Genomic DNA, 70920 nt, shown 5'->3' with positions numbered 1-70920 from the left:
TGAGAGAGAGAGAGCGAGATGAGCGGGAGAGATGTGAGAGAGAGAGCGAAACAGTGGAGAGAGAGATGAGAGAGTGCTGAGAGAGAGTGATGAGAGAAAGATGAGAGAGATGAGAGAGAGAGTGAGATGAGAGAGATAGGAGAGAGACAGAGATGATAGAGAGGGAGATGAAAGAGATGCGTGAGAGAGATGAGAGAGCTGAGAGAGAGATGAAGGAGACAGATGAGAGAGAGAGGAGAAATGAGAGAGAGAGATGAGAGACAAAGATGAAGGAGATGAAAGAGAGGGGAGAGAGAGTAGAGAGAGGACAGAGAGAGTTGAGTGAGAGAAATGAGAGATAGAGATGAGAGAGAGAGGAGAGAGAGTGAGACTGATGAGAGTGAGAGATGAGAGAGAGAGAGAGAGAGAGAGCGAGATGAGCGGGAGAGATGTGAGAGAGAGAGAGATGAGAGAGAGATGAGAGAGTGCTGAGAGAGAGAGTGATGAGAGATGAGGGGGAGAGATGAGTGAGAGATGAGCGAGAGACAGAGATGAGAGTAGAGAGAGAGATCAGATAGAGATGAGAGCGATGAGAGAGAGATGAGGGAGAGAGGGAGATGAGAGAGAGAGATGAGAGAAAGTTGAGAGAGAGTGATCAGTGAGATGAGAGAGAGATGAGAGAGATGACAGAGGGAGAGAGATGAGAGAGGGAGGAGAGAGATGAGAGAGAGACAGATGAGAGTGAGAGATGAGAGCGAGAGAGAGATGAATGAGATGAGAGAGAGATGAGAGAGAGGGTGATGAGAGAGAGAGAGATGAGAGAGATGAGAGATGAGAGAGAGAGAGATGAGAGAGAGATGAGAGAGAGATGAGAGACAGAGATGAGAGAGAGGAGAGAGAGATGAAAGAAATGTGAAGGAGAGATGAGAGATGGATGAGAGAGAGATGAGAGAGTGAGATGAGAGAGGGATGAGAGAGATGAGAGTGAGATGAGAGTGAGATGAGAGAGAGATGAGAGAGAGATGAGAGTGAGATGAGAGAGAGATGAGGGAGAGATGAGAGAGAGATGGGAGAGAGATGAGAGAGAGATGAGAGATGAGGGAGAGATGAGAGAGAGATGGGAGAGAGATGAGAGAGATGAGAGAGAGATGAGAGAGAGATGAGAGAGAGATGGGAGAGAGATGGGAGAGAGAATCTTTACTTTTTTTGGAAGCTAAAGTGATTCAACATGTCCCCAGAGACCCTCAGCAATTTTTGACAGGTGTACCACAGAAAGTATCCAGATGTGTCATGTCTTGGTAAGCCAACAGCTGTTCACATGACTGCAAGAAATTGGAGAGAATGGTGGGCACAGCCCGGTCCATCATACTTACTGGCTTGCCTTCCATAGACTCTGAGGAAAGCAACCAACTTACTTATGGACCCTTTCTTCCCTAGACTGTCTTCCTTCTCCCTCCTCCCATTGAGCAGTGGATTCAAAAGCTGAAAAGGCAGCTTCTTTCATCTTACTCTCAGACTCTCACAGTAAATATTGAACTCCTGATCTTCTTTGTAGCCATTGCATTTTGGTTCTCTACCTGTACTGCACTTTCTCTGTAGCCGTAACACGTTTGCTGCAAAATGTTGGAGGAACTCAGCAGGTCAGGAAGCCCAAAACATTGACTTATTGTTCTGCACTATATCCCACACTCCGCTGTATCTTCATTCCTGATGTATGAAATGTTAGCATTCATTCAAGAGATTAGAATGTAAAAGCAAAGATATAATGCTAAGGTTTTCTAAGGCACTGGTGAGGCCTCACTTGGAGTATTGTGAGCAGTTTTGGGCCCCTTATCTAAGAAAGGATGTGGTGACGTTGGAGAGAGTTCAAAGGACATTCACAAAAAGGATTCTGGGATTGAATGGCTCATCATATCAGGAGCATTTGAAGACTCTGGGCCTGTACTCACTGGAATCCAGAAGAAATAGAGGGATCTCATTGAAACTTATCAAATGTTGAAAGGCCTCGAAAGAGTGAATGTGGAGAGGATGTTTCTTATAGTGGGGGGGGGGGGTCTAAGACCAGAATAGAGGGACGTCCATTTAGAATGGAGATGAGGAGGAATTTCATTTGCCAGAGGGTGCTTGCTCTGTGGAATTCATTGCCACAGGAATCAGTGAAGGCCAAGACATTGGTTATATTTAAGGCAGAGGTTGATAAATTCTTGATTGGTCAGGGCATGAAAGGATATAAGGGGAAAGCAGGAGATTGGGACCAAGAGGGAAATGCATCAGTCATGATGAACTGGCAGAGCAGACTCGATGGGCCAAATGGTCTAATTCTACTCCATATCCTATGGTTTTATAGTCTAGCAAGGGTTAACATAATATCCAGTCAAGGATAGATTACAAAGTACAGGCTGCCTAGGCAGGAAAAGTTTTCAAGGAGCATAGCTTTCCTTTGGGGCCAGAACCACTCTGTTTAGAGACAGGATAAGGGATTCAAGGTACGTGGAAAGTACTTTACTAATTTTGTCTTCCCCCTTCCTTGTCAGTCCTGAAGAAGGGTTTTGGCCCTAAATCAACTGTGTATTCATTTCCATAGATACCTCCTGACCAGCTGAATTCCTCCAGCATTTTGTGCTCATTGCTCCAGATTTCCAGCATCTGCAGACGTCCTTGTGTTTATGATTTGCAGTTCCACTGTGAAGTCTCTTCAAGGGAGTTTAAATCTCCATTTCCACAGGTGTTCAGCGAGACCTTCTCTCACTGTTCCTCCTCTGTGAGCTCTGCCGCCCTCCAACTCTTCGACCGTGTACTCACTTCACCTACCAGCTTCCAGCAATCCTCCTTCCCCTCCTCCCTCCTTAGTATTTTGGCATTTCCCACCTTCCTTTCCAGTCCTGAAGGAGAGTCTCAGCCCCAAACATCGACTGTTTATTTATTTCCGTTGACGTTACCCGACCTACAGATTTACCCCAGCATTTTGTGTGTTGCTTTGGATTTCCAGTATCTGCAGACTTTCTCATGTTTATCATCAATTGATAGCTTGTAGTTTCTACTGACAATCAGCAACTGTATTGGAAATAGTGACTGATGATGCAAGTAAAGAATTCAAACATACACAGTTAACCTAATGGTCAATACCCACAATTCCATATAAAATTGGCATTGCCCTGTTCAGTTTTCAGAATAGTACAGTGACAGGGGCCATGCTGTCCTCCTTGTGCACAAATAAAATAAAGTGTGGTTGAGGAATAAGTGTGTGTTTTCAGAGTCCAGTTAATTGGTGTGTGACGTATGAAATAATAGAGCTTAGAACATAGAGGAGTACAACACAGGAACAGGCCCCCAGCAGAAAAGTAAATCAAACACTAACCCCCTCAATTTACACAATGTCCATATCCTCCCATCTTCCTCACATCCATGTGGCTATCCAAACATCTCTTAAAAGCCCCTAATATATTTGCTGCTACCACCATACCGGGCAGCACGTTCCAAGCATCCACCACTCTCTGAGTTAAAAACTTACTCCTCACATCCGCTTTGAACCTACCCTCTTTCACCTTCAACACATGCCCTCTGGTAATAGCTATTTCAACCTCGGGAAACAGATCCTCCCTGTCTGCTCTATCTGTGCTCTATAAGATCTGTGTATCTTATAAACCTCTATCAGATCTCGCCTCAGCCTCCATCGCTGCAGAGAAAGCAACCCAAGTTTGTCCAGCCTCCCACGATAGCACATGCCCTCTGAACCAGGCAGCACCATCATGAACCTCTTCTGCACCCTCTCTAAAGCCTCAACATCCTTCCTATGGGGGGGGGGGACCAGAACTGTATACAACGCTCCAGATATGGCCTAATCAGAGTTTTATGAAGTTGCAGCATAACCGCTTGACTTTTGAACTCAATGCCTTGACTAATAAAAACAAGCATTCAATAAGCCTTCTTAACCACCTTATCAACCTGTGTAGCCACTTTCAAGGAGCTGTGAGCTCGGACCCCAAGATCCCTCTGCTCTGCAACACTGTTAAGGTCTTGTCTTAACTGTGAACTGCCTCTTTGCATTCGTGCTACTGACATGCAACACCTCACATTTATCTGGGTTAAGTGCAGTCTGCCATTTCTCAGCCCATATCTGCAGCTGATCTATATCGTGCTGTACTCTTTGCCAGTCTCCTACACTATTCACAACTCGAATGATCTTGGTACCATCTGCAAATTTACTAACCCACCCATCTACATTTTCATCTTGGTCATCTATATACATCACAAACAGCAGAGGTCCCAGCACAGATCCCTGCAGAACATCACTAATCACAGGCCTCCAGCTCAAGTGAGTCCCTTCAACCACTACCCTCTGGCTTCGATGTGCTAGCCAGCCAGAATCCAAACAGCCAATTCACTGTGGGTCTGTCTGAATGGCATGCAAATCAGAAGCTTTTCACGACCTCTTGATACATCTGACAATAATAAACTGATTACTAAGACTAATATCAAGGTAAAGAGACAGAGAGAAAATGGTTTTAGAGAGACAGAGCAATGGGGGGGGGGGTTGAGATGGGTAAAGAGGAGGAGATGAAGAGAGCATGGGAGGTGAGTTGGAAGAGGGGGAGATAATGGGAATAAAGACAGGATGAGGAAATGAGAGAGTTAAGTGGGAGAGAGAGGAGTTACCAGCACTGAAGGGGAAATAAAGAATGAATCCAGAATCACGTTTATTATCATTGACATAAATCATGAAATTTGTTGTTTCGCAGCAGAAATACAATGGAAATATAAACTCAGTGACCATTTTAAGTACATCTGTCCACCTGCTCAATAACACAAAATACCTAATCAGCCAATCATATGGCAGCAACTCAATGTGTAAAAGCACACAGACGTGGTCAAGAGGTTCAGTTGTTGTTCAGACCAAACATCACAGTGGGAAGGTATGTGATCTGTGACTCTGGCCAGGGAATAAAGGTTGGTGCCAGATGGGGTGGTTTGAGTACCTCAAAAACTGCTGAACTTGTGGGATTTTCATGCACAAGTGAGAAACAAGTTGTGCATGAAATCCATCCAGTGAACGGCAGTTTGAGAGTTGGAGGTCGAGGTACAAAGAGATGGAGGGCTGCAATGGAGATACAAAGTAAGAGGAAGAGATGGGGGATGGAGGTGGAAATACAATATTAGAGGAAGAGATGAGGGATGGTGGTGGGGATACAGAGGAAGAGATGGGGGGATGGAGGTGGAGATTTAGAGGAAGAGATGGGGGGATGGAGGTGGAGATTTAGAGGAAGAGATGAGGGATGGAGGTAGAGATTTAGAGGAAGATATGGAGGGATGGAGGTGGAGATTTACAGGAAGAGGTGGAGGTGAAGATACAAACTGGGAGATAGAGGTGGAGGAATGGGGTGGAATTACAAAGTAAGAGGAGGGGAGGGGAAGATGAAACTAACTTCTGTATATAATGCAAAGCTATTAACAAGTTAGCACCCCACCCTCCCTCGCTGACTCTGAGGCGTCTAAACCATAATCTTCACCCATGGGCAACACACAAAGAAACAGGAAGGATTGAGGCTTACCGGTGATGCCTTCAGACTCCAGATAACCACAGGCCTGAAGATAGATATCCATGTCAGAGCTGGTTCAAAGTGGATAGAGGGGAGCTGGATGAGAACTCTTGAAGCATGAAGTGAGGGAGCGAGTGGGTGTGGGAGGGAGAGAGAGATAAGGGGAGATTGTTTGGGAGAGAGGGGTAGAGAGCGGAGGAAAGAGACTGTGAATGATGCAGAACGGGAGAAGGGGGAGAGAGAGACATATAGTTAGAAAGAGAGAGAGGGATTGTATTTGAGAAAGGCACAAGAGTGAAATAGAGAGAGGAGTATGAGAGAGTGGGGAGAGGGTTAGAGAGAGAGTAAGAGACTGATGAAGAAAGTGAGAGAAGGGAGGGAGAGTGAGGTTGTTACAGGGAGAGAGTTAAAAAGTGGGGGAGAGGGATAGAGAGTGAGAGAGTGATGAAGAAAGAGAGACAAGGGGAGAAGGAGAGTGAGGTTGTTAGAAAAAGAGTGAGAGAGTGGGGGATAGTCAAAGAAAGAGTGAGACACTGAGTAAAAGAAAAGGGGAGAGGGCGTGAGGTTGTTAGAGGGAGACAGTAAGAAACAGAGAAGAGGGGTGAGAGAGAGAGAGAGAGAGAGGTTGCACTTCAACCACTCGTCTGCAGACCGTTCTTCCGAGCTGCACTAACCTCAGATGAATACAGGGCAGAGGAGAGGGATGGCGGGGTTGGGGGTGGGGAGGTGGTTGGTAAGGGAGAAGGGACACGCGACTGAGGTTAGACCTGCTGAGTAAGACGGTGCAGTCAGTAATCTCCCAGGCAACTGGCGCTCTAGAACCCAGTGACCTGACAGCAAAACGAATCAACGCAACTTCCCTACATAAACCACAAATTGCAACGACAACCCCAGTCACGTGACGCACCGACGCACGTACCTGATTGGTTGCGGCTGTCAGTTGTTTCCTCCCCAACAACCCCCACCCATCCACTTTCGCTCCCGTGAGGGTCATCCTTGTATCAAATCACTTGACGTCAAGCTAAGATGTATGGCAGAGGGATGCGTTTCCTCAAGAACCTTTAAACAATCTCCAAGAGTTCAGAGGTGTTTAAAGGCCAGTGAAATATTTCTTTGACCTGTAACTAACAGGAGCTATTTGGCCTACAAAATATTCCCACTTGAAGGAGTGTTCCAGTGACTGAATGGGTGTTTTTCTTTGAAGAGAAGAATTTCTTCTTCTTTCCAGTTTTCAATGAAGATAGTTCCTCATCATTCACCGAAGGAGATGGGATGTTTTTGAATTTTATTTTGCTACAATTAGAATGTGGAATGGGCCCTTCTGGCCCAACAAGCCACGTTGCCCAGCAACCCACCTATTTAGCAGACAATTCGACAATGACCAAGTAACCCGCTAACCGATACATCTTTGGATCGTGGGAGGAAACAGGGGCACCCTGAGGCAACCCACACGCACATGGGAGAACGTACAAACTTCTTCCAGACAGCGACGGGAACTGAACCCCAGATGCTGATGCCCCGAGCTGTAATACCTTTGCGTTAGGTGCTGTGCTATCGTGCTGCCCTTATGTCAATATGGTTGACAGAACTTACTCACAACACCGCGGCGCTCCCTCCTCGCTTCACCACCTACAATGCAGTGCTCCCTTCTCGCTGACCCTCCCAGAATGAGGTGCTCCCCCCTCACCTCTCCTCCAGCAGTGTTCCCCTCCTTCCTCAGTGCCTCCCCACACTTCACAGTTCCCTCCTCATTGTCCCTCCCTCAGTGTGAAGCTCCCTCCAATCTTCTCCCTGGAAATGGGACCATACCGGCAGCTATTGGATCCCGGTGTTCTCTTCCCTTATTGGTGGAGTTAAAATATCACATGACTAACAAAAAGTGTGAAATGGTAAAGACCATAAGACATAGGAGCAGAATTAGGCTATTCAGCCCATCGAGCCTACTCTGACATTCTATCATGGCTAATTTATTATCCCTAATCTCCTTGCTTCTCCCCATAACCTTTGTTGCCATGATTAATCAAGAGCCTATCAAACTCTGCTTCAAATATGACTTAGCTTCCACAGCTATATGTGGCAATGAATTCCGCAGATTCACCACTCTCTTGCTAAAGAAATTCCTCCTCATCTCTGTTCTAAAGGGATGTTCTTTTATTCCGAGGCTGTGCCCTCTGGTCCTAGACTCTACCACTGTAGCAAACATCCTCTCCACATCGACTCTGTCGAGGCCTTTCAATATTCAATAGGTTTCAACGAGATGGAGGTAGGCACATTTCCCAGAACCATAGCTCAGCTGCCCTGGAGAGGGGAAGCGCCCATGGCTGATTTAGCAGAATGCGAAGGTGATTCAGGCCCACCCAGCAGGCAACAGGAAAGTCACTTGTTGTTCGCAGAAACTGGTCCGCAACCCGGCAGACTGACCAACCCGAGGCAGCTGAGCAGGGAGAAGGAAATGAGTTCCCCACATACTGCAAGTTTAGTGGAAGTCCCCAGCAGAACTTATCAGAAACACACTGTGATTCTCAGTCCCGGTGCGGGGAGGGACAGTGTGTCTGACGCCCAGACCCAGAGTGGAAGATGCCTGTTTATGGGTGATATTTTAGTTTCAACCCCATTCTCTGCCTCCTCCCCATAAAACTTAACTCCCTTACTAATCCAGAATCTGCCAACCTCTGCTTTAAGTATACCCAGTGATTTGGCCTCCTCAGCTGTCTGTATCAATGAATTCCACAGATTCACCACCCTCTAGCTAAAAATTCATTGCCACAAATGGTTATGCAGGCCAAGTCAAGGGTGCATTAAAGGCAAAGACTGACAGTTTCTTGATTGACTAAGTGGGGTTTAAGGGGTACGGGAAGGAAATCACACATGACCAGATCGCAGAGCAGATTTGATGGGCCAAATGGGCTAAGTCCTCTGCCCTGACTATAAAGTTACTCAGCATTTTCCGTCTTGGTGACAGTGTGTGGTGTGCAGGGAACTCCCAATCTGGCACCGTTTAACTGAAATGTTTATTTATGTATAGAGATGCAGCATGGAATAAGCTCTTTCTTTGAGACATGCCACCCACCAATCCCCCAATTTAAACCTAGCCTAATCACAGGACAATTTACAATGACCAATTAACCTACTATCCGGTACATCTTTGGACTGTGGGAGGAAACCCACACAGTCACGGGGAGAACATACAAACTCCTTACAGGAAATGAACCCAGGGTCACCACTACTGAAAAGCATTGAGCTAACCACTATGCTACCATACCGCCCCAGTAGTATTAAAGTACTTACAGCCCCGATAGTTCATTGTCTTGCAGGCATACTCAGTAATTTCATAATAATCATAGGACAATAGAAAGAGCGCCCCCAACAGGGCAGACAAACAACCAATGTGCAAAAGACAACCCACTACTTTACTGTACACCCGAGAGACTTCAGAGCTGTAGATTAAGCCACGCTAAGTAGCAACCTGGCACTGTGCCCACTCTGCCAATATTATGGAATCTTTGTACCCTCCCCGCTCTGTACAACCTCGCTCACTTTACAGATACTCTGAACAGCCAGCACCAGGCCTCTGCAGACCATGTGCCAAAAATGATTTCAAATTCAATTAAGTTCTTTCTGCCTGCACATGATCCGCATCCCCAATTCCCTGCATGTACACACGTCTCTCTTATATACCCCTATCATATCTGCTTCCACCAAACCTCTCCCCTTTCACCTTCAAGGCATGCCCTCTAGTATTCCATATTTCTACCCTGACAAGAAGAGTATAGGCCCATATAGGAGCAGATTTAGGCCATTTGGGCCATTGAATCTGCTCTGCCATTTCATCATGGCTGATCCATTTCTCTCTTAGCCCCATTCTCCTGCCTTCTGCCTGTACCCCTTCGTGTCCTAACTAATCAAGAATCTATCAACCATTATACGCAATGACTTGGTCTCCACAGCCACCTGTAGCAACAAATTTCACACTCACCACTCTCTGGCTAAAGAAATTCCTCATCTCCATTCTAAAAGTTCGCCCCTGTATTCTGAGGCTGTGTCCTCTGGTCCTAGTCTCCCCACCATTGGAGACATCCTCTCCACATCCGTTCTATCGAGTTCCGTGTCTTCCCTACCTGTGCCTCAAATAATTTTATAAACATCTATCAGGTTCCCAGAACATCCACCGCCTGCACCCAGGGCTTCAGGTGACCCTGATACCCTGCTCACGGGAGAGGGGGGCAGGGCCAACTAGGTGCTACACCTTACACAGGGGTGACCTGCTGGCTAGCAGAGAGGGGTACCTTACACCTTATCTGGTAGGAACATAGCTCCACTCCACCACCCTATAGAGGTATGAACTACACTCTCTATCATCGCAGTGCGAGATTGAACTAGTACTGAGCGGAGCTGAACTGAATATGCCTGGAACCTTTCGATTTTGTGCTTCATTTTCTGTCTTTTTCACTCTATTTTTGGCTATTTGTGCAATTTGATTTCTTTTGTGCATGGGGGGGGGGGGCGTTGATGTACTTTCTTGAAATGAGTTCCATGCTTTTCTTTATTTCATGGATGTCTGTGGAGGGATTAATTTCCTGGTAATATAATACATTGAAACTTAGATTATAGATTTACTTTGAAACTTTGAATCTTAGAATATCCTTTACCATTCTGCCTAACTGTAGTTAGTGAGGTGTGGACCTTGATGGCAGTAAACTTCAAAATCTGTTATTTGAAATTTCTCCTGATTCAGAAAAAGGACATTTGACACATCCTCGCAGAAATCCTACCAACATCCCCATTCTCTTTCTACCATCACACTCCCCCATTCTCTCTTCCTATCATCACACGCCGCCATTCTTTACCCCTACTCCCACTACCACACTGCCCCCTAATGACTATTCACCGGTAACACTCAATGCTACAGTGATGAAATGCTTTGGGAGGTTGGTCATGACGAGACTGAACTCCTGCCTCAACAAGGACCTGGACCCATTGCAATTTGTCTATCTGCACAATAGGTCAATGACAGACAAAATCTCAATGGCTCTTCACACAGCCTTAGACTACCGGGACAACACAAACACTTACGTCAGGATGCTGTTCATCGACTATAGTTCAGCATTTAATACCATCATTCCCACAGTCCTGATTGAGAAGTTGCAGAACCTGGGCCTCTGTATCTCCCCCTGCAATTGGATCCTCGACTTCCTGACCAGAAGACCATAATCTGTGCGGATTGGTGATAATATCTCCTCCTCGCTGACGATCAACACTGGTGCACCTCAGTGGTGTGTGCTTAGCCCACTGCTCTACTCTCTCTACACCCATGACTGTGTGGCTAGGCACAGCTCAAATACCATCTATAAATTTGCTGATGGTACACCCATTGTTGGTAGAATCTCAGATGGAGATGAGAGTGCATACAGGAGCGAGATATGCCAACTAGTGGAGTGGTGTCTCAGCAACAACCTTGCACTCAACATAAGTAAGATGATAGAGCTGATTGTGGACTTGAGGAAGGGTAAGATGAAAGAAGGCACACCCATCCTCATAGAGGGATCCAAAGTGGAGAGAGTGAGCATTTCCAGGTTTCTCAGTGTCAAGATCTCTGAGGACCTAACTTGGTCCCAGCATATTGATGCAATTATAAAAAAGGCAAGATAGCTACTATACTTTACTAGGAGTTTAAAAAGATTTGGCATGTCAACAAATACACTCAAAAACTTCTACAGATGTACCGTGGAGAGCATTCTGACAGGCTGCATCACCGTCTGGTGGGGGGAGGTGGTCTACTGCACAGGACCAAAAGAAGCTGCAGTGGGTTGCAAATTTGATCAGCTTCATCTGGGTTCCAGCCGGCAAAGTACCCAGGATATCTTCGAGCAGCGGTGTCACAGAAAGGCAGCATTCAATGTTAAGGACCTCCAGCACCCAGGACGTGACCTTTTCTCACTGTTACCATCAGGTAGGAGATACAGAAGCCTGAAGGCACAACTCAGTGATTCAGGAACAACTTCTTCCCCTCTGCCATCCGATTACTGAATGGAGATTGAATCCGTGAACACCACCTCACTTTTTCAATATCTATTATTTCTGTTGTTTGCATGATTGTTAATCTATTCAATATACATATACTGTAACTGATCTCCTTACTTTATTTTGTTTCTTCGACATTATATATTCCATTGAACTGCTGCTGCTAAGTAACAAATTTCACGTCACAAGCCAGTGACAATAAACCTGAATTTAATTCTGATTTCTGATGATTCCTCACTCTCCCCATCAACACACTCCCTAATTCTCTCTCTCCATCGTCACACTCCCCCATTCTCTCTCTCTCTCTCCGTCACACTCCCCCATTCTCTCTCTCCATTACACTCCCCCATTCTCTCTCTCCATCACACTCCCCCATTCTCTCTCTCCATCACACTCCCCCATTCTCTCTCTCTCCATCGTCACACTCCCCCATTCTCTCTCTCTCTCCGTCACACTCCCCCATTCTCTCTCTCCATCACACTCCACCATTCTCTCTCTTCTCGCTCCGTCACACACCCCTATTCTCTCTCTCCGTCACACTCCCCCCATTCTCTCTCTCTGTCTCCATCACACTCCCCCATTCTCTCTCTCTCCGTCACACACCCCTATTCTCTCTCTCTCTGCCACGCTCCCCCATTCTCTCTCTCTGTCTCCATCACACTCCCCCATTCTCTCTCTCTGTCATCACACTCCCCATCATTCTCCCTCTCTCCGTCACACTCCCCCATTCTCTCTCTCTCTGCCACGCTCCCCCATTCTCTCTCTCTCCGTCACACACCCCCATTCTCTCTCTCTCCATCACACTCCCCCATTCTCTCTCTCTCTGTCATCACACTCCCCCATTCTCTCTCTCTCCGTCACACTCCCCCATTCTCTCTCTCCGTCACACTCCCCCATTCTCTCTCTCATCCATCGTCACACTCCCCCATTCTCTCTCTCTCCGTCACACTCCGCCCATTCTCTCTCTCCGTCACACTCCCCCCATTCTCTCTCTCTCTCTGCCACGCTCCCCCATTCTCTCTCTCTCTCGTCACGCACCCCCATTCTCTCTCTCTCCGTCACGCTCCCCCATTCTCTCTCTCTCTGTCATCACACTCCACCATTCTCTCTCTCTCCGTCATCACACTCCCCCATTCTCTCTCTCCGTCACACTCCCCCATTCTCCCTCTCTCCGTCACACTCCCCCATTCTCTCTCTCTCCATCGTCACACTCCCCCATTCTCTCTCTCCATCACACTCCCCCATTCTCTCTCTCTCCGTCACACTCCCCATTCTCTCTCTCCGTCACACTCCCCCCATTCTCTCTCTCTCCGTCACACTCCCCCCTTTCCCTCTCTCTCTCTCCGTCACACTCCCCCATTCTCCCTCTCTCCGTCATCACACTCCCCCATTCTCCTCTCTCCATCACACTCCCCCATTCTCTCTCTCCGTCACACTCCCCCATTCTCTCTCTCCGTCACACTCCCCCTTTCCCTCTCTCTCTCTCCGTCACACTCCCCCATTCTCCCTCTCTCCGTCACACTCCCCCATTCTCTCTCTCTCTCTGCCACGCTCCCCCATTCTCTCTCTCTCCGTCACGCACACCCCATTCTCTCTCTCTCCGTCACACCTCCCCCATTCTCTCTCTCTCTCTGTCATCACACTCCCCCATTCTCCCTCTCTCCGTCACGCTCCCCCATTCTCTCTCTCTCTGTCGTCACACTCCCCCATTCTCCCTCTCTCCGTCATGCTCCCCCATTCTCTCTCTCTCTGTCACACTCCCCCATTCTCTCTCTCTCCATCGTCACACTCCCCCATTCTCTCTCTCCATCACACTCCCCCATTCTCTCTCTCTCCGTCACACTCCCCCATTCTCTCTCTCCGTCACACTCCCCCATTCTCTCTCTCCGTCACACTCCCCCATTCTCTCTCTCCATCACAGTCCCCCTTTCCCTCTCTCTCTCCGTCACACTCCCCCCATTCTCTCTTCATCACAGTCCCCCATTCACTCCTTCTCTGTCATCACACTCCCCCATTCTCTCTCTCCATCACAGTCCCCCTTTCCCTCTCTCTCTCTCCATCACACTCCACCATTCTCTCTCTCCGTCACACTCCCCCATTCTCTCACTCTGTCACACTCCCCCATTCTCTCTCCATCACAGTCCCCCTTTCCCTCTCTCTCTCTCCGTCACACTCCCCCCATTCTCTCTCTCCGTCACACTCCCCCATTCTCTCTCTCCATCACAGTCCCCCTTTCCCTCTCTCTCTCTCCGTCACACTCCCCATTCTCTCTCTCTCCGTCACGCTCCCCCATTCTCTCTCTCTTCATCACAGTCCCCCATTCTCTCCTTCTCTGTCATCACACTCCCCCATTCTCTCTCTCCATCACAGTCCCCCTTTCCCTCTTTCTCTCTCCGTCACACTCCCCCATTCTCTCTCTCTCCGTCACACTCCCCCCCATTCTCTCTCTCCATCACAGTCCCCCTTTCCCTCTCTCTCTCTCTGTCACACTCCCCCATTCTCTCTCTCCGGTCACACTCCCCCATTCTCTCTCTCCATCACAGTCCCCCCTTTCCCTCTCTCTCTCTCTTCTCGTCACACTCCCCCATTCTCTCTTCGTCTTCACAGTCCCGCATTCTCTCTCTCTCTGTCGTCACACTGCCCGAAACGCTGACTGTTTACTCTTTTCCTTCGATGCTGCCTGGCCTTCCTGAGTTCCTCCAGCATTCTGGGCGTGTGTTTTTTGGATTTCTAGAATCTGCAGACTTTCCATTGTTTGTCAGTGATAATAACCGGATTCAGATTGTTTCATCACTTTGTGTGCTGGTTTCCGATGCCCCCCCCCCCCCCCCCCCACCTGCAGTTATGTTTGTAGATGTACCATCGAAAGGATCATATTGTGGATTGGTATGGGAACTGCCCTGCTCAAGACCACAAGGAACATCAGACCATTGTGGCCACAGCTCAGCACTTCTCAGAAACCAGCCTCCCCTGCACGGACTCTGCCCACACTTCTCACTGCCTCGGTAAAGCAGCCAGCATCCACCTCGGACATTCTCTCCTCTCCCCTCCTCCGTTGGGCAGAAGGCATAAAAGCCTCAAAGCACGTACCACCAGGCTGTGACCTGGGCAGGTGATCAAACTCGTCCACGTTACCCTAAACAGGGCAGTCTCTCTTCACTCCCCCTCCCGTCGGGGCAGAAGATGCAAAACCCTGCCAACAATCCGCAGGGCTGGGATGCAAAACAAAGCCCTACGCTGTCGCTCAGTACACGTGACAATAATCAGAATCAGGTTTAATATCAATGGCAGATGCCATTAAATTTGTTAACTCAGTAGCAGCAAGTACAATGCAATACAGAAAAATAAATAATCAATTAGAGTAAGTGTATATTAAATAGTACATTAAAAATAGTGCAAAAGCAGAAATACTAACAAAATAATGAGATTGTGTTCATGGGTTCAATGTCCATTCAAAAATCTGATGGCAGTGGGGAAGAAGCTGTTCCTGAATCACTAAGAGTGCAGCTTCAGGATTTCCTCCTCGTGCTCCGGTTTCCTTCCCACAGTCCAAAGACATTTGCCAGCTAATGCTTCACTGTAACCACTGATAGCTCAGCATCAGATTAGTAGTTTCTGCCCACTTTCTTTTTCAAATATGGTGGTTACATTAATCAATGCATCTCAGAACATAGACTCAACTAAAAAAAATACATGGCCAAAAGTCACTGCTCCGTGACAACTCAGAGAGAGGACACAGTGTGTCCAGCACCCCGGTCCCAGAGGGAGAGGACAGTGTGTCCAGCACCCGGTCCCAGAGGGGGAGAGGACAGTGTGTCCAGCACCCGGTCCCAGAGGGGGAGAGGACAGTGTGCCCAGCACCCGGTCCCAGAGGGAGAGAGGACAGTGTGTCCAGCACCCGGTCCCAGAGGGGGAGAGGACAGTGTGTCCAGCACCCGGTCCCAGAGGGGGAGAGGGCAGTGTGTCCAGCACCCGGTCCCAGAGGGGGAGAGGACAGTGTGTCCAGCACCCGGTCCCAGAGGGGGAGAGGACAGTGTGTCCAGCACCCGGTCCCAGAGGGAGGAGGACAGTGTGTCCAGCACCCGGTCCCAGAGGGGGAGAGGACAGTGTGTCCAGCACCCGGTCCCAGAGGGGGAGAGGACAGTGTGTCCAGCACCCGGTCCCAGAGGGGGAGAGGGCAGTGTGTCCAGCACCCCGGTCCCAGAGGGGGAGAGGACAGTGTGTCCAGCACCCGGTCCCAGAGGGGGAGAGGACAGTGTGTCCAGCACCCGGTCCCAGAGGGAGAGGACAGTGTGTCCAGCACCCGGTCCCAGAGGGGGAGAGGACAGTGTGTCCAGCACCCGGTCCCAGAGGGGGAGAGGGTTGTGTGTCCAGCACCCGGTCCCAGAGGGGGAGAGGACAGTGTGCCCAGCACCCGGTCCCAGAGGGGGAGAGGACAGTGTGCCCAGCACCCGGTCCCAGAGGGGGGAGAGGACAGTGTGTCCAGCACCCGGTCCCAGAGGGGGAGAGGGCAGTGTGTCCAGCACCCGGTCCCAGAGGGGGAGAGGACAGTGTGTCCAGCAACCCGGTCCCAGAGGGGGAGAGGACGGTGTGTCCAGCACCCGGTCCCAGAGGGGGGAGAGGACGGTGTGTCCAGCACCCGGTCCCAGAGGGGGAGAGGACAGTGTGTCCAGCACCCGGTCCCAGAGGGGGAGAGGACAGTGTGTCCAGCACCCGGTCCCAGTGGGGGAGAGGGCAGTGTGTCCAGCACCCGGTCCCAGAGGGGGAGAGGACAGTGTGTCCAGCACCCCGGTCCCAGAGGTGGAGAGGGCAGTGTGTCCAGCACCCGGTCCCAGAGCGGGAGAGGTCAGTGTGTCCAGCACCCGGTCCAGAGGGGGAGAGGGCAGTGTGTCCAGCACCCGGTCCCAGAGGGGGAGAGGGCAGTCGTGTCCAGCACCCGGTCCCAGAGGGGGAGAGGGCTGTCCAGCACCCGGACCCAGAGGGGGAGAGGACAGTGTGTCCAGCACCCGCCAGCACCCGGACCCAGAGGGGGAGAGGACAGTGTGTCCAGCACCCGGTCCCAGAGGGTGAGAGGACAGTGTGTCCAGCACCCGGTCCCAGAGGGGGAGAGGACAGTGTGTCCAGCACCCGGTCCCAGAGGGGGAGAGGACAGTGTGTCCAGCACCCGGTCCCAGAGGGGGAGAGGACACAGTGTTCAGCACCCGGTCCCAGAGGGGGAGAGGACAGTGTGTCCAGCACCCGGTCCCAGAGGTGGAGAGGGCAGTGTGTCCAGCACCCGGTCCCAGAGGGGGAGAGGGCAGTGTGTCCAGCACCCGGTCCCAGAGGGGGAGAGGACAGTGTGTCCAGCACCCGGTCCCAGAGGTGGAGAGGGCAGTGTGTCCAGCACCCGGTCCCAGAGGGGGAGAGGGCAGTGTGTCCAGCACCCGGTCCCAGAGGGAGAGAGGGCAGTGTGTCCAGCACCCGGTCCCAGAGGGGGAGAGGGCAGTGTGTCCAGCACCCGGTCCCAGAGGTGGAGAGGGCAGTGTGTCCAGCACCCGGTCCCAGAGGGGAGAGGGCAGTGTGTCCAGCACCCGGTCCCAGAGGGAGAGAGGGCAGTGTGTCCAGCACCCGGTCCCAGAGGGGGGGAGAGGACAGTGTGTCCAGCACCCGGTCCCAGAGGGGGAGAGGACAGTGTGTCCAGCACCCGGTCTCAGAGGGGGAGAGGACAGTGTGTCCAGCACCCGGTCCCAGAGGGAGAGAGGACAGTGTGTCCAGCACCCCATCCCAGAGGGGGAGAGGACAGTGTGTCCAGCACCCGGTCCCAGAGGGGGAGAGGACAGTGTGTCCAGCACCCGGTCCCAGAGGGAGAGAGGACAGTGTGTCCAGCACCCCATCCCAGAGGGGGAGAGGACAGTGTGTCCAGCACCCGGTCCCAGAGGGAGAGAGGGCAGTGTGTCCAGCACCCGGTCCCAGAGGGGGAGAGGACGGTGTGTCCAGCACCCGGTCCCAGAGGGGGAGAGGACAGTGTGTCCAGCACCCGGTCCCAGAGGGGGAGAGGACAGTGTGTCCAGCACCCGGTCCCAGAGGGGGGAGAGGACAGTGTGTCCAGCACCCGGTCCCAGAGGGGGGAGAGGACAGTGTGTCCAGCACCCGGTCCCAGAGGGAGAGAGGACAGTGTGTCCAGCACCCGGTCCCAGAGGGAGAGAGGACAGTGTGTCCAACACCCGGTCCCAGAGGGGGAGAGGACAGTGTGTCCAGCACCCGGTCCCAGAGGGAGAGAGGACAGTGTGTCCAGCACCCGGTCCCAGAGGGGGAGAGGACAGTGTGTCCAGCACCCGGTCCCAGAGGGGGAGAGGACAGTGTGTCCAGCACCCGGTCCCAGAGGGAGAGAGGACAGTGTGTCCAGCACCCGGTCCCAGAGGGAGAGAGGACAGTGTGTCCAGCACCCGGTCCCAGAGGGGGAGAGGACAGTGTGTCCAGCACCCGGTCCCAGAGGGGGAGAGGACAGTGTGTCCAGCACCCGGTCCCAGAGGGAGAGAGGGCAGTGTGTCCAGCACCCGGTCCCAGAGGGGGAGAGGGCACAGTGTCCAGCACCCGGTCCCAGAGGTGGAGAGGACAGTGTGTCCAGCACCCGGTCCCAGAGGGAGAGAGGACAGTGTGTCCAGCACCCGGTCCCAGAGGGAGAGAGGACAGTGTGTCCAGCACCCGGTCCCAGAGGGGGAGAGGACAGTGTGTCCAGCACCCGGTCCCAGAGGGAGAGAGGGCAGTGTGTCCAGCACCCGGTCCCAGACGGGGAGAGGACAGTGTGTCCAGCACCCGGTCCCAGAGGGGAGAGAGGGCAGTGTGTCCAGCACCCGGTCCCAGAGGGGGAGAGGACAGTGTGTCCAGCACCCGGTCCCAGAGGGAGAGAGGGCAGTGTGTCCAGCACCCGGTCCCAGAGGGGGAGAGGGCACAGTGTCCAGCACCCGGTCCCAGAGGTGGAGAGGACAGTGTGTCCAGCACCCGGTCACAGAGGGGGAGAGGACAGTGTGTCCAGCACCCGGTCCCAGAGGGGGAGAGGACAGTGTGTCCAGCACCCGGTCCCAGAGGGGGAGAGGGTTGTGTGTCCAGCACCCGGTCCCAGAGGGGGAGAGGACAGTGTGTCCAGCACCCGGTCCCAGAGGGGGAGAGGACGGTGTGTCCAACACCCGGTCCCAGAGGGGGAGAGGACAGTGTGTCCAGCACCCGGTCCCAGAGGTGGAGAGGGCAGTGTGTCCAGCACCGGTCCCAGAGGGGGAGAGGTCAGTGTGTCCAGCACCCGGTCACAGAGGGGGAGAGGGCAGAGTGTCCAGCACCCGGTCCCAGAGGTGGAGAGGGCAGTGTGTCCAGCACCCGGTCCCAGAGGGAGAGAGGACAGTGTGTCCAGCACCCGGTCCCAGAGGGGGAGAGGACGGTGTGTCCAGCACCCGGTCCCAGAGGGGGAGAGGACAGTGTGTCCAGCAACCGGTCCCAGAGGGGGAGAGGACAGTGTGTCCAGCACCCGGTCCCAGAGGGGGAGAGGACAGAGTGTCCAGCACCCGGTCCCAGAGGTGGAGAGGGCAGTGTGTCCAGCACCCGGTCCCAGAGGGAGAGAGGGCAGTGTGTCCAGCACCCGGTCCCAGAGGGGGAGAGGAGAGTGTGACCAGCACCCGGTCCCAGAGAGGGAGAGGGCAGTGTGTCCAGCACCCGGTCCCAGAGGTGGAGAGGGCAGTGTGTCCAGCACCCGGTCCCAGAGGGAGAGAGGGTTGTGTGTCCAGCACCCGGTCCCAGAGGGGGAGAGGACAGTGTGTCCAGCACCCGGTCCCAGAGGGGGAGAGGACAGTGTGTCCAGCACCTGGTCCCAGAGGGGGAGAGGACGGTGTGTCCAGCACCCAGTCCCAGAGGGGGAGAGGACAGTGTGTCCAGCACCCGGTCCCAGAGGGGGAGAGGGCAGTGTGTCCAGCACCCGGTCCCAGAGGGGGAGAGGACAGTGTGTCCAGCACCCGGTCCCAGAGGGGGAGAGGACAGTGTGTCCAGCACCCGGTCCCAGAGGGGGAGAGGACAGTGTGTCCAGCACCCGGTCCCAGAGGGGGAGAGGACAGTGTGTCCAGCACCCGGTCCCAGAGGGGGAGAGGGTTGTGTGTCCAGCACCCGGTCCCAGAGGGAGAGGGCAGTGTGTCCAGCACCCGGTCCCAGAGGGGGGAGAGGACAGTGTGTCCAGCACCCGGTCCCAGAGGGGGAGAGGACAGTGTGTCCAGCACCCGGTCCCAGAGGGGGAGAGGACAGTGTGTCCAGCACCCGGTCCCAGAGGGGGAGAGGGCAGTGTGTCCAGCACCCGGTCCCAGAGGGGGAGAGGACACAGTGTCCAGCACCCGGTCCCAGAGGGGGAGAGGACAGTGTGTCCAGCACCCGGTCCCAGAGGGGGAGAGGGCAGTGTGTCCAGCACCCGGTCCCAGAGGGGGAGAGGACAGTGTGTCCAGCACCCGGTCCCAGAGGGGGAGAGGTCAGTGTGTCCAGCACCCGGTCCCAGAGGGAGAGAGGACAGTGTGTCCAGCACCCGGTCCCAGAGGGGAGAGGACAGTGTGTCCAGCACCCGGTCCCAGAGGGGGAGAGGGCAGTGTGACCAGCACCCGGTCCCAGAGGGGGAGAGGACACAGTGTCCAGCACCCGGTCCCAGAGGGGGAGATGACAGTGTGTCCAGCACCCGGTCCCAGAGGGGGAGAGGACAGTGTGTCCAGCACCCGGTCCCAGAGGGAGAGGGCAGTGTGTCCAGCACCCGGTCCCAGAGGCGAGAGGACAGTGTGTCCAGCACCCGGTCCCAGAGGGAGAGAGGACAGTGTGTCCAGCACCCGGTCCCAGAGGGGGAGAGGGCAGTGTGTCCAGCACCCGGTCCCAGAGGGAGAGGGCAGTGTGTCCAGCACCCGGTCCAGAGGGGGAGAGGACAGTGTGTCCAGCACCCGGTCCCAGAGGGGGAGAGGGCAGTGTGTCCAGCACCCGGTCCCAGAGGGGGAGAGGACAGTGTGTCCAGCACCCGGTCCCAGAGGGGGAGAGGTCAGTGTGTCCAGCACCCGGTCCCAGAGGGAGAGAGGACAGTGTGTCCAGCACCCGGTCCCAGAGGGGGAGAGGGCAGTGTGACCAGCACCCGGTCCCAGAGGGGGAGAGGACACAGTGTCCAGCACCCGGTCCCAGAGGGGGAGAGGGCAGTGTGTCCAGCACCCGGTCCCAGAGGGGGAGAGGACAGTGTGTCCAGCACCCGGTCCCAGAGGGGGAGAGGACAGTGTGTCCAGCACCCGGTCCCAGAGGGAGAGAGGACAGTGTGTCCAGCACCCGGTCCCAGAGGGAGAGAGGACAGTGTGTCCAGCACCCGTTCCCAGAGGGGGAGAGGACAGTGTGTCCAGCACCCGGTCCCAGAGGGGGAGAGGACAGTGTGTCCAGCACCCGGTCCCAGAGGGAGAGAGGGCAGTGTGTCCAGCACCCGGTCCCAGAGGGGGAGAGGGCACAGTGTCCAGCACCCGGTCCCAGAGGTGGAGAGGACAGTGTGTCCAGCACCCGGTCCCAGAGGGAGAGAGGACAGTGTGTCCAGCACCCGGTCCCAGAGGGAGAGAGGACAGTGTGTCCAGCACCCGGTCCCAGAGGGGGAGAGGACAGTGTTCAGCACCCGGTCCCAGAGGGAGAGAGGGCAGTGTGTCCAGCACCCGGTCCCAGACGGGGAGAGGACAGTGTGTCCAGCACCCGGTCCCAGAGGGAGAGAGGGCAGTGTGTCCAGCACCCGGTCCCAGAGGGGGAGAGGACAGTGTGTCCAGCACCCGGTCCCAGAGGGAGAGAGGGCAGTGTGTCCAGCACCCGGTCCCAGAGGGGGAGAGGGCACAGTGTCCAGCACCCGGTCCCAGAGGTGGAGAGGACAGTGTGTCCAGCACCCGGTCCCAGAGGGGGAGAGGACAGTGTGTCCAGCACCCGGTCCCAGAGGGGGAGAGGACAGTGTGTCCAGCACCCGGTCCCAGAGGGGGAGAGGGTTGTGTGTCCAGCACCCGGTCCCAGAGGGGGAGAGGACAGTGTGTCCAGCACCCGGTCCCAGAGGGGGAGAGGACGGTGTGTCCAACACCCGGTCCCAGAGGGGGAGAGGACAGTGTGTCCAGCACCCGGTCCCAGAGGTGGAGAGGGCAGTGTGTCCAGCACCCGGTCCCAGAGGGGGAGAGGTCAGTGTGTCCAGCACCCGGTCACAGAGGGGGAGAGGGCAGAGTGTCCAGCACCCGGTCCCAGAGGTGGAGAGGGCAGTGTGTCCAGCACCCGGTCCCAGAGGGAGAGAGGACAGTGTGTCCAGCACCCGGTCCCAGAGGGGGAGAGGACGGTGTGTCCAGCACCCGGTCCCAGAGGGGGAGAGGACAGTGTGTCCAGCAACCGGTCCCAGAGGGGGAGAGGACAGTGTGTCCAGCACCCGGTCCCAGAGGGGGAGAGGACAGAGTGTCCAGCACCCGGTCCAGAGGTGGAGAGGGCAGTGTGTCCAGCACCCGGTCCCAGAGGGAGAGAGGGCAGTGTGTCCAGCACCCGGTCCCAGAGGGGGAGAGGAGAGTGTGACCAGCACCCGGTCCCAGAGAGGGAGAGGGCAGTGTGTCCAGCACCCGGTCCCAGAGGTGGAGAGGGCAGTGTGTCCAGCACCCGGTCCCAGAGGGAGAGAGGGTTGTGTGTCCAGCACCCGGTCCCAGAGGGGGAGAGGACAGTGTGTCCAGCACCCGGTCCCAGAGGGGGAGAGGACAGTGTGTCCAGCACCCGGTCCCAGAGGGGGAGAGGACGGTGTGTCCAGCACCCGGTCCCAGAGGGGGAGAGGACAGTGTGTCCAGCACCCGGTCCCAGAGGGGGAGAGGGCAGTGTGTCCAGCACCCGGTCCCAGAGGGGGAGAGGACAGTGTGTCCAGCACCCGGTCCCAGAGGGAGAGAGGACAGTGTGTCCAGCACCCGGTCCCAGAGGGGGAGAGGACAGTGTGTCCAGCACCCGGTCCCAGAGGGGGAGAGGACAGTGTGTCCAGCACCCGGTCCCAGAGGGGGAGAGGACAGTGTGTCCAGCACCCGGTCCCAGAGGGGGAGAGGGTTGTGTGTCCAGCACCCGGTCCCAGAGGGAGAGGGCAGTGTGTCCAGCACCCGGTCCCAGAGGGGGGAGAGGACAGTGTGTCCAGCACCCGGTCCCAGAGGGGGAGAGGACAGTGTGTCCAGCACCCGGTCCCAGAGGGGGAGAGGACAGTGTGTCCAGCACCCGGTCCCAGAGGGGGAGAGGGCAGTGTGTCCAGCACCCGGTCCCAGAGGGGGAGAGGGCAGTGTGTCCAGCACCCGGTCCCAGAGGGGGAGAGGACACAGTGTCCAGCACCCGGTCCCAGAGGGGGAGAGGACAGTGTGTCCAGCACCCGGTCCCAGAGGGGGAGAGGGCAGTGTGTCCAGCACCCGGTCCCAGAGGGAGAGGGCAGTGTGTCCAGCACCCGGTCCCAGAGGCGAGAGGACAGTGTGTCCAGCACCCGGTCCCAGAGGGAGAGAGGACAGTGTGTCCAGCACCCGGTCCCAGAGGGGGAGAGGGCAGTGTGTCCAGCACCCGGTCCCAGAGGGAGAGAGGACAGTGTGTCCAGCACCCGGTCCCAGAGGGGGAGAGGACAGTGTGTCCAGCACCCGGTCCCAGAGGGGGAGAGGACAGTGTGTCCAGCACCCGGTCCCAGAGGGGGAGAGGACAGTGTGTCCAGCACCCGGTCCCAGAGGGGGAGAGGACAGTGTGTCCAGCACCCGGTCCCAGAGGGGGAGAGGGCAGTGTGTCCAGCACCCGGTCCCAGAGGGGGAGAGGACAGTGTGTCCAGCACCCGGTCCCAGAGGGGGAGAGGGCAGTGTGTCCAGCACCCGGTCCCAGAGGGGGAGAGGACAGTGTGTCCAGCACCCGGTCCCAGAGGGGGAGAGGTCAGTGTGTCCAGCACCCGGTCCCAGAGGGAGAGAGGACAGTGTGTCCAGCACCCGGTCCCAGAGGGGGAGAGGGCAGTGTGACCAGCACCCGGTCCCAGAGGGGGAGAGGACACAGTGTCCAGCACCCGGTCACAGAGGGGGAGATGACAGTGTGTCCAGCACCCGGTCCCAGAGGGGGAGAGGGCAGTGTGTCCAGCACCCGGTCCCAGAGGGAGAGAGGGCAGTGTGTCCAGCACCCGGTCCCAGAGGGGGAGAGGACGGTGTGTCCAGCACCCGGTCCCAGAGGGGGAGAGGACGGTGTGTCCAGCACCCGGTCCCAGAGGGGGAGAGGACAGTGTGTCCAGCACCCGGTCCCAGAGGGGGAGAGGGCAGTGTGTCCAGCACCCGGTCCCAGAGGGAGAGAGGGCAGTGTGACCAGCACCCGGTCCCAGAGGGGGAGAGGGTTGTGTGTCCAGCACCCGGTCCCAGAGGGGGAGAGGACAGTGTGTCCAGCACCCGGTCCCAGAGGGGGAGAGGGTTGTGTGTCCAGCACCCGGTCCCAGAGGGGGAGAGGACAGTGTGTCCAGCACCCGGTCCCAGAGGGGGAGAGGGCAGAGTGTCCAGCACCCGGTCCCAGAGGGAGAGAGGACAGTGTGTCCAGCACCCGGTCCCAGAGGGGGAGAGGACAGTGTGTCCAGCACCCGGTCCCAGAGGGGGAGAGGACAGTGTGTCCAGCACCCGGTCCCAGAGGGAGAGAGGACAGTGTGTCCAGCACCCGGTCCCAGAGGGGGAGAGGTCAGTGTGTCCAGCACCCAGTCCCAGAGGGGGAGAGGACAGTGTGTCCAGCACCCGGTCCCAGAGGGGGAGAGGACAGTGTGTCCAGCACCCGGTCCCAGAGGGGGAGAGGACAGTGTGTCCAGCACCCGGTCCCAGAGGGGGAGAGGACAGTGTGTCCAGCACCCGGTCCCAGAGGGGGAGAGGGCAGTGTGTCCAGCACCCGGTCCCAGAGGGGGAGAGGACAGTGTGTCCAGCACCCGGTCCCAGAGGGGGAGAGGGCAGTGTGTCCAGCACCCGGTCCCAGAGGGGGAGAGGACAGTGTGTCCAGCACCCGGTCCCAGAGGGGGAGAGGTCAGTGTGTCCAGCACCCGGTCCCAGAGGGAGAGAGGACAGTGTGTCCAGCACCCGGTCCCAGAGGGGGAGAGGGCAGTGTGACCAGCACCCGGTCCCAGAGGGGGAGAGGACACAGTGTCCAGCACCCGGTCACAGAGGGGGAGATGACAGTGTGTCCAGCACCCGGTCCCAGAGGGGGAGAGGGCAGTGTGTCCAGCACCCGGTCCCAGAGGGAGAGAGGGCAGTGTGTCCAGCACCCGGTCCCAGAGGGGGAGAGGACGGTGTGTCCAGCACCCGGTCCCAGAGGGGGAGAGGACGGTGTGTCCAGCACCCGGTCCCAGAGGGGGAGAGGACAGTGTGTCCAGCACCCGGTCCCAGAGGGGGAGAGGGCAGTGTGTCCAGCACCCGGTCCCAGAGGGAGAGAGGACAGAGTGTCCAGCACCCGGTCCCAGAGGGGGAGAGGTCAGTGTGTCCAGCACCCGGTCCCAGAGGGGGAGAGGGCAGTGTGACCAGCACCCGGTCCCAGAGGGGGAGAGGACAGTGTGTCCAGCACCCGGTCCCAGAGGGGGAGAGGGTTGTGTGTCCAGCACCCGGTCCCAGAGGGGGAGAGGACAGTGTGTCCAGCACCCGGTCCCAGAGGGGGAGAGGGCAGAGTGTCCAGCACCCGGTCCCAGAGGGAGAGAGGACAGTGTGTCCAGCACCCGGTCCCAGAGGGGGAGAGGACAGTGTGTCCAGCACCCGGTCCCAGAGGGGGAGAGGACAGTGTGTCCAGCACCCGGTCCCAGAGGGAGAGAGGACAGTGTGTCCAGCACCCGGTCCCAGAGGGGGAGAGGTCAGTGTGTCCAGCACCCAGTCCCAGAGGGAGAGGGCAGTGTGTCCAGCACCCGGTCCCAGAGGGGGAGAGGACAGTGTGTCCAGCACCAGGTCCCAGAGGGGGAGAGGACAGTGTGTCCAGCACCCGGTCCCAGAGGGGGAGAGGACAGTGTGTCCAGCACCCGGTCCCAGAGGGGGAGAGGGCAGTGTGTCCAGCACCCGGTCCCAGAGGGGGAGAGGTCAGTGTGTCCAGCACCCGGTCCCAGAGGGGGAGAGGACAGTGTGTCCAGCACCCGGTCCCAGAGGGGGAGAGCACAGTGTGTCCAGCACCCGGTCCCAGAGGGGGAGAGGACAGTGTGTCCAGCACCCGGTCCCAGAGGGAGAGAGGACGGTGTGTCCAGCACCCGGTCCCAGAGGGAGAGAGGACAGTGTGTCCAGCACCCGGTCCCAGAGGGGGAGAGGACGGTGTGTCCAGCACCCGGTCCCAGAGGGAGAGAGGACAGTGTGTCCAGCACCCGGTCCCAGAGGGGGAGAGGACGGTGTGTCCAGCACCCGGTCCCAGAGGGGGAGAGGACAGTGTGTCCAGCACCCGGTCCCAGAGGGAGAGAGGACGGTGTGTCCAGCACCCGGTCCCAGAGGGGGAGAGGACAGTGTGTCCAGCACCCGGTCCCGGAGGGGGAGAGGACGGTGTGTCCAGCACCCGGTCCCAGAGGGGGAGAGGACAGTGTGTCCAGCACCCGGTCCCGGAGGGGGAGAGGACAGTGTGTCCAGCACCCGGTCCCAGAGGAGGAGAGGACAGTGTGTCCAGCACCCGGTCCCGGAGGGGGAGAGGACAGTGTGTCCAGCACCCGGTCCCAGAGGGAGAGAGGACAGTGTGTCCAGCACCCGGTCCCAGAGGTGGAGAGGACAGTGGGTCCAGCACCCGGTCCCAGAGGGGGAGAGGACAGTGTGTCCAGCACCCTGTCCCAGAGCGGGAGAGGACAGTGGGTCCAGCACCCGGTCCCAGAGGGGGAGAGGACAGTGTGTCCAGCACCCGGTCCCAGAGCGGGAGAGGACAGTGTGCCCAGCACCCGGTCCCAGAGGTGGAGAGGGCAGTGTGCCCAGCACCCGGTCCCAGAGGGGGAGAGGACAGTGTGCCCAGCACCCGGTCCCAGAGGGGGAGAGGACAGTGTGTCCAGAACCCGGTCCCAGAGGGGGGAGAGGACAGTGTGCCCAGCACCCGGTCCCAGAGGGGGAGAGGACAGTGTGTCCAGCACCCGGTCCCAGAGGGGGAGAGGGCAGTGTGTCCAGCACCCGGTCCCAGAGGGGGAGAGGGCAGTGTGTCCAGCACCCGGTCCCAGAGCGGGAGAGGACAGTGGGTCCAGCACCCGGTCCCAGAGGGGGAGAGGACAGTGTGTCCAGCACCCGGTCCCAGAGCGGGAGAGGACAGTGTGTCCAGCACCCGGTCCCAGAGGGGGAGAGGACAGTGTGTCCAGCACCCGGTCCCAGAGGGGGAGAGGGCAGTGTGTCCAGCACCCGGTCCCAGAGGGGGAGAGGACAGTGTGTCCAGCACCCGGTCCCAGAGGGGGAGAGGGCAGTGTGTCCAGCACCCGGTCCCAGAGGGGGAGAGGACAGTGTGTCCAGCACCCGGTCCCAGAGGGGGAGAGGTCAGTGTGTCCAGCACCCGGTCCCAGAGGGGGAGAGGACAGTGTGTCCAGCACCCGGTCCCAGAGGGAGAGAGGGTTGTGTGTCCAGCACCCGGTCCCAGAGGGGGAGAGGACAGTGTGTCCAGCACCCGGTCCCAGAGGGAGAGAGGGCAGTGTGTCCAGCACCCGGTCCCAGAGGGGGGAGAGGACAGTGTGTCCAGCACCCGGTCCCCAGAGGGGGAGAGGACAGTGTGTCCAGCACCCGGTCCCAGAGGGAGAGAGGACAGTGTGTCCAGCACCCGGTCCCAGAGGGGGAGAGGACAGTGTGTCCAGCACCCGGTCCCAGAGGGGGGAGAGGGTTGTGTGTCCAGCACCCGGTCCCAGAGGGGGAGAGGACAGTGTGTCCAGCACCGGTCCCAGAGGGGGAGAGGACAGTGTGTCCAGCACCCGGTCCCAGAGGGGGAGAGGACAGTGTCCAGCACCCGGGTCCCAGAGGGAGAGAGGACAGTGTGTCCAGCACCCGGTCCCAGAGGGGGAGAGGACAGTGTGTCCAGCACCCGGTCCCAGAGGGGGGAGAGGACAGTGTGTCCAGCACCCGGTCCCAGAGGGGGAGAGGACAGTGTCCAGCACCCGGTCCCAGAGGGAGAGAGGACAGTGTGTCCAGCACCCGGTCCCAGAGGGGGAGAGGACAGTGTGTCCAGCACCCGGTCCCAGAGGGGGAGAGGACGGTGTGTCCAGCACCCGGTCCCAGAGGGGGAGAGGACAGTGTGTCCAGCACCCGGTCCCAGAGGGAGAGAGGGTTGTGTGTCCAGCACCCGGTCCCAGAGGGGGAGAGGACAGTGTGTCCAGCACCCGGTCCCAGAGGAGGAGAGGACAGTGTGTCCAGCACCCGGTCCCAGAGGGGGAGAGGACAGAGTGTCCAGCACCCGGTCCCAGAGGGGGAGAGGACAGTGTGTCCAGCACCCGGTCCCAGAGGGGAGAGGACAGTGTGCCCAGCACCCGGTCCCAGAGGGGGGAGAGGATAGTGTGTCCAGCACCCGGTCCCAGAGGGGGAGAGGACGGTGTGTCCAGCACCCGGTCCCAGAGGGGGAGAGGACAGTGTGGCCAGCACCGGTCCCAGAGGGAGAGAGGGTTGTGTGTCCAGCACCCGGTCCCAGAGGGGGAGAGGACAGTGTGTCCAGCACCCGGTCCCAGAGGGGGAGAGACAGTGTGTCCAGCACTCGGTCCCAGAGGGGGAGAGGACAGTGTGTCCAGCACCCGGTCCAGAGGGGGAGAGGACGGTGTGTCCAGCACCCGGTCCCAGAGGGGGAGAGGACGGTGTGTCCAGCACCCGGTCCCAGAGGGGAGAGGACGGTGTGTCCAGCACCCGGTCCCCAGAGGGGGAGAGGACAGTGTGTCCAGCACCCGGTCCCCAGAGGGGGAGAGGGCGGTGTGTCCAGCACCCGGTCCCAGAGGGGGAGAGGACGGTGTGTCCAGCACCCGGTCCCAGAGGGGGAGAGGACGGTGTGTCCAGCACCCGGTCCCAGAGGGAGAGAGGACGGTGTGTCCAGCACCCGGTCCCAGAGGGAGAGAGAGGACGGTGTGTCCAGCACCCGGTCCCAGAGGGGGAGAGGACAGTGTGTCCAGCACCCGGTCCCAGAGGGGGGAGAGGACAGTGTGTCCAGCACCCGGTCCCAGAGGGGGAGAGGGCAGTGTGTCCAGCACCCGGTCCCAGAGGGGGAGAGGACAGTGTGTCCAGCACCCGGTCCCAGAGGGGGGAGAGGACAGTGTGTCCAGCACCCGGTCCCAGAGCGGGAGAGGTCAGTGTGTCCAGCACCCGGTCCCAGAGGGGAGAGGACAGTGTGTCCAGCACCCGGTCCCAGAGGGGGAGAGGACAGTGTGTCCAGCACCCGGTCCCAGAGGGGGGAGAGGACAGTGTGTCCAGCACCCGGTCCCAGAGGGGGAGAGGACAGTGTGTCCAGCACCCGGTCCCAGAGGGGGGAGAGGACAGTGTGTCCAGCACCCGGTCCCAGAGGGGGAGAGGACAGTGTGTCCAGCACCCGGTCCCAGAGGGGGAGAGGGTTGTGTGTCCAGCACCCGGTCCCAGAGGGAGAGGACAGTGTGTCCAGCACCGGTCCCAGAGGGGGAGAGGACGGTGTGTCCAGCACCCGGTCCCAGAGGGAGAGAGGGCGGTGTGTCCAGCACCCGGTCCCAGAGGGGGAGAGGGCGGTGTGTCCAGCACCCGGTCCCAGAGGGGGAGAGGACAGTGTGTCCAGCACCCGGTCCCAGAGGGGGAGAGGACAGTGTGCCCAGCACCCGGTCCCAGAGGGGGAGAGGACAGTGTGTCCAGCACCCGGTCCCAGAGGGGGAGAGGACAGTGTGTCCAGCACCCGGTCCCAGAGGGAGAGAGGACAGTGTGCCCAGCACCCGGTCCCAGAGGGGGAGAGGACAGTGTGTCCAGCACCCGGTCCCAGAGGGAGAGAGGACAGTGTGTCCAGCACCCGGTCCCAGAGGGGGAGAGGACAGTGTGCCCAGCACCCGGTCCCAGAGGGGGAGAGGACAGTGTGTCCAGCACCCGGTCCCAGAGGGGGAGAGGGCAGTGTGTCCAGCACCGGGTCCCAGAGGGGGAGAGGACAGTGTGCCCAGCACCCGGGTCCCAGAGGGGGAGAGGACAGTGTGTCCAGCACCCGGTCCCAGAGGGGGAGAGGGCAGTGTGTCCAGCACCCGGTCCCAGAGGGGGGAGAGGGCAGTGTGTCCAGCACCCGGTCCCAGAGGGGGAGAGGACAGTGTGTCCAGCACCCGGTCCCAGAGGGAGAGAGGGCAGTGTGTCCAGCACCCGGTCCCAGAGGGGGGAGAGGACAGTGTGTCCAGCACCCGGTCCCAGAGGGGGAGAGGACAGTGTGTCCAGCACCCGGTCCCAGAGGGAGAGAGGGACAGTGTGTCCAGCACCCGGTCCCAGAGGGGGAGAGGACAGTGTGTCCAGCACCCGGTCCCAGAGGGGGAGAGGGTTGTGTGTCCAGCACCCGGTCCCAGAGGGGGAGAGGACAGTGTGTCCAGCACCCGGTCCCAGAGGGGGAGAGGACAGTGTGTCCAGCACCCGGTCCCAGAGGGAGAGAGGACAGTGTGTCCAGCACCCGGTCCCAGAGGGGGAGAGGACGGTGTGTCCAGCACCCGGTCCCAGAGGGGGAGAGGACGGTGTGTCCAGCACCCGGTCCCAGAGGGGGAGAGGACAGTGTGTCCAGCACCCGGTCCCAGAGGGAGAGAGGGTTGTGTGTCCAGCACCCGGTCCCAGAGGGGGAGAGGACAGTGTGTCCAGCACCCGGTCCCAGAGGAGGAGAGGACAGTGTGTCCAGCACCCGGTCCCCAGAGGGGGAGAGGACAGAGTGTCCAGCACCCGGTCCCAGAGGGGGAGAGGACAGTGTGTCCAGCACCCGGTCCCAGAGGGGGAGAGGACAGTGTGCCCAGCACCCGGTCCCAGAGGGGGGAGAGGATAGTGTGTCCAGCACCCGGTCCCAGAGGGGGAGAGGACGGTGTGTCCAGCACCCGGTCCCAGAGGGGGAGAGGACAGTGTGGCCAGCACCCGGTCCCAGAGGGAGAGAGGGTTGTGTGTCCAGCACCCGGTCCCAGAGGGGGAGAGGACAGTGTGTCCAGCACCCGGTCCCAGAGGGGGAGAGACAGTGTGTCCAGCACTCGGTCCCAGAGGGGGAGAGGACAGTGTGTCCAGCACCCGGTCCCAGAGGGGGAGAGGACGGTGTGTCCAGCACCCGGTCCCAGAGGGGGAGAGGACGGTGTGTCCAGCACCCGGTCCCAGAGGGGAGAGGACGGTGTGTCCAGCACCCGGTCCCAGAGGGGGAGAGGTCGGTGTGTCCAGCACCCGGTCCCAGAGGGGGAGAGGACGGTGTGGTCCAGCACCCGGTCCCAGAGGGGGAGAGGACGGTGTGTCCAGCACCCGGTCCCAGAGGGGAGAGGACGGTGTGTCCAGCACCCGGTCCCAGAGGGAGAGAGGACGGTGTGTCCAGCACCCGGTCCCAGAGGGGGGAGAGGGCAGTGTGTCCAGCACCCGGTCCCAGAGGGAGAGAGGACAGTGTGTCCAGCACCCGGTCCCAGAGGGAGAGAGGACAGTGTGTCCAGCACCTGGTCCCAGAGGGGGGAGAGGACAGTGTGTCACAGAGACGAATAGAGAATAGCATGTCTATTGTTCCGGAAGAGGTGAAAACATCGTGACACCTGACCCTAGTGGGGAAAGCACACGAGATATGCTGTGAAATAATACTTCCTCATCAGATTACAACCGGCTATGTAACACAATGTGATCTCTCGCTACCTCTTACCACAATAATAATACTCCCATGTTTACATATGTTTTGATTATCAGCATGCTGCCTCCCGGCAGGTTTTAACGATTCCGTGTCTGAATGGGTCTGAGTGCTCCGACCCCTCCGTGTGTCTCCAATCCTGACGGAGCCCGGTCCGATGTCCATGACTGTATCGATTTGAACACAGAGATCAGGGAGCGCTGCACTAAGTGGGAGGGGGGGGGGTGATGAAGTTGGAGCAACGCGCTGAGGTGGGGGCGGCAAACACCGCGCTGGGAGAATAAAAGTCCTAACAAGGTTTCCATAGGTGAACCTACGGAAGGATCATTATGGGCCGTGGGCCCACCTGTCGCCCCCGCCACCTGGGGGGCGGGCTAGTGGCCCGAACAGACGCAAAGACACGCCCCAGCCTCGTGTGCCCCGGGGCCAGGCGGAGCGCTACCGGGACCTGCCCGGAGCCCAATCCCTGCGGGCGGGTGCCGGGAACACAACCTCCGAAACACATACAGACTCACACTCTCCTCCCCGTGCACACACACCCACATACACACTCATTCACACTTATAAAGGCACTGACAGACACAACCATGCACGCTCACACACACTCACAGACACTTAAAATACACACACAAAAATATTCAAAACATTCAGAAGTGTTCACATACATTGACATACATACACACACCCTCACAAACACACTCCTTTCTCTGACACACATCCTTCCCCACGCACACTTACACACAAACATGTACAGCACGCTGAAGGGCGGTCAAAAACACAGCCTCTCACACACAGACATGCACGTACACACTCACAAGCAGACACACCTCCTCAGAAACCCTTGCACACACACACACTCCGAGAGCGAGACCTGGTCTAACTCTTTGCTCCCTGTGGTCAGCAGAGCTGGACAAGAAGGGGTCAACGTTCTAGCAGGCCTGGGTTCACCCACACCAGCCCCGTCCTAGGGCGAGGGCTGCCAAAGCATCAGCTCTATGTCACCAGGACTGAAGGGGTTAACCAAGACCGATGGATCCATCATTGTCCAGAATCCTTGGAAGTCTATGGGCAGTGTCAGCATTTAGTCCATATCCCGAATAACCGCTGGACTGTTATGGGACGGTTAAGAGACAGCTACACCATTGAACCTGGAGTAACAGTGGGTGTGGGTGGAACATTTGCCCTTTCTGCTCCGACTACTTTACATGAAACACTCCAGTACGCTACTCTTAACTGGACAAAACCTGTTCATCCATTCTCTTAGTGACTACCTGGGCTGCAATTTGAACTCACTTCTTCAGGTCAAAGGCTATAACATGGTTTCATATCCCCCACCCCGACACCGATGCGTGGGTGAGGGGAGAGGAGGCAGGGAGGGGAAAGGGGAAAAAGTCAGCTGAGATTTAGTGGGGTTAACCTTCTATACTGGGTAGCTGGGTTCCGAATTAGGCAATGGGAGGGCAGAGAGGGATAGAATGCTGAACTACCATCCCTGGCAATATCCAGGCATTGTACCCTTGATTAACAACAGAGAGATTGTCAGGGTCAAGGGATGTTGGCTGAGGCTGGAATTGGGTGGATGGAGCAGGTGTTAAAACTCACTTACCTTGTACATTGGGAAGGCCAGGCTTCTCCCTCAGAGTCTTTTGCTGGTCCATTTCTCTTCTGGGGCTGCTCACCCTCTGCTCCAAATGTTTGTTCTGGCAATCACACACATTTACATGTAGAGTGACCTCACTTCCTGTGTCGGCAGGTAGAGAGCGAGAGAGAGAAAAGGAGAGGAAGATGTTAGGGGTGATAAGGGAAAAGAGAGAATGAGAGGGAGAGAGAAGGGCACGGGCTATCGGTGAAAGGGCGTGGAGAGCGAAGGAGCAGAAGGGAGGCAGGAAGAAATGGAGGGGTGGAGGTGTTGGAGGAGACGGTTAAGTGGTGTGTCAGTGATGTAGTGTGTCAGAGAGAGGGTGTAAGGGAGTGAGATGGAGGGGGATCATACCAGTGAGGGTTGAGGGAGAGAGACTGTGTCCAGTATGGTGGAAAGAGGGTGTCAGAGGGAGATGCAGAGGGACGTGCTGGTGAGAGGGATGGTGTACCAGTGAGTGTGTGAGAGAGTGCTGCGGATGGAGTCAGAGAGGAATTGTGTCAGTGGGATGGAGAGGTGGAAGCATTCCAGTGAGGAGGAGAGTTTCTGTCAGTGAGAGAGGGAGCATATCAAAGAGAGAGAGGGAGGGAGTCTGTCAGGGAGGGAGAGAGAGAGACAGGGATGAGAGAGAGGGAGGGAGGGAGAGAGAGATGAGAGAGAGAAAGAGAGAGAGAGAGCATCAAACAAAGGTTGAGGGAGGAATGACACACAAAAGGAGCAGGTTATACCTGAACCCAAAGGGGACTAATATCCTTGTGGGCAGGTTTGCTAGAGCTGTTAGGGACGGTGGTGGGAGCTGGAGTCATTGGTTTGCAAACAGGTGCAGTGCGTAGTGAGACTCCTAGCAAGGAGAGGCTGATGATCGGGCAGAACCGCAGTCAACAGGATGAACTGCAATGTAAAATGCAGACAAAATTGCAAAGGGTGAATACAGGACTTAAGGTGTTATATTTGAATGTGTGCAGTATATGGAATAAGTTAGATGAACATGTAGCACAGTTACGGATTGTCTTGTGTGATGTTGTAGGTATCATTGAGTCATGGCTGAATGAAGATCATATCTGGGAGTTAATGTCCAAGGATACACATTGTATCGAAAGGACAGGCAGAGTGGGTGGCATGGCTCTGCTGGTAAAAAATGAAATCAAATCATTAGAAAGAGGAGTCATAGGGACAGAAGGTGTTGAATCACTGAGGAACTACAAGGGTAAAGAGACCCTGATGGGAGTTATATACAGACCCCCAAACAGTAGTAAGGCTGTGGCCTACAAATTACAGAAGATAGAAAATGCATGTCAACAGGGCAATATCAGAATCAGGTTTATTATCACCAGCATGTGTCATGAAATTTGTTAACTTAGCAGCAGCAGTTCAATGCGATACATAATATAGAACCATAGAACATTACGGCACAGAAACAGGCCTTTTGGCCCTTCTTGGCTGTGCTGAACCATTTTTCTGCCTAGTCCCACTGACCTGCACCTGGGCCATATCCCTCCAAACCCCTCTCATCCATATACCTGTCCACTATAGAAAAAAAAAGTAAATGAGCAAATCAATTACAGTAACATGTATATTGAATAGATTAAAATCGTGCAAAAACCAGAAATGATTAAAAAAAATTTAAACTGAGGTACTGTTCAAGGGTTCAATGTCCATTTAGGAATCAGATGGCAGAGGGGAAGAAACTGTTCCTGAATCACTGAGTGAGTGTCTTCAGGTTTCTGTATCTCCTACCTGATGGTAACAGTGAGAAAAGGGCATGCACTGGGTGCTGGAGGTCCTTAATAATGGACACTGGCTTTCTGAGACACCGCTCCTTCAAATCAGAACATAGAAACATAGAAAACCTACAGCGCAATACAGGCCCTTTGGCCCAAAATACTGTGCCAAACAATTACCTAGGGCTACCCATAGCCCTTCATTTTTCTAAGCTCCATCTACCTATCCAGGAGTCTCTTAAAAGACCCTATCGTATCCACCTCCACCACTGTTGCCAGCAGCCCATTCCACACACTCACCACTTTCTGAGTAAAAAACTTCCCTCTGACATCTCCTCTGTACCTACTCCCCAGCACCTTAAACCTGTGTCCTCTTGTGGCAATGATTTCAGCCCTGGGAAAAAGCCTCTGACTATCCACACGATCAACGCCTCTCATCATCTTATACTCCTCTATCAGGTCACCTCTCATCCTCCTTCACTCCAAGGCCGCATTCACTCAACCTATTCTCATAAGGCATGCTCCCCAATCCAGGCAACATCCTTGTAAATCTCCTCTGCACCCTTTCTAAGGCTTCCACAACCTTGCTGTAGTGAGGCGACCAGAACTGAGCACAGTACTCCAAGTGGGGTCTGACCAGGGTCCTATATAGCTGCAACATTACCTCTTGGCTCCTAAATTCAATTCCACGATTGATGAAGGACAATACACCATATGCTTTCTTAACCACAGAGTCAACCTGCACAGCTGCTTTGAGTGTCCTATGGACTTAGACCCCAAGATCCCTCTGATCCTCCACACTGCCAGAGTCTTATCATTAATACTATATTCTGCCATCATAGTTGACCTACCAAAATGAACCACTTCACACTCATCTGGGTTGAACTCCATCTGCCACTTCTCAGCCCAGTTTTGCATCCTATCAATGTCCCACTGTAACCTCTGACAGCCCTCCACACTATCCACAACACTTCTAACCTTTGTGTCATCAGCAAACTTCCTAACCCATCCCCCCACTTCCTCATCCAGGTCATTTATAAAAATCACGAAGAGTAGGGGTCCCAGAACAGATCCCTGAGGCACTCCACTGGTCACCGACCTCCATGCAGAATATGACCCGTCAACAGCTACTCTTTGCCTTATGTGGGCAAGCCAGTTCTGGATCCACAAAGCAATGTCCCCTTGGATTCCATGCCTCCTTACTTTCTCAATAAGCCTTGCTTGGGGTACCTTATCAAATGCCTTGCTGAAATCCATATACACTACACCTCCTGCTCTTCCTTCATCAATGTGCAAGTCATTATTGTTGAGTTCTGTCTTAGGGGAATTTGGCTGAGCTGGGAATTTCCAATGAGGAGATAATGTAATATATAAAAGAGCAGGCAGAACTTTCACAATCAGTGAGTACTGCTGCAGCATGGAGATCTTGCGGCTGGTGACAGCTCTCCTGCTTGTCGTGGGGACCACCGGATCAGGTCAGTGGATCATTAGATTGGGGGGGGGTGAAGTGGTGGCTAGATTCTTGCGCTTGGGTCGTCTGCGCTGATTCATTAATCTAATGTGGGTTTCCACATGCTTCCTGTAGTGAGTTGTCCAGAACTGAGCGCAGTAATTCAAGATGACCTGGGTACTTTGTAGGCTAGTACCCAAGATAGAGCTGACTCAATTTACAACCCTCTAGAATTTCTTTCCGTCCTATACAGTAGCCACCCACCCTCCCCCCCACCCCCCCAAGCCAGATGGTGATGCAGCCTGTCAGAATGCTCTCCACGGTACATCTATGGAAGTTTTTGAGTGTATTTGTTGATATACCAAATCTCTTCAAACTCCCAATGAAATATAGCCACTATCTTGCCTTCTTTATAACTGCATTAATATGTTGGGACCAGGTTAGGTCCTCAGAGATCTTGACACCCAGGAACTTGAAGCTGCTCACTCTCTCCACTTCTGATCCCTCTATGAGGATTGGTATGTACTCCTTTGTCTTACCCTTCCTGAAGTCCACAAGGAATAAAATGGACAATCTTGAAATTCAGCTACGGATTGTCAAATATGACGTTGTGGCCATCTCTGAAACTTGGCTTGGCTAAAGGATGGCTGCCATTGGGACCTGAACGTACAAGGATATACGGTGTATTGGAAAGATAGGTTAGTAGGCAGAGGGGGTGGTATGGCTCTGTGTATAAGAAATAATATTAAATCATTGGAAAGAGATGACATAGGATTGGAAAGTGTAGAGTCTCCTTGAGTTGAGTTAAGAAATGGCAAGAGTAAAAGGACCCTAATGGCATTTGTCCGCAGGCCTCCAAACAGCAGCCGGGATGTGGATTACAAATTACAGCAGGAGATAGAAAAGGCGTGTCGGAAATGCAATGCCATGATAGTCGTTCGGGATTTTAGCATGAAAGTGGATTGGGAAAACCAGGTCAGTAGTGGACTTCAAGACAGAGAATTTGTAGAATGTCTGAAAGATGGCTTTTTAGAACAGCTTGTTGTTGAGCCCACTAGGGGATCGGCTGTGCTGGACTGGGTGTTGTGCAATGATCCAGAGGTGATAACAGAGCCTAAAGTAAAGGAATATGATCGAGTTCACACTGAAATGTGAGAGGGAAAAAATAAAATCCAGTGTGCTGCTATTTCAGTGGAATAAAGAAATTACAATGGTATGAGAGGGGAACTGGCCGAAGTTAACTGGAAAGGGTCATTTGCGGGAAGGACAGCAGAGCAGCAATGGCTGGAGTTTCTGTGAAAAATGAGGGAAGTGCAAGACAGATATATTCCAAATAAGACAAAAGTTTCAAAGGGAAGAAGGACACTATTGTGGCTGACAAGTGAAGTCAGAGCCAAAGGAAAAGCAAAAGAGAGGGCATTCATGTCTACAGTTTCCTTTCTGCTGCCTCCCACCCTTCTTAAATAGCGGAGTAACATTTGCAATTTTCCAGTCATCTGGCACAATGCCAGAATCTAGGAAGGCAGAGCTAGTGGGAAGGTAGAAGATTGAGAAGCTTTTAAAGATTTGCAGAAGGAAACTAAGGAGGTCATTAGGAAAGAAAAGATGAATTATGAAAGGAAGCTGATGACTAATATCAAAGAAAATACTATTTTTTTAAGTATATAAAGGGTAAAAGAGAGTCAAGTGTAGATATAGGACCAATACAAAATGACACTGGAAATATTGTAATGGGAGATGCAGAGATGGCAGAGGAACTGAATGCATATTTTGCATCAGTCTTCACAGTGGAAGATGTCTGCAGTATACCGGACATTCAAGAGTGTCAGGGAAATGAAGTATGTGCAGTGAAAATTATGACTGAGAAGGTGCTCGGGAAACTTAATGGTCTGAGGGCGGATAAATCTCCTGGACCTGATGGAATGCACCCTCGGGTTCTAAAGGAAGTAGCTGGAGAGATTGCAGAGGGATTAATTATGATCTTTCAAGTATCAACAGATTCTGGCATTGAACCAGATGACTGGAAAATTGCAAATGTTACTCTGCTATTTAAGAAGGGTGGGAGGCAGCAGAAAGGAAACTATAGACCTGTTAGCCTGACATCAGTGGTTGGGGAGTTGTTGGAATCGATTGTTAGGGATGAGGTTAGGGAGTACCTGGAGGCACCTGACAAGACAGGCCAAAGCCAGCATGGTTTCCTGAAAGGAAGATCCTGCCTGACAAACCTACTGCAATTCTTTGAGGAAATTACAAGCAGGGTAGGCAAAAGAGATGCAGTAGATGTGGTGTACTTGGATTTTCAGAAGGCCTTTGACAAGGTGCCGCACATGAGGCTGTTTAGCAAGATAAGAGCCCATGGAATTACAGGGAAGTTACTCGCAATGGTGGAGCATTAGCTGGTCAGCAGAAAACTGACAGTAGGAATAAAGGGATCCTATTCTGGCTGGCTGCCGGTTACCAGTGGAGTTCCACAGGGGACAGTGTTGGGACCGCTGCTTTTTATGATGTATGTCAATGATTGGGACTATGGGATTAATGGATTTGTGGCTAAACTTGATGATGATACAAAGATAGGTGGAGGAGCGGGTAGTGTTGAGGGAACAGAGAGCCTGCAGAGAGACTTAGATAGTTTAGGCGAACGTGCAAAGAAGTAGCAAATGAAATACAATGTTGGAAAGTGTATGGTCATGCACTTTGGTGGAAGAAATAGCTGGGCAGACTATTATTTAGGTGGGGAGAGAATTCCAAGTGCAGAGATGCAAAGGGACTTGGGAGTCCTTGAGCAGGATACCCTAAAGGTTAACCTCCAGGTTGAGTTGGTGGTGAAGAAGGTGAATGCAATGTTGGCATTCATTTCTAGAGGTATAGAATATAAGAGCAGGGATGTGATGATGAGGTACTCGTTGAGACCAAACTTAGAATATTGGATGCAGTTTTGGGCTCCTTATTTTAGAAAGGATATACTGACATTGGAGAGGGTTCAAAGAAGATTCACAAGAATGATTCTAGGAATGAAAGGGTTACTGTATGAGGAAAGTCTGGCAGCTCTTGGGCTGTATTCCCTGGAGTTCAGGAGAATGAGGGGGGATCTCATAGAAACATTCCGAACATTAAAAGGCCTGAACAGATTAGATATGGCAAAACGAGTGAATCTGCAGATGCTGGAAATAAATAAAAAACACAAAATGCTGGCAGAACTCAGCAGGCCAGACAGCATCTATGGGAAGAGGTAGTGACGATGTTTCGGGCCGAAACCCTTCATCAGGATCCTGATTCTTCATCCTGATGAAGGGTTTCGGCCCGAAACGTCATCACTACCTCCTCCTACAGATGCTGTCTGGCCTGCTGAGTTCTGCCAGCATTTTGTGCTTTTTGTTAGATATGGCAAAGTTATTTCCCATGAGAGGAGATTCTAGGACAAGAGGGCACAAATTCAGGATTAAAGGACGGCCATTTAGAACTGAGATGCAGAGAAATTACTTTAGTCAGAGGGTAGTAAATCTGTGGAGTTTGTTGCCATGAGTGGCTGTGGAGGCCAAGTCTTGGGTGTATTTAAAGCAGAGATAGAGAGGTTCTTGATTAACCAGGGCATCAAACGTTATGGGGTGAAGGCAGGGGAGTGGGGTTGAGTGGAATAATTGGGTCATCCATGATTGAATGGTGGAGCAGACTCAATGGACTGAATGGCCAACTTCTATTCCTATATCTTATGGTCTTATGGTCTACTCAGCTCTTTCATTTTACTGACATTGAGTGCCAGGTTGTTGCTGTGACACAACTCCGCTAGTTGGCATATCTCACTCCTGTATGCCCTCTCATCACATCTGAGATTCTACCAACAATGGTTGTATCATCAGCGAATTTATAGATGGTAATTGAGCTATGCCTAGCCACACAGTCATGGGTATAGAGAGAGTAGAGCAGTGGGCTAAGCACACACCCCTGAAGTGTTCCAGTGTTGATTGTCAGCAAGGAGGAGATGTTATCACCAATCTGCACAAATGGTGGTCTTCCGGTTAGGAAGTCAAGGATCCAATTGCAGAGGGAGGTACAGAGGTCCAGGTTCTGTAACTTCTCAATCAAGATTGTGGGAACGATGGTATTAAATGCTGAGCTATTGTCGATGAACAGCATCCTGACATAAGTGTTTGTGTTGGCCATGTGTTTTAAAGGTGGCCAATGTAGCAATATTTATGGGAGATTTCGATAAGTAGGGAAATCAGATTGGTGCTGGATCCCAAGAGCACAGATTTCTTGAATGCCTACAGGATAACTTTTTACAGCAGCTCGAGGATCAGACTACTATTCTACCAAGGTGTTGCACAGTTCTTTACAGTACTTAAGGTAAAGGAACCCTTAGGACCAGTGATCATTATATTAGAGAGTTCATCCTGCAGTTTTAGGAGAAGCTAAAGTCAGATGTATCAATATTACAGTGGAGTAAAGGGAATTACAGAGGCATGAGAGAGGAGCTGGCCAAAATTGATTGGAAGGGAACACTGGCAGGGATGATGGCAGAGCAGCAATGGCTGGAATTTCTGGAAGCAATTCGGAAGCGCAGATTATATGCATCCCAGAAAGGAAGAAGTATTCTAAAGGCAAGATGACACAACTATGTCTAACAAGAGAAGCCAAAGCTAACATAAAAGCTAAAGAGGGGGAAATACAATAGAGCAAAGAATAATGGGAAATTAGATGGTACCACACATGAGGCTGCTTAGCCAGTTAAGAGCCCATGGTATTACAGGGAAGATACTAGCATGGTAGAGCAAATCAAAAACAAGGGAAAATCTGTAGATGCTGGAAATCCAAAGCAACACACACACACAAAATACCGGGGGAGCTCAGCAGGCCAGGCAGCATCTATGGAGATAAATAAACAGTCAATTTTGGGCTGAGAGGGAAAAAAAAGATGTCAGAGTAAGAAGATGGGGGGAGGGAGGAAGAAGTACAAGGTGGTAGGTGATTGGTGATACCGCGGAAGGGGGAGGGGTGAAGTAAGGAGCTGGGAAGCTGATTGGTGAAAGAGATAAAGGGCTGGAGAAGGGGGAATCCGATGAAGAGAAGGAGGATGGATGGCCATGGAAGAAAGGGAAGGGGGAGGAAATGTGCAGGTAAGGAGATAAGGTGAGAGAGGGAAATGGGAATGGGGAATGGGGAAGAGGTGGTGGGTGCATTTACCAGAAATTCGAGAAAGGGCTGGAGAGGAAAGAATCTCATAGGAGAGGAGAGTGGGGGTAAGGGGGAAAAGTGGGGAATAAAAGCATGGGGGGGGGGAATCGATATTCCCACCATCAGTTTGGAGGCTACCCAGACGGAATATGAGGTGTTGCTCCTCCACCCTGAGAGAGGCCTCATCTTGGAAAAAGACGAGATCGTGGGCTGACAAATCAGAAGGGGAATGAGGATAGTTATTAAAATAGTTGGCCACGGGGAAAATCCGCTTTTGAGGATTTCTTATCACAAAATACCGCATTTTCAAAGCGCTGCCACCGAGGTAGTAATACCCTTGCTATTGCATCGACCATCCTCCGAGGGGAGCTGCCATCAGTACAGCCATGGTTAGGCTACTCCGCCATCTAGTGGACACACAGGAGGACGTCATCCTCGTTTACAGCGTTTTGTTGGCATATTTACCACAATTTAAACTAAAACGCAGTCTGTGAAAAATCACTCTGATCCCCGCAGCCATCCCGGTTGCCAGAAGGCACCATCAGAGCAAGTGGACCAGGAGCGCTTAATGTGTGATCCCGTAGGCAACGGAATCCGAAAAGTTGGGGAGGAGTATCACATTGATACCTCGCTATGTCTCACTAATTTGATCTCTTTTTGCATTAATTATTTACCTATATGTATTATTTTTCTAACCTGCGGTAATATACAAAACAACAAATTACATGCCATATGACTGAATCCTCCAGAACCTCGTCATTGGGTCTGGAGGCTTGCGTGCCTCAATGACCCGGAGAGCGACGTTGGCTGGAGTCGGGGCCTTGTGCCTGGGCTCTTGGTCGGGTCTCCCAAGCCAAACACGTCAAAGTTACAGGCCAGACGAAGAGTGGTCCGCCGGTCCTCCAGGTTCGGGGGCGGGGGTTTCAGCTCGGGGCTAACAACCCTGACAGGTAAAGCAAAATTGTTACGGAAACAGAAAATGAAGAATCCTTTTACATCTGAGTGTGACAGTATTCCTGAGTCTCCACCGGGGACTTGCATGACCGACAGGAGTGAAAACCGAGGGGAAGCTACTGACACGATGAAGGAGGCCCTGAACACCGCCAGAGATGGAGGACCTTCGCTGCTGCCCCAAACGCCAGCGGCTTAAAGGGCAGTAAGTATGTCAGTGAAAATATATTTGATTCTGAACCCACAGGATTTTGAAAAGCCTGGATAGAGTGGACAGGGAGAGAATGTTTCCATCAGCGGTGTCCGAGGACACATCCTCGGAATCAAGGCACAGCTTTTAGGGGTGAGATTAAGAGGAATTTCTTCAGCCAGAGGTTGGTGAATCTGTGGAATTCATTGCCACCGGCAGCTGTGGAGGGCGCCATAGGGTATATTTGAAACGGACGTTGAAAGGTTCTTTATTGGTAAAGGAGTTAAGGGTTACAGAGAGATGGGAGAATGGGGTTGGGAAAAAATTCAGCCATGACTTAATGGGCTGAATGGCCTAATTCTGCTTATCCACCTTATTACTGTATCGATGTCATGTACTCCCTCCTGAAGGACCTCTGTGTTTCAAAACATCTTTGAAAATTGATGAAGGAAGAGCAGTAGATGTAGTGTATCTGGATTTCAGCAAGGCATTTGATAAGGTACCCCATGCAAAGCTTACTGAGAAAGTAAGGAGGCATGGGATCCAAGGGGACATTTCTTTGTGGATCCAGAACTGGCTTGCACACAGAAGGCAAAGAGTGGTTATAGATGGGTCATATTTTACATGGAGGTTGGTCACCAGTAGAGTGCCTCAGGGATCTGTGCTGGGACCCTTACTCTTCGTGACTTTTATAAATGACCTGGATGAGCAAGTTTGCTGATGACACAAAAGTTGGAGGTGTTGTGGATAGTGTGGAGGGCTGTCAGAGGTTACAGCAGGACATTGATAGGATGCAAAACTGGGCTGAGAAGTAGTAGATGGAGTTCAACCCAGATAAGTGTGAAGTGGTCCATTTTGGTAGGTCAAATATGATGTCAGAATGTAGTATTAATGTTAAGACTGTTGGCAGCGTAGAGAATCAGAGGGGTCTTGGGGTCCAAGTCCATAGGACACTCAAAGCAGGTCAAATATGATGTCAGAATGTAGTATTAATGTTAAGACTGTTGGCAGCGTAGAGAATCAGAGGGGTCTTGGGGTCCAAGTCCATAGGACGCTCAAAGCAGCTGCGCAGGTTGACTCTGTGGTTAAGAAGGCGTATGGTGTATTGGCCTGCATCAATCGTGGAACTGTGCTCAGTTCTGGTCGCCTCACTACAGGAAGGATGTGGAAGTCATAGAAAAGGAGCAGAGGAGATTTACAAGGATGTTGCCTGGATTGGGGAGCATGCCTTATGAGAATAGATTGAATGAACTCGGCCTTTTCTCCTTGGAGCGACGGAGGATGAGAGGTGACCTGATAGAGCTGTATAAGATGATGAGAGGCATTGATCATGTGAATAGTCAGAGACTTTTTCCAGGGCTGAAATGGTTGCCACAAGAGGACACAGGTTTAAGGTGCTTGGAAGTAGGTACAGAGGAGATGTCAGGGGTAAGTATTTTTACGCAGAGAGTGGTGAGTCCGTGGAATGGGCTGCCAGCAACGGTGGTGGAGGCGGATATGATAGGGTCTTTTAAGAGACTTTTGGATAGGTACATGGAGCTTAGAAAAATAGAGGGCTATAGGTAAGCCTCGTAATTTCTAAGGTAGGGACAGCTTTGTGGGCTGAAAGGCCTGTATTGTGCTGTAGGTTTTTTATGTTTTTAAAAAGGGGACAGCTCGCTTCCCAGACCTGTGAGTGCCCATCTTGGCCAGACTCGAGAGCAGACCAATGAGGAGGCCCCCCCACCACTGACTGACCAGCCCACCCAACACCCACAATTCATCGAGGGTAACCCTCCCTGACTTCCAGAGGTGGCAGCCCCTCCCAGTGTGAACCTCTGCTCGCACAGACTGGGCGGGAGGATTTTAAAACTGGCTGCCACCCCGAGCCGAAAATAGTTCTGTTCACCCCAGCTTGCCCTCTGAACCTGTTGCCAGCAAGGTTCTGGTCAATGGGTGCCAGTTCTTGGCACCAGTTGTGACATAAAATCACTGCAAGTTATAAAAAAAATAGTTTTATTCTTCACTTGCTTCGAAAATTGAAGCATTTGCTGAAATGGGTCAACAACCAACATAATCTGAGGAAAATCCTACAAAAAGTAGTGAACACGGCCCAGTCCTTCCCCACCACTGAGCAGATCGATATGAGTCATTATAACAGGAAAGTAGCATCCATTAAGAGGATTTATCTATTGATCTATCAATTTATTTATTGATTGATGTGCAGCGTGGAATTGACCCAGCAATCCCCTGATTTAACCCTAGCCTAATCATGGGACAATTTATAATGACCAATTAACCTACCCGATGGTACGTCTTTGGACTGTGGGAGGAAACCGGAGCACCCGGAGGAAACCCACGCGGTCCCAAGCGGAACATACAAACTCCTTACTGGCAGCGTCAGGAATTGAACCTGGGTTGCCTGTATTGTAAAGCGTTTTGCTGATCACTAAGCTACCGTGCCCCCCCCCCATTATTATTCTATTATGGAGTCATTGAGTATGCTGTCCAGAAAATGAATCTCAGTATTGTGTATGGTAACGTATCTGTATTTTGATAATAAATTACTTTGTACTGGGTCATTAGCCTCAACAACTAATGTAATCCAGGGATGCGCTGGGGCCATCCAGAGAGTTTTTCCACATTTCTGGCACCGACATGGCATGGCCACAGCTAACAAATTCTAACCCGTACATCTTTGGAAAGCAAAGGAAGCTCACACAGTCACAGGGAGAGCTTACCAACACCTTACAGCCAGTGGCGGGAGTTGAACCCAGGTTTTCTCGTACTGTAAAGCATTGTGCTAACCGCCACACTCCCAAACTACCCTCCACTTAAGATACTGAATAGAGCAAAGCATAAAACAAAAATCTCCCCTTGGGGCAAAGTGCAAAAGGTGAGAGTTGTCTAGTTGATGTGGAGATGGAATCCTGGAGTGCCTCTTGCATCTGATTGGCTGCTTCTTGTCCACCTTTCCCATTGGATGCAAGCCATAGACCATCCCGCTCTCCTTCAGCCAATGGAGATGGAGATGCTCTCCAGGTAAGCTAATTGGGACCAGCGTCGGCTAGAGAGTTTGAGGAAATCATAGGCAAACCAGCTGACTTGCTGCCCATCCATCTCCTCGCCCCTGCTATACACTCCCTCCCTCCAACGCAATGGCCAGTGTGCACCGTCTACATATTGCACCGCGATTACTCGCCCAGGCTAACTCTGACCAACCCTCTCAAACCCCCGCTTCTCCCACCAGGAACGACAAGGGTACTGGGTGAACATCAAGACAGTCCCCATTCCTGTTTGCCCTTCTCAAAGTCAAAGTGTGCATTTATGATATACAGTACTGTGCAAATCTCTCAGGCACACACATGTACAGCGAGTGTGTCAGAGCTCACATCTATCCCAGGATACTGACGGACTTTTACCGCTGTACCATTGAGAGTATACGCACCAACTGCATCTCATTGTGACATGGCAATTGTCCCGTATCGGACTGCAAAGCACTCCAGCGTGTGGTGAAAACTGCCCAACGGATTATCGGCACCCAATTGCCCACCATTGAGAACATCTACCATAAACGCTGCCTGGGCAGGGTGAAAAGCATTATCAAGGATACAGCTCACCCTAACCATGGACTTTTCACTCTCCTCCCATCCGGTAGGTGCTACAGGAGCCTCCACTCCGCACCAGCAGGCTCAGGAAGAGCTTCTTCCCTGAGGCTGTGACCCTGCTGAACCTCACATCACAGCGCCAAGCAGTATTGCACCATATTGGACTGTCTCAGTACTTTCATATTTGTGTGCTGTAGCACTTACTTTTTATTCAAGTCAAGTCACTTTTATTGTCATTTCAACCATAACTGCAGATACAGTGCATACGAGACAACTTTTTTCAGGACCATGGTGTTACATGACACAGTAGAAAAACTAGATTGAACTACATAAAAAAAACAACACAGGGAAAGTTACACTGGACTACAGACCTACCCAGGACTGCATAAAGTGCACAAAACAGTGCAGGCATTACAATAAATAATAAACAGGACAATAGGGCAAGGTGTCAGTCCAGGCTTTGGGTATTGAGGAGTCTGATAGCTTGGGGGAAGAAACTGTTACATAGTCTGGGGTGAGAGCCCGAATGCTTTGGAGCCTTTTCCCAGTCGGCAGGAGGGAGAAGAGATTGTATGAGGGGTGCGTGTGGTCCTTCATAATGCTGTTTCCTTTGTGGATATTCGCAGTTATTTTGTAAATAACACTATTCTTTGCATTTCTGGTTAGATGCATTTCATTGGCTTTGTATCTGTACTCGGCACAATGACAATAAAGTTGAATCTAATCTAATCTAATTTGTCAATGTGGAGCGGAGAGCGAGTTTGCGGGAGCAGAGGATGTTGGGAATGGTGAGGGTGGAGTGCCGCTGGAGGGACTGGGAGACAGCTGGCAGAGTAGGAGTGCCAGGGCTGGTGTGGGGGGGTGGGGTGCAGACACACCCAGCCCTGAGACACCGGGCATTTGAATTTAAACAATTGGTTTATTGATCGTTACTGAATATCTCTCTGGTGCTTCTCATTTCCCCCCCCCCTTCCCCTTTTCCCAACCATGATTCCCCTCTCCCTGCCCCCTTCCCACTCTCAGTCCACAATAAAGACCCAGATCAGAATCCAGGTTTATCATCACTCACATATTTTTTGAAATTTATCTTTTTTTTCCAGTAGAAGTACAGTGCAGTACATTACTACAGTATCTTGCAAAATGCTTAGGCTCCCCGGCTTTATAGAAATGTGTCTCAAGATTTTTGCAGAATAATCGACTACTTTGAGATTCATTTTCTTGTAGGTATTTACACAAATAAATAAATACTGTACAAATTTATACAAAGTATATAAACTGACAACCAACAATCAATAGACAAACTGCAAATAAAAATACAGAAAACTCGAGCTGTGAAGAGTCCTTGATAGTGTTGTAGAATCAGTTGTGTGTAGTGTTGAGTGAAGTTATCCTCACTGGTTCCAGGAGCCTGATGGCTGAAGGGTAATAACTGAGCCTGAATCTGGTTGTACAGCCTTCTCTCATTGTCCCTGGGTCTAAATCCTGGAAGCTAACCCCTCTCCTCGGCAGCGACCCCACTGAAAGATCTGCAAAGGGTCAAGAAGGTGCTTCAGCCTGATCTCATCCAGGTCTCGTTCGGCATGAACAGCAAATGGGACCTGTCCTGACATCCTGAAGGTCACTGATCTCATTCTGGCTTCTGCCCCCCCCCCCCCCCCCGTGCCCCGGTTGACGCTCTAGGTTTACTTCCCACCACCGTCCACCCAGCCTGGGGTTAACTTGGGGAGGGAGGAAGAACGAGTCCTCGAGCCAGTGAACTTCCCAAATGAGATTGGGAAGTTAGCGTTCGGGTCCACGATTCACCGACCCCGATGCTCAGTAACACCTCAGGCTCGGCACGTGGCAATCTGACACGCCTTCGTGTGGCATGTTTCCGAGGGCTGCCCTCAGCGCGGGGTCTTGAAGACGAAGGTGAAGTATTGGTGTTTGTTTGTTTATTATGTACCGAGGTTCAGTGAAAAGCTTGTTTCACATACTGTTCATGCAGATCACAATGCATTGAGTTAGAACAATGGGAACAGAGAAAGTGCGGAGCAGGTGAACAATCACATGCAGAATCAGAACTTGTGTGTTTAATATTTCAGTAATATTTGAGTAACCTTGTAAATATGTTGTCGATTAAGCATTCTTGTTTGTTTAAATAATTAATTACTGGTTATAAGTAAAAATATATTAATTGCATACGTCATCACACTACCACGTGATATGTGTGTGCCTCGTTTAGAGAAAACCTGTAGTTAGACTCATAGTTTGGAGTCCCTTGTCTTCCTTACTCTTTACGAACCCATTAATTCTGTCTTATTTTTAAACTCAATCGTGCCTCCCCTTGCGAAGAGCCCGTAGCCCGTTCTAGGCTGCTTTATTTTTAAACTCAACCGTTCCTGGCTGCGCTGTTTTTTTTTAAACTTGAAGACTTTGCTTGAACTATGGTGCGTTCATTTTAAACACCCTCGTCGTTAATATTATGCTTTGTAACTCCAGAGCATTAAAGTAGTTCAGAGGGAGACACGGGAGTCCGAAATGTGAGTCTCACTCTGGGGTTGCTTCTAGTGCATGTATTACGTGGAAGTGTCATAATGTATGCGATTGACATGTTTTCACGTTCGTTGTTCCTCTCCACTCCTCGGGCGGCAATCTTGCCGTTTCTTTAGCATTTTTTCGTCTATGTTTTTTGTGTGTGAGGCCAGGTTGCTAGCTCAACACCCGATCTAGCACAGATGGAAAGTGTGTGAGGAACCGGCCGGATTCGAACCCAGGACCACTCACCTCGGAGTCCCATGCGGACCCCACACACCACCAGCCTGTGCATTTTTTACTACCTGTAACCTGTAATTAATTATTTAAACGAACAAGAATGCTTCATCAACACCATACACACAAATATTTTGCACAATAACAAGGTAGATTGTAAAGTCAAGAGTCAAAGTTATGGTACTAGGGAACTATTTAACAGTTTATAAAAGTGAGATGCCCTTGAGCCTGGTGGTACGTGCTTTCAGGTTTTTGTACCTTCTGCCTGATGGAAGAGGGGGGAAAACGGGAATATCCAGGTATTCCAAAATATCTTTGATTGCGCTGATTTCCTGAGGCAGTGGGAAATGTAGACAGAGTCCATGGAGAGGGAGCTGGTTTCCGTGATGTGCCGAGCTGTGGCCACAACTCTGCAGTTTCTTTCGGACACGGGAAGAGCAGTTACCCAAGGCATGATGCATCTGAATAAGGTGCTTTGTGTGAGGCATTGATAGAAATCGGTGGGGGTCAACAGGGACAGAGCGAGCTTCTTTAGCGTGAAGAGCATTGTGTGGGACGTTGGTGACGAAGCTTCAGTCGCTTGGCATCGAAGTGCCTCAGGGCTCGGCGCTGGGTCTGTTGTCAACAATCTGGATGAACAGAGGGAGCTGGGAATACCGGTCCATAATTCCTTGAAAGTGATGTCACAAGTAGAGAGGGTCATAAAGAGAGCTTTTGGCACATTGGCCTTCATCAGTCAAAACACTGAGTACAGGAGATGGGATATGATGTTGGAATTGTACGAGATATTGGTGAGACCTAACTAGGAGTATTGTGTGTAGTTCCGGTCACCTTCCGACAGGGAAAGTGTCAATAAAATTAAAGATACAGAGAAAATTTACAAGCATGTTGCCAGGACTTCAGGACCTGAGTTATAGAGAGACGTTGAATAGGTTAGGACTTTATTCCCGAGTGCGTGAGAGAAGGAGGGGAGATTTAATAGAAGTATACAAAATTACGAAGGGTAAAGGTAGGGTAAATGCGAACAAGCTTTTTTCACTGAGGTTGAGTGAAACTGGAACTAGAGGTCGTGGGTTTAAGGGTGAAAGGTGTAATGTTTAAGGAGAACTTCACTCAAGAGGGTGGTGTGAGTGTGGAATGAGCTGCGAGCAGGAAAGACGGATGCGGGTTCGATCTGGATTGGTACATGGATGGGAGAGTTACAGAGGGACATGGTCGATGGGCCTAGGCAGGTTAATGGTCCAGCATGGACCAGATGGGCTGAAGGTCCTGTTTCTGTGCTGTAGTGATGTGTGACTCTATGACGCTCATTTCAGTGGGTGAGCCTGCCTCTCACACTCTCCTATCTGTGGGTTCAATACACTCTCAGAGGCAGGGGTATGAAAACTGGTGCTGTGGGAGGGGTGGAGGGAAGGGATTGCCACGTTGAGCAAGGAGCACTGTATTGTGAGGAGGGAACACAGTTCTGCCAGGGTGGTAGAGAGGGTTGCTATACGCAGGAGGAGTGACAACGAGGGAGTGCTGCACTGGGGGAGGGTCGGTGAGGGATTGGCGGAGTGTCAGGGAATATACTACCGTCTATCCACAGGACCAGTCGGAGAAGGTTCGGAGGCTGTGGACGTATCGGAGCAGGGAGGCTGGCATGCAAACGATGAGGAGGAGGTGGGGTCCGTTCCTGATTCCGCTGCTGTGTCTGGGCCGCAACGTTAGTTCCTCCTCCCAGTTTTCCATTCGATCTGAATTCCCGACTGTCAGACTGGAGCCGTCCTCATTCTCATCACTTCTGCTGTCTGGTTCTGGTCCTGCCATTGTGGAGAATTCCCATCAACTTCATACAAAGGCTGAGGGAGGTGTTCGGACTGCGAGGGCTGTGTCGCTTGTTGGGGCAACGCAGATATCAAATAATTGCATCATTTTAAGATGATTGGAGGGAAGTATAGAGAGGGTGTCAGAGAAAGCTTTATTGTTACACAGAGAGCGGTGGGGGGGGAACGCACTGTAAGGGTGGTGGTAGAGGCAGCTACATTAGGAACATTTAAGAGAGTCTTAGATAGGCTCACGGATTAAAGGACAAGGGAGTGATATGTAGGAGGGAAGGTTAGATTGATCAACACACACAAAACGCTGGAGGATCTCAGCAGGTCAGGCTGCATCCATGGAAAGGATTGGTGAGGACAAAGGTGGGTGGATGGGGGAAGAAGGATGACATGGGAAGCTGAGAGAGGATAGGTGGACACGGTAAAGGACTAAGAAGAACGAATCAGACAGGAGAGGAGACTGGAGCATGGGGGAGCGGGAAGAGGAAGGTGACAGGCAGGAGAGTGGGAGATGGGAGCCAAAACGGGGAATGGAAAAGGAGAGAATGCAGAGGGGCAGAGAAGTTGGAGAAGATGATGTTCATGACATCAGGTTGGAGGGGAAGGGGGGGGAGAGAGGCAAGAAGATCATGTTCATGCCATCAGGTTGGAGGGGAAGGGGGGGAGAGAGGCAAGAAGATGATGTTCATGCCATCAGGTTGGAGGGGAAGGGGGGGAGAGAGGCAAGAAGATGATGTTCATGACATCAGGTTGGAGGGGAAGGGGGAGAGAGAGAGGCAAGAAGATAATGTTCATGACATCAGGTTGGAGGGGAAGGGGGAGAGAGAGAGGCAAGAAGATAATGTTCATGACATCAGGTTGGAGGGGAAGGGGGAGAGAGAGAGGCAAGAAGATAATATTCATGCCATCAGGTTGGAGGGGAAGGGGGAGAGAGAGAGGCAAGAAGATGATGTTCATGACATCAGGTTGGAGGGGAAGGGGGGGAGAGAGGCAAGAAGATGATGTTCATGACATCAGGTTGGAGGGGAAGGGGGGGAGAGAGGCAAGAAGATGATGTTCATGACATCAGGTTGGAGGGGAAGGGGGAGAGAGAGAGGCAAGAAGATGATGTTCATGACATCAGGTTGGAGGGGAAGGGGGAGAGAGAGAGGCAAGAAGATAATGTTCATGACATCAGGTTGGAGGGGAAGGGGGAGAGAGAGAGGCAAGAAGATAATATTCATGCCATCAGGTTGGAGGGGAAGGGGGAGAGAGAGAGGCAAGAAGATGATGTTCATGACATCAGGTTGGAGGGGAAGTGGGGGAGAGAGAGGCAAGAAGATGATGTTCATGACATCAGGTTGGAGGGGAAGGGGGAGAGAGAGAGGCAAGAAGATAATATTCATGCCATCAGGTTGGAGGGGAAGGGGGAGAGAGAGAGGCAAGAAGATGATGTTCATGACATCAGGTTGGAGGGGAAGGGGGAGAGAGAGAGGCAAGAAGATGATGTTCATGACATCAGGTTGGAGGGGAAGGGGGAGAGAGAGAGGCAAGAAGATGATGTTCATGACATCAGGTTGGAGGGGAAGTGGGGGAGAGACAGAGGCAAGAAGATGATGTTCATGCCATCAGGTTGGAGGGGAAGTGGGGGAGAGACAGAGGCAAGAAGATGATGTGGAGGATGGAGCTAGCAGGAGCTCGAGAGACAAATGGCCACGGACTGGCCTCGAACATGGAAGGCAGTATGAGGAGAAGCAGATTTGACTCCTCCTCTACCCTCATCTTCTCATTCTGCTTTCTGCTGCCCCCTTCCTTTCTGGTCCTGAATAAGGGTCTCAGCTCAAAATGTTGACTATCATACCCCTCCATAAATGCTGCGTGATGATGAGGGGCTGAGATTCTCCAACATTTGTGTGCGTGCGTGCGTGCGCGGTGTGTGTGCGTGTGTGCGCGGTGTGTGTGCGTGTGTGTGCGTGTGTGCGCGGTGTGTGTGCGTGTGTGTGCGGTGCTCTGGATTTCCAGCACCTGCAGAATTTCCTGGATCTCCACTGGGGATCAGCCCTGCTCACCTGGCTGTACAGTCAAGGTCACCTCCGCGCACATCACCGTGTTGAAAGGATTCATCGTGGTGATGTGACAAGTGTATGTTCCCTCCTCCTCCGGGCTCAGTCCATGGAGTCTTAAGGTGGCGTTTCTTTTGGAGAACCAAGCTGCCTGCAGTTCGGTCCTGCCCCTGAACGTAGTGTCCTGCTCCACCGCTTGGTTCTCCTGACCGTGTACCAAGAGGATATTCCCCGAGCGGTTCAGCGCCACTTTCCAAACCACCATGTGCTCCAGAGGCTCGTGGCCCTTCCAGGAGAAGAGGCAAAGGAGCTCCACACCCTGGTGTGATAAGCCCTCGAGCTCGGTTCTGTTGTGCTGACAGCTGAGATGTTCTGCGGGAAGGAGACGGACCTGGTGTGAGAGATGCTTTTGCGAGAACGGACATAGAATGTTATAGCACAACACAGGCCCTTTGGCCAATGACATCATGCCGACCTTTGAACCTCCCCCAAGGTCAATCTGACCTTTCCCTCCCTCCATTTCTCTTTCATCCATGTTCAAGGCCAGTGCCTGGCCCTTTGGCCCATCGAATCCCTTTTTGCTCCATCCTCCACATCACCCTTTTGTCTCTGTCTCTCTTTCACCCTTCCCCTCCAATCTGACAGCATGAACATCGACTTCTTCAATTACTGGTAATTTCTTGACTCCTCTCCCTTCTCTCCTTTTTGGTTCCACATTCTGCACTCCTCTCTTCTCGCCTGCCTACCTCCTTCCTTTCCTTCCCACTTCCCCCCTCCACTCTCCTCTCCTATCAGATTTCTTCTTCTTCAGACCTCTCCCTTTCCACCTATCTTAATTCTTACTTCAGCCACCCCTCCCCCTCACCTGGTCTCACCTATCACCTGCCAGTTCCTCCACCTTTTATTCCAGTTTCTGCCCCCTTCCTTTCCAGTTTTGATGAAGAGACTCAACCCAAAACATCGACTGTTTATTCCTCTCCATAGCTGCTGCCTGACCTGCTGAGTTCTTCCAACATTTTTGTGCATTACTCTGGATTTCCAGCGTCTGCAGTCTCTCGTGTTTATCATCTGCCTTACTACTTCCTCTCAGCTCCTTCTGCCGGCCACACACACTACCCCACTGCTTCTCTCAGCCTACTCCAGAACAGCGGTCTGACACAAAACGTCGACCATCCCTTCGCTCCTCCGCGGCTGGAGCTCCCCCTCGGTCCACTCGCGGGCCAGGTCAGCCACTGGGCCCTTGGGAAGGTGCAGAGGTTGTGGGGTGCCCCCTCAGTCACAGGCATGTGGTGTCTACTGTATTAGTGGGCTAATACAAGGCAGAGCTGCAAGCTCCACGTTAACAGAGGAGGGGCAGTAGAGGAGCAGTAGAATGACCGACTTACAGCTACAGAGAGCTGAATTCCATCCCCACCTCCGGGGAACAGAGACATGGGGGGAAGAGGTGGGAGAGGGAAAGCAGCTATGGAGAGTGGATGGGTACAGAGGGATAGGGAGAGGAGGGAGTAGGGAAAGGGAGGGGCAGGAAAGGGTAGTGAGAGGGGGTAGAGTGTGGGGTACAGAGAGGGGGAAGGGGGAGAGAGGGGGAGGGGAGAGGCAGGAGGAGTAGTGAGTGTGGGGTACAGGGAGGAGAGGGCGGAGTGGGGGGGGGGGAGATGGATAGATTGTTAGATTAGTACATTTTTCCTGGTGACCCGGTTCCCTCACCACAACTGTGTGGATGATAGGAAGGGGTTAATCAGCTGCTGCAAATCACCGTCCCCTCATTATGTGTGGGTAAAGGGTAGAATCTGGAGGTGGGGGGTTAATGGGGATATGGAGAAAATAACATGAGATGGGTGTTTACCACGGATTTGACGGTTTCTGTTTTATTTATCTCTCAATGACTTTTTTTTTTGCTTCTCAGTAAATGTGTTTTAAACACCAAAAAAAGAAAGTCGCGATAAATCCAGGTAATATATCGTGGTGGGAATTTCCCAAAATTGAGTCAGTTTTCAATGAATCATAGGAACAAAACGATAATTTCCTCGGGGTTTTCCATTTGGCTCAGGTGCTGTCAGATTATTGAACCTGGGCCTTCGAGGGGGGCGCGGGTGTTAAACATGATTTAAAATAGAAACAAACTCTGCGAGATTTCCTCCTCTTTCGGAAAGCCCCAGGCGTTTTGTTTCCCTGCAAATGAAATCTCTTTCGGTTCCCTTTCTATCTTATCCGCCAGCCGTTTTGATTAGAATCCGTCCCCGCTCCTCTCCGCCCTGCAGCACAACGCCCTCAGAAAGTGAAAGATGACCACGAACCCAAGCTGACACGGGGTGGGGGGAGTTTTCAGACCAGAATGTGCATGATATCACGGGACGCTTGCTAGCTCTGCGGCGAGGCCTTACAGCTCCGACGTACGGGATCCTGTGACATACACACACACAGCCTAGTGGTCACCTCCTGTGACAAAGTGGGGCAGAGATCTACAGGACTTGAATTGCGCTGTGTTTAAACACATTTCATGGTAACCCGTGAATTTCCACTTGATAAACTAATCCCAATCCGTGAAAGAAATCTTCTGTCTGTAATGAGTTCTGCCGTTGCTTGGAGGTAAATCCGCGCCTCTACTTCCTCAGAAGGCTCAGAAACTCCCCCTTCCTTTTCAGTGCTGAAGGAGCGTCTTGGACCGAAGCTGTTTATTCATTTCCACAAATGCTGCCTGTTTTAAATCCTCCCGCATTTTGCTCTGGATTTCCAGCATCTGCAGGCTTTCTCGATGCTAAAAGAAGTTCAGCTAGTCCCTGTTGACCTTTGCCGATTTTTAGGGATGCATCACAGGAAGCATTGTAGCATAGAGTCACAGGATAGCATAGAAACCGGCCCATCAGCCCATCTATCCTTGCAGAACTATTAATTTGTCTAGTCCCATCATTCTGCACCCATAGAGTAAAGATAAATACTTTTACTTGTCACATGCACATATATGTAGCTAGGGTGCCTAGGTTTTTTCCACAGTACTGTATTTGTCAACATGGAACAGACACTTGAATAGACCTCTTGTAAAACATAGAACAGTACAGCACAGGAACAGGCCATTCAGCCCACAATGTTGTGCTGACCCAGCTAAAAAGCACATCAGAAACACCCAAACACTAATCCCTCCTACCTACACAATCCCTCCATCTTCCATGTGCTTATCCAAACATCTCTTAAAAGCCTCTAATGTATTTGCCTCTACCACCATACCAGGCATTCGCCACTCTCTAAGTGAAAAAACTTACCCCTCACATACCCCTTGAACTACCCCCTCTCACCTTCAATGCATGCCCTCTGGTAATAGACATTTCATCCCTGGAAAACAGACACGAGCAAGTCCAGAGCAACACACACAAAATGCTGGAGGAACTCAGCAGGTCAGGCAGCATCGATGGGTACTCTCATCAATCACCATTATACGCTGTGATGTGGGTGATCATGGTCTTTCCAAGACCAAGATTGTTCTTGGGAAATTGTTCTACAGGAGTGGTTTGCCTTTGCCTTACATCATAAGACCAGAATTAGACCATTCAGCCCATCGAGTCTGCTTCGCCATTCCATCATGACTGATCCCTGATCCCACTCAACCCCATACACCTGTCTTCTCACCGTATCCTTTGATGCCCTGATCAATCAGGAAACGAACAACTTCCGCTTTAAATATACCCACGGACTTGGCCTCCGCCGCAGTCTGTGGCAGAGCATTCCACAGATTCACTACTCTCTGGCTAAAAAAATCCTCCTTACCTCTGTTTTAAAAGATCACCCCTCAGTTCTGAGACTGTGCCCTCTAGTGCTGGATACCCCCATCATAGGAAACATCCTCTCCACATCTGCACTATTTAGTCCTTTCAACATTCGGTAGGTTTCAATGAGATGGCCCTGTATTCTTCTAAATTCCAGTGAGTACAGGCCCAAAGCTGCCAAATGCTCCTCATATGTTAACCCCTTTATTCCCAGAATCATCCTTGTGAACCTCCTCTGGACTCTCTCCAATGACAACACATCCTTTCTGAGATAGGGGGCCCAAAACTGTCAACAATACTCCAAGTATGGCCTAACTATAAAGCCTCAGCATTAACTCCTTGTTTTTATATTCTATTCCCCTTGAAATAAATGCCAACATTGCATTTACCTTCTTTACCGCAGACTCAACCTGTAAATTCTTTTAAAATCTTTTTATTATTATTATTATTATTATTATCCAAAATAAGAAGAGTACATCGAAGTAGGTGTAACACTTACCCAACAGGCTGGTATATGTCTAGGGGAAAAGGAGATCCAGCCACACACCAACCCCACCTCCCGTACACGCAGGTGCTGTGAGAATCAAGTTTATGCCTCGCGCCCGCACACAGTATCAAATTCACACCAGATACCGTTATGAAATACACTTTAAAGAGTTTACTAAAACTAAAAGAGTACTAGGCAATACAATATATATGAAAGGAAAGAAAAAAAACAAAAGGCGCCAACTTATCAAAGTTCAGTCAGTTTAGTGCACATCGTTGGAGCTCAACCATCGAACCATTCGACCCCTCGTCGCTTGCCTCCGGCCTCCACGTCTTCGCACCTGGGACCACCCCCGGTGGTCAACCAAGCAGTGCAGCGCACGTCCACCTTCCTCGGCGTCTTCCTCTCGACTCTCCTCAAAAGACCGCGAAAACCCCCCCCCCCCCCCCAAGTTCCCAGCCTCACAAGACAAAATAACATTCCCCATTGGTTAACAAATGAATACAATCCCCATATCAGCAAGTCTAAAGCTAAACAACTGCGAGAGAAACACTTATCAGACAAAGAAGCATTCCTACTCTTAACAAACCAAAGAAGCCATTTTGAGTAACATACACAGGACATTGTACATTGGTAACACTTACAATGTCTCCAAGGAAAAAAACAACAATACTAAGGATTGAAAAATATGGTGATACAAAAAAAGAGAAGAAAAGAAAAAAAAACCCTACTAAAGCAAAGAAAGGTGAGGGAAAAAAAATAACCCATTAGGTGTTCAACCCCGGAGCCATGCGTCATACAAAAAACTTCTAAAGATAAACATCAAACCGCCAGCAAGAAAAAATTATATCAAAATTTACAATCAGATCGTGGAGGAAATCAATCAATTAACTCAAATGATAGTAACGAGCAAATGAACCCCACCTTTTCTCAAAATCAAACATAGCTTCAAAGGTTCAACTTCTAATTTTCCCCAAACTAAGACATAACATCACTTGAGAGAACCATTGTGACAGAGTGGGAGCCGACGTATCCTTCCACTTCAACAGAATGGCCCTCCTAGCTATCAATGTAACAAATGTAATAACAGGTTGGTCAGACAAAGAACTACCACGGATATTTTGAAGTATTATTCCAAAGAGCACAGTTAATTTGTTAGGTTGTAAATTAATTTTAAGTGCTTTAGAAATTGTAGAGAAAACTGACTTCCGAAACTCTTCCACTATAGAACAAGACCAAAACATGTGTGTCAGTGTAGCTGTCTCAGTTTTACATCTATCACAATAACTATCAACATTAGGAAAGATTTTAGACAATCTCTCCTTCGTCAAATAGTAACGATGTACAATTTTAAATTGAATCAATGAATGGCTAGCACAAATCGAGGAAGAGTTAACCAACTTCAAGATCCGCATCCAGTCCTCCATTATAAAAGTCAACTCAGCCTGTAAATTAACCTTCTGGGAGACTTGCACGAGGACTCCCAAGTCCCTCTGCACCTCTGATGTTTGAACCTTCTTTCCATTTACATAATAATTCGCACTATTGTTCCTTTTACAAAAATGCATTAACATATATTTCCCCACACTGTATTCCATCTGCCTCTTTTTTGCCCCATTTTTCCAATTTGTCTAAGTCCTGCTGCAATCACATTGCTTCCTCAGCAAACCCTACCCTCCACCTGTATTCATATCATCTACAAACTTTGCCTAAAGCCATCAATTCCATTATCCAAATCATTGACAAACAATGTGAAAAGTAGTGGTCCCAATACTGACCCCTGAGGAACACCACTAGTCACTGGTAGCCAACCAGAAAAGGCCCCCTTTATTCCCACTCACTGCCTCCTGCCTGTCAGCCAATCCTCTATCCGTGCCAGCATCTATCATGTATCTAAGATGTTATCTTGTTAAGCAGCCTCATGTGAGGCACCTTATCAAATGCCTTCTGAATATCCAAGTAAATGATATCCTCTGCCTTTCCTTTGTCCACCCTGCTTGTTACTTCCTTGAAGAACTCTAACAGATTTGTCAGGCAAGATTTCCCCTTACAGAAACCATGCTAACTTTGACTTGCTATATCATTAGTCTCCAAGTACCTTGAAATCTCATCCTTAATAATGGATTCCAAAACTTTCCCAATCACTGAGGTGAGGCCAACTGGCCTATAATTTCCTTTCTTTTACCTTCCTCCCTTCTTAAAGAAGTGACACTTGCAATCTACCAGCGCTTGGGGACCATGCCAGAATCAAGTGATTGTTGAAAGATCATGACCATTGCATCCGTTATCTCTTCAGCAACCTCTCTCAGGACTCTGGGATGTAGTCCATCTGGTCCAGGTGACTTTTCCACCTTAAGACCTTTGAGTTTGCCAAGCAAACATGAGGAAATCTGCAGATGCTGGAAATTCAAACAACATACACAAAATGCTGGTGGAACACAGCAGGCCAGGCAGCATCTATAAGGAGAAGCACTGTCGATGTTTCGGGCCGAGACCCTTCATCCTGACAGTGCTTCTCCTTACAGTTTGCCTAGCACTTTTTTTCCTTTGTAATAGCAATGGCGCTCACTCCTGCTCCCTGACACTTATGGACCTCTGGCACGCTGCTAGTGTCTTCTACAGTGAAGACTGATGCAAAGTACCCATTAAATTCATCTGCCATTTCTTTGTCCCCCATTACTACCTCACCAGCATCATTTTCCAGTGGTCCAAAATCAACTTTCACCTCCCTTTTACACTTTATATAACTGAAAAAACTTTTAGTGTCCTGCTTTATATTATTGGCTAGTTTGCCCTTGTATTTCATCTTCTCCCTTCTTGTAGCTCTTTTAGTTGCCTTTTGTTGGATTTTAAAAGCTTCCTAGTCATCCAAATTCTCACTCACTTTTGCTACCTTATATGCCCTTGGCATTTATGGAGTCCTTAACTTCTCTTGTCAGCCATAGTTGCCTACCCTGACATTTGAGACCTACTTCTCCTGCGAGACATATCTATACTACGCCTTGTGAACCAGTCCCAGAGACTCTAGGCACCTCTGTTCTACCGTCATCCCCACCAGTATCCTCCTGCAGGCTCGCGGAGGGAATGAACACCTTACACCTCCTTTGGTAGAGTCGTATCTCCACCCTGCCACCCAATCCAATCGCTGGAGGGATTAACTAGATGCCACCTGATCTACTGAATTCCTCCAGAATTGTGTATGTATCACTCTCCTTGTGATCACATGGGTTTCGTTGGGTGCTCTGGTTTCCTCCCATATCCCAATGATGGTTTGGAGGGTTAATTGCCTTCCCTAGTGTGTGGATGGGGGGTAAAATCTGGGGGGGGGTGCATGGGAATAAGGGAAAAATAGAAGTAAGATAAGATTATTGTTTGATGGTCGGCAGATTTGATGTTTCTATGCCATGGGACTCGATGACCATTGGAATTTTGGAGGGTTCCCCATGCCCAGAAGCACATCAGAATGAGTGGGACTGCAGGTCAGGGGAGTTAGGGAAAGGTAGGGGACGGCCGGTGGCAGGTATCCCCCACTAATATACCAATGATCTCCCTCTGGACCTTTCCGCAAGGACAATCCCTGTCTGCCCGGATGTTGAGCTTGTTGCCTCAATTTCCACAGGGAAAACAAGCTTTTCTTTCACAATAGTAAACAAATATTTATTTATTTAATTCTGGGGATACAGCGCAGAACAGGTCTTGCTGGCCCTTTGAGCCAGGGTGCCCAGCAATTCCCTGACTTAACCCCAGCCTAATACTGGACAATTTACAATGACTAATTAACCTGCCAACCTGTACGTCTTTGGGCTGTGGGAAGAAACCAGAGCACCCGGAGGAAACCCACGTAGTCAAGGGGAGAAGGTGCAAACTACACACACACACACACACACACACACACACACACACACACACACACACACACACACACACACACACACACACACACACACACACACACACACACACACACACACACACACACACACACACACACACACACACACACACACACTGAACTCAGGTCTGGAGCCCAGAGAGAGACAGCAGCTCTGCCCACTGTGTGCCCACGTCTCAACTCTGTCCCAAAGCTTTCTCATGATTTCTTTCCCATGATGCCCTCCATCTCAATGGATTGGTCAACACAATCCACCAATCAGGCAAGAGCTTTCAGCACACAGAACTTTAAAGAGTTCAATCCAACTGCTCCGAAAGGTTTGTTCATCTTCCAGACAGGGGAGGGGGCTGAGTGTAAGAAAAAGTCAAACCCTTGGCATGCGTGGACATGCTGACTGGAGGAAACATGGCGGCCTATTTGGGCACAGTAAGAAGCCACAACTGTAGGCCAGGTTTATTGCCGGTGTTGCTGAATCCTTGAATAAATTCTTAGATCCAGTTTCCAGACCCAAGCACCAACCACAAATTGCATATATTGGTTCTTGTTGGACCATTGGGAGGGAGTTGGGGGGGGGGGGGAAGATTTGAAAGTCAGCTTCTCTTACAGCATTGTGCCTCAGATATCAGCCAACCACGTCAGATCAACGAATTGGCGCAGACTACCCAAGCGCAAGAATCTAGCCAACTTTCCCCACCACTTCACTCCTCCCCCGATATACTGACCTGATCCGGTGATCCCCACGACAAGCAGGAGAGCTGTCACCAGCCGCAGGATCTCCATGCTGCAGCAGTACTCACTGATTGTGAAAGTTCTGCCTGCTCTTTTATATATTACATTATCTCCTCATTGGAAATTCCCAGCTCAGCCAAATTCCCCTAAGACAGAAATCAACAATAATGACTTGCACATTGATGAAGGAAGAGCAGGAGGTGTAGTGTATATGGATTTCAGCAAGGCATTTGATAAGGTACCCCATGCAAGGCTTATTGAGAAAGTAAAGAGGCATGGGGTCCAAGTGGACATTGCTTTGTGGATCCAGAACTGGCTTGCCCACAGAAGGCAAAGAGTAGCTGTAGACGGGTCATATTCTGCTTGGAGGTCGGTGACCAGTGGAGTGGCTCAGGGATCTGTTCTGGGACCCCTACTCTTCGCGATTTTTTATAAATGACCTGGATGAGGAAGTGGGGGGATGGGTTAGGAAGTTTGCTGATGACACAAAGGTTAGAAGTGTTGTGGATAGTGTGGAGGGCTGTCAGAGGTTACAGTGGGACATTGATAGGATGCAAAATTGGGCTGAGAAGTGGCAGATGGAGTTCAACCCAGATGAGTGTGAAGTGGTTCATTTTGGTAGGTCAAATATGATGGCAGAATATAGTATTTTTAAAAAATTATTACATTTTTAAAGAATTACATAGAAAATGAAATATTAGAATAATGAAAAAAAATTAATATTGACCCTCTCCCTCCCCTTAACCCTCCCCCCTTAAACTCTTATCTAAAGAGAGAGAAAAAAAGAAAGAAAAGAGAGAAAGATTGCCTGAATATCGGAGGATCCCCACATGCTCCATGGAGTTCAAAATAATTTTAATTTTAATTTTTATTTTTCCCAATTACTTGGTAATTTTATCTTCAAAGGACCTATATATTTAGTCCTACCTTTTGTAGATATGGGTGCCAAATTTTCAAAAATATATCATATTCATTTCTTAGATTATAAGTCATTTTTTCAAGTAGAATACAGCTATATATTTCATTATTCCAATGATCCATAGTTAAATATGTCAGATTTCCAAGTAACTGTAGTAACTTTTTTGGCTACTGCCAATGCAATTTTAATAAATTTTTTCTGATACTTATTCAATTTAAGTTTCGGTATTGTCCCTTCAATGTCTCCTAATAAAAATAATATTGGGCTATGTGGGAGTTGTACTCCAGTAATTTGTTCCAATAAAAGTCTTAGATTTATCCAAAATGGTTGAATTTTAAAACAAGACCGAGTAGAATGTAAAAAAGTACCAATTTCTTGATTACATCGAAAACATTGGCCAGACATATTTGAATTTAATCTATTTATTTTCTGTGGTGTTATATATAATTGATGCAAAAAATTATATTGTACTAATCTAAGTCAAACATTTATTGTATTTATCATACTATCAGAACATAATCTTGACCAGTTTTTTCCATCAATTTTAACATTCAAATCAGATTCCCATTTTTGTCTTGATTTATGAATTCCTGATTTAATTGTCTGTTTTTGAATCAAATTGTACATACAAGATGTTGTAGCCATAGAAAGGGTGCAGAGGAGACTTAACCATATAACAATTACAGCACGGAGACAGGCCATCTCGGCCCTTCTAGCCCGTGCCGAACGCTTACTCTCACTTAGTCCCACTGACCTGCACTCAGTCCATAACCCTTCATTCCTTTCCTGTCCATATACCTATCCAATTTTACTTTAAATTACAATATTGAACCTGCCTCTACCACTTCTACTGGAAGCTCATTCCACACAGCTACCACTCTCTGAGTAATCAGACCCTGTCTATCCAGATAATTATATATACCATCTCTAAGAATACTTTCCATTAATTTACCCTCCACTGACATCAAACTTACAGGCCTAGAATTGCTGGGTTTACTCTTAGAACCCTTTTTAAACAATGGAACAACATGCGCAATACGCCAATCCTCTGGCACCATCCCAGTTTCTAATAACATTTGAAATATTGCCATCAGAGTCCCTACTATTTCTACACTAACTTCCCTCAAGGTTCCAGGGAATATCCTGTCAGGACCCAGAGATTTATCCACTTTTATATTTCTTAAAAGCACCAGCACTTCTTCCTCTTTAATCGTCATAGTTTCCATAACTTCCCTACTTGTTTCCCTTACTTTACACAATTCAATATCCTTCTCCTTAGTGAATACCGAAGAAAAGAAATTGTTCAAAATCTCCCTCATCTCTTACGGCTCCACACATAGCTGTCCACTCTGATTCTCTAAGGGACCAATTTTATCCTTCACTATCCTTTTGCTATTAATATAACTGTAGAAACCCTTCGGATTTATTTTCACCTTACTTGCCAAAGCAACCTCGTATCTTCTTTTAGCTTTTCAAAACTTGTTTCTTAAGATTCTTTTTACATTCTTTATATTCCTCGAGCACCTCATTTACTCCATGCTGCCTATATTTATTGTAGATCTCTCTCTTTTTCTGAACTAAGTTTCCAATATCCCTTGAAAACCATGGCTCTCTTCAAACTTTTAACCTTTCCTTTCAACCTAACAGGAACATAAAGATTCTGTACCCTCAAAATTTCACCTTTGAATGATCTCCATTTCTCTATTACATCCTTCCCATAAAACAAATTGTCCTAATCCACTCATTCTAAATCCTTTCGCATCTCCTCAAAGTTAGCCTTTCTTCAATCAGAAATCTCAACCCTGAGTCCAGTCCTATCCTCCATAATTATATTGAAACTAATGGTGTTGTGGTCACTGGACCCGAAGTGCTCCCCAACACATACCTCTGTCACCTGACCTATCTCATTCCCTAACAGGAGATCCAACACTGCCCCTTCTCTAGTTGATACCTCTATGTATTGCTGCAAAAAACTATCCTGAACACATTTTACAAACTCCAAACCATCCAGCCCTTTTACAGAATGGGCTTCCCAGTCTATGTGTGGAAAATTAAAATCTCCCACAATCACAACCCTGTGCTTACTACAAATATCTGCTATCTCCTTACAAATTTGCTCCTCCAATTCTTGTTCCCCATTAGGTGGTCTATAATACACCCCTATAAGTATTACTACATCTTTCCCATTCCTCAATTCCACCCAAATAGCCTCCCTGGACAAGCCCTCTATCCTGCCAGAGCACCGCTGTAATATTTTCTCTGATATGCAACACCTCCGTCTCTTGTCCCTCCAGAAATCCAGGAATATTTAGTTGCCAATCACACCCCTCCTGCAACCATGTTTCACTAATAGCTACAACATCATATTTCCTGGTATCAATCCATGCTCTAAGCTCATCCACCTTTCTTACAATGCTCCTAGCATTAAAATAAATGCATTTAAGAAATTCTCCACCTCTTCCTCTCTGCTTATCTCTAACAGTGCAAACAACTGACAAGGATGTTGCCTGGATTGGGGAGCATGCCTTATGAGAATAGGTTGAGTGAACTCAACCTTTTCTCCTTGGAGCAATAGAGGATGAGAGGTGACCTGATAGAGGTGTGTAAGATGATGAGAAGCATTGATCGTGTGGATAGTCAGAGGCTTTTTCCCAGGGCTGAAATAGTTGCCACAAGAGGACACAGGTTTAAGGTGCTGGGGAGTAGGTACAGAGGAGATGTCAGGGGTAAGTTTTTTACTCAGAGAGTGGTGAGTGCGTGGAATGGGCTGCCGGCAATGGTGGTGGAGGTAGATATAATAGGGTCTTTTAAGAGACTCCTGGATAGGTACATGGAGCTTAGAAAAGTAGTGAGCTATGGGTAACCCTAGTAATTTCTAAGGTAGGGACATGTTCAGCACAACTTTGTGGGCCGAAGGGCCTGTATTGTGCTGTAGATTTTCTATGTTTCTAATCAGAACCAGGATATTTAGATTAAAGTAGCAGTTTCATAGCCAGTTTTAATTCATTCATAGAATTAATTTTTAAAAGTATTTAAAAAAGACAAGCTGCTGTTTAATTAACAATTTTTGTATCCATTAGGCCCTTGAACCAAAGGGGATAGCCACTCAGTTTCACTTGCCCCGTCATTGAAATGTTCGCACAACTCATTTCCAATTCATAATTCAAGTCAATTAAAATATTCCCAACAACTTAAGCTGAAATGTTTTCTATCCTGTCCAGACGTGCCTGGGCAAGCAGAGGCAGGGTAGGACATGTTGTAGAAAGGGCTGTACGTTTCCATGAAGGATTTTGATATTTGAGACAGATGTTTCCCAGAATAACTGATGCCAAGATTAAGGAAGATGTTTTTGTTGGCTCACAACTCAAACAGGTCATCACAGGCAATTCAAAGAACTTCCAGTGGGACCGGAGAAAATCACATGGAAGGCATTCAAGGATGTTGTTGAAAATTTTCTTGGCAACGACAGAGCAACAAGTTACATGCAGCTAGTTAACAACCTGCTTCAAGCATAGAAAACCATGAAGTGCAACATGTCACTAAAGATTCATTTTCTGCATTCCCATTTAGACTTCTTCCCTGCAAATCCTGGCGATGTCTGTGACGAGCACGGTGAAAGGTTTCACTAGGACATTGCGGTCATGGAGAAATGGTATCAGGACAACTGGAATCCATCAATGTCGGCTGATTACTGTTGGACTCTTCAGTGAGAAGCCTCAGACACCGAGTACAAATGAAAATCATCAACAAAACTTCTTCAACTTAATTGAACTCTTGCAAAGTGTCAGCACCATATTGTAATTAAACAATTATATGCAATAAAAGTTAATTTCTAGTTTGTCAAAATTCCTACGTGATACAAAGAGCCTGAAATTATATCTGTGTTTAGCTTCAACGGTCTATCTTAAACAAAAAAAAAATTCCGAGGAAGCAACACTTTCAAAAATTTTATTGTCCAGTTTATTTATTGTTAATTAATTTACTATTATTATTTCTTCCTTTTGTATTTGCAGATTGTCTTCTGCACTGTAGTGGAATGGCCAAGTTGGTGCGGTATTTTATTAATCCTGTTACGTTTATTATTCTATAGATTTATTGAGTATGCCCACAAGAAAATGAATCTCAGGGTTGTAATAGTAACATATATTGTATGTACTTTAATAATAACTTTACTCTGAACTTTCAATTAGAACTACCAATACCTCTGCAGTACTATAAAACTCTGTACTAGTTCCTAATAGTTATTAGCAGCAGAATTCATGTTCTTTTGACTGTAAATGAACGAGGCCAGCTGACGCCTGGTACAGATAATGGACTGCTGTTAAAAAGTGCTTTAGATGATTGCATCCTCCAAATTGTAATTTTCATAGGAACATTGCTCCGGCAGGCGGGCTAAACTAGGTAAGGGTAGCCGGTGGCCTCGTACCCCAGTGAGAGAAGGACATGCCTGTCCGAGCATGCCAAGTCAACTTCAGTGGGCTGGACGGATGAGATCTGCAGTGAGATCCAACAGCCAGGGAGGTGGTACTGCAACGCTCCGTGGAGAGCGAAGGGCACAATAAGGCACAGGAAACGTCACGGTCACCCACTGCAAGGAAGGAAGACCCCAGTTGGTGACGCTTGTTCGTACCCCTGGATCCGGACTTCTGAGGTAGAGAGACTGGAACTGCCCCAGTGCAACCGCCTTTGTACTTTAAAAACTCCCCCGCTCAGAGTTCCTGTCATCATCAGACATGATGGACACCACTAATTCTGACCCTAATCCAAACCCTAACCTAATCTTTCGTCGAGCGTCTCAGCATTTCCAGGAAACATCTCCAACTACACGGTGAGCGAAGTGGATTGATATTCAGACGGGGATTTTATATCTCCTGTGAGTCATTTCCCTTATGATATTGTTTTATAGGCAAAGCTGGTATTTGTAGTCTATTTCTCAATGCCGGAGGAACTCAGCAGGTCAGGCAGATTCTATTGAAACGAATGGCCGTTTATTACATCAAGGGGCAAATCACGGTGCAGATTCTAGGAAACAAACAGAGAATGGAATCTCTCACCTACACAATGAAATTCCCTGAATTACATCAATAAACTGGCTGCGGGTTCATCCGCTGGACAGTCTGTTTATAGCCCAGCGGCGGCGGTTGGTGGAGTATGGACAAGATATGAGCTGTTACATTTAATTTTGAATTCAGATTCCGCAGCGGGGTACTCACATCACCCGAAGCATTGAAGCGTCCACCCAAGGGGACCCTTGCGGTAGCCCGGCTCGGCAACAATGGGTACTCAGACGAAGCAGCAAGGACGCTCTTTTCTCGGAACGGATTCCTGTCGGTGTACGGACAAATCCCAGACTGAGGAAGCGGTGACTGCGCAGTGGGGTTCAATAATCCGCTGGAGCCGACAACCTGTTCCACGGTCGTCCACTGCCTCTGCAGACCCTCTGGGACTGGGGTTGCGAGGGCGTGCAGTAGTTAGACCGATTCTATTCAACTCCACCCCACTCACACTTCCGGGTCGCTGAACCAGCACTGCACCAGCCTCCGTAGTGTCAGGATCAGGTTTCATATCACTATTTTAATACCACTGCTTTTTATTTCTATTTTTGCACTAATTTAATTTAACTATTTAATATATACACTTCATGTAATTCATAGTTTTTTTTCTCTTTCTATTAACATGTACTGCATTGTACTGTTGCCACAAAGTTAGAAACATAGAAAACCTACAGCACAATAAAGGCCCTTCGGCCCACAAAGCTGTGCCGAACAGGTCCCTACCTTAGAAATTACTAGGCTTACCTATAGCCCTCTATTTCACTACGCTCCATGTATATATCGAAAAGCCTCTTAAAAGACCCTATCGTATCCACCTCCACCACTGTTGCCGGCAGCCCATTCCACTCTCTGAGTAAAAAATTCCCACTGACATCTCCTCTGCCCAGCACCTTAAACCTGTGTCCTCTTGTGGCAACCATTTCAGCCCTGGGAAAAGCCTCTGACTATCCACATGATCAATGCCTTTCATCGTCTTAACCACCTCTATCAGGTCATCTCTCGTCGCTCCAAGGAGGAAAGGCCGAGTTCACTCAACCTATTCTCATAAGGCATGCTCCCCAATCCAGGCAACATCCTTGTAAATCTCCTTTGCACCCTTTCTATGGTTTCCACATCCTTCCTGTAGTGAGGCAACCAGAACTGAGCACAGTACTCCAAGTGGGGTCTGACCAGGGTCCTATATAGCTGCAACATTAGCTCTCGGCTCCTAAACTCAATCCCACAATTGATGAAGGCCAGTGTACTGTATGCTTTCTTAACCACAGAGTCAACCTGCACAGCTGCTTTGAGTGTCCTATGGACTCGGACCCCAGGATCCCTCTGATCCTCCACACTGCTAAGAGTCTTATCATTAATACTATATTCTGCCATCACATTTGACCTACCAAAATGAATCACCTCACACTTATCTGGGTTGAACTCCATCTGCCACTTCTCCGCCCAGTTTTGCATCCTATCAATGTCCTGCTGTAACCTCTGACAGCCCTCCACGCTATCCACAACACCTCCAACCTTTGTGTCATCAGTAACTTTACTAACCCATGCATCCACTTCTTCATCCAGGTGATTTATAAAAATCACGAAGAGAAAAGGGTCCCAGAACAGATCCCTGAGGCACACCACTGGTCACCGACCTCCATGCAGAATATGACCCGTCTACAACCATTCTTTGCCTTCTGTGGGCAAGCCAATTCTGGATCCAAAAAGCAATGTCCCCCTTGGATCCCATGACTCCTTACTTTCTCAATAAGCCTTGCATGGGGTACTTTATCAAATGCCTTGTTGAAATCAATATACACTACATCTACTGCTCTTCCTTCATCAATATGTTTAGTCACATCCTCAAAAGATTCAATCAGGCTCGTAAGGCATGACCCACCCTTGACAAAGCCATGCTGACTATTCCTAATCATATTATGCCTCTCCAAACGTTCATAAATCCTGCCTCTCAGGATCTTCTCCATCAGCTTACCAACCACTGAAGTGAAACTCGCTGGTCTATAATTTTCTGGTCTATCTACTCCCTTTCTTGGATAAGGGAACAACATCTGCAACCCTCCAATCCTCTGGAGCCTCTCCCATCTCTATTGATGATGCAAAGATCATCACTAGAGGCTTAGCAATCTCCTCCCTCGCTTCCCAGAGTAGCCTGGGGTACATCCCATCAGGTCCCAGTATCCAACTTGATGCTTTCCAAAAGCTCCAGTACATCCTCTTCCTTAATATCTATATGCTCAAGCTTTTCAGCCCACTGTAAGTCATCCCTATAATCACCAAGATCCTTTTCCATAGTGAATACTGAAGCAAAGTACTCATTAAGTATCTCTGCTATCTCTTCTAGTTCCGTACACACTTTTCCACTGTCACACTTGATTGGTCCTATTCTCTCACATCTTATCCTCTTGCTCTTCACATACTTGTAGAATGCCTTGGGGTTTTCCTTAATCCTGTTCATGGCCTTCTCATGGCCCTTTCTGCCTCTCCTGATTTCATTCTTAAGCTCCTTCCTGCTAGCCTTATTATCTTCTGGATTTCAATCATTACCTAGTTTTTTGAACCTTTCGTAAGCTCTTCTTTTCTTCTTGACTAGATTTACAACAGCCTTTGTACACCATGGTTCCTGTACCTTACCATCCTTTCCCTGTCTCATTGGAACATACCTATGCAGAACTCCACACAAATATCCCTTGAACATTTGCCACATTTCTGCCGCACATTTCCCTGAGAACATCTGTTCCCAATTTATGCTTCCATGTTCCTGCCTGATAGCCTCATATTTCCCCTTACTTCAATTAAACACTTCCCTAACTTATCTGTTCGTATCCCTCTCCAATGCTATGGTAAAGGAGATAGAATTGTGATCACTATCTCAAAATGCTCTCCCATTGAGAGACCTGACACCTGACCAGGTTAATTTCCCAATACCAGATCAAGTACAGCCTCTCCTCTTGTAGGCTTATCTACATATTGTGTCAAGAAACCTTCCTGAACACACCTAACAAACTCCACCCAATCTAAACCCTCGCTCTAGGGAGATACCAATCAACATTTGGGAAATTAAAATCTCCCACTATGACAACCCTGTTATTATTACACCTTTCCAGGATCTGTTTCCCTATCTGCTCCTCGATATCCCTGTTACTATTAGGGATCTACAAAAGACACCCAGTAGAGTTATTGACCCCGACCTGTTCCTAACTTCCTCCTTTTCTGCAGCCGTGACACTATCTCTGATCAACAGTACCACACCCCCACCTCTTTTGCCTCCCTCCCTGTCCTTTCTGAAACATCTAAAGCTTGGCACTTGAAGTAACCAGTCCTGCCCCTGCACCATCCAAGTCTCCGTCATGGCCATAACATCATAGCTCCAAGTACTGATCCACGCTCTAAGCTCAACCGCTTTGTTCATAATACTCCTTGCATTAAAATAGACGCATCTCAAACCATCGGTCTTAGCACAAACTTTCTCTATCACCTGTTTATCCTCCCT

General features: G+C 51.0%; 2 protein-coding genes across 5 annotated transcripts in view; both read right to left on the bottom strand.

The window, feature by feature from the left end:
- LOC140729306 (active breakpoint cluster region-related protein-like) overlaps nt 1-6331 on the bottom strand; it is a 102994-nt gene extending 96663 nt beyond the window's left edge. Inside the window, exons 1-2 of one of the 2 annotated variants that reach the window (XM_073048918.1) lie at nt 6284-6331; nt 5529-5587 (exon numbers count right to left, since the gene is read on the bottom strand). In XM_073048918.1, coding sequence (XP_072905019.1) covers nt 5529-5580 — 52 coding nt within the window. In that variant the 5' untranslated portion in view covers nt 5581-5587; nt 6284-6331. The other variant, XM_073048919.1, reaches the window with a different exon arrangement.
- Nucleotides 6332-47646: 41315 nt separating this feature from the next.
- Nucleotides 47647-67877, bottom strand: LOC140729307 (uncharacterized). 3 transcript variants are annotated; one of them, XM_073048923.1, is made up of 4 exons: nt 67590-67877; nt 61451-61603; nt 52595-52960; nt 47647-50531 (listed from the first exon to the last, which is right to left on the bottom strand). In XM_073048923.1, exons 2-4 carry the CDS (start codon nt 61506-61508, stop codon nt 50308-50310), a joined length of 648 nt encoding a protein of 215 aa, XP_072905024.1. In that variant the 5' UTR covers nt 61509-61603; nt 67590-67877; the 3' UTR covers nt 47647-50307. The 3 variants fall into 3 exon arrangements, with proteins under 3 accessions (XP_072905024.1, XP_072905023.1, XP_072905022.1); XM_073048922.1 differs by lacking the exons at nt 61451-61603; nt 67590-67877 and having other exon boundaries at nt 47647-49399; nt 50305-50531; nt 52595-54061; XM_073048921.1 differs by lacking the exons at nt 61451-61603; nt 67590-67877 and having other exon boundaries at nt 52595-54061.
- Between the last annotated feature and the right edge of the window lie 3043 nt (nt 67878-70920).

Source organism: Hemitrygon akajei, chromosome 6 (genome assembly GCF_048418815.1).
Source record: "Hemitrygon akajei chromosome 6, sHemAka1.3, whole genome shotgun sequence".
Lineage (NCBI taxonomy): Eukaryota > Metazoa > Chordata > Chondrichthyes > Myliobatiformes > Dasyatidae > Hemitrygon > Hemitrygon akajei.
Note: the sequence above shows the minus strand (reverse complement) of the source record. Positions and strands in the feature narration are given on the sequence as shown.

Bases quoted from the DNA above. Each gene is read 5' to 3' on its own strand.
- LOC140729307 (XM_073048921.1), bottom strand. From the start codon at position 53,123: ATGGATGAAAGAGAAATGGAGGGAGGGAAAGGTCAGATTGACCTTGGG. The intron at 50,532-52,594 runs GTGAGCAGGGCT...CCACAATGGCAG, and splicing joins GACCTTGACTGTACAGCCAG to GACCAGAACCAGACAGCAGA.